General features: G+C 47.5%; 1 protein-coding gene across 1 annotated transcript; it reads right to left on the reverse strand.

Annotated features, from left to right (window-relative positions):
* Window positions 1-11941: 11941 nt before the first annotated feature.
* LOC141022480 (uncharacterized) lies at window positions 11942-25189 on the reverse strand. Its single transcript, XM_073498745.1, has 5 exons — window positions 24827-25189; window positions 14355-14585; window positions 13719-14206; window positions 13467-13634; window positions 11942-11984 (listed from the first exon to the last, which is right to left on the reverse strand). The coding sequence occupies exons 1-5, from the start codon at window positions 25187-25189 to the stop codon at window positions 11942-11944; spliced, it is 1293 nt and encodes a 430-aa protein (XP_073354846.1).
* Between the last annotated feature and the right edge of the window lie 46900 nt (window positions 25190-72089).

A 72089-nucleotide genomic window follows, 5' to 3' on the forward strand; every position in this document is an offset into this window, starting at 1 on the left:
ATAGTGTTATCAATGATATGTAGTATTTGAAGTTCAAACAGATATGTGATATATTTATTTGTTACATGATTCGTTAAATTTGTCACCATATGTGCTTGCCCGAAACTAAATCAACTAAACCATGGATTTCTTTTCATCGCTAACATGAAATCAGCAGGTCTCTGCGCCAGTTGGCGCAATGGGTCCACTAGTTATAATAAATTCCGATTCATGTGTGTCTCTCGCAAAAGGTGTGTACATCAAGGATGATTGTGGTAAACTAAAAATAAAAGACTCAAATCATAAAAGACGCTCCAAGCAAAACACATATCATGTGGTGAATAAAAATATAGCCTCAAGTAAAGTTACCGATAGACGAAGACAAAAGAGGGGGTACCTTCCAGGGCATCCCGAAGCTTAGGCTTTTGGTTTTCCTTTAATTTTACCTTGCGGTGCCTTGGGCATCCCCAAGCTTAGGCTCTTGCGACTCCTTATTCCATAATCCATCAAATCTTTACCCAAAACTTGAAAACATCACAACACAAAACTCAACAGAAAATCTCATGAGCTCCGTTAGTATAAGAAAACAAATCACCACCATAAGGTACTGTAATGAACTCATTATTTATTTATATTGGTGTTAAACCTACTGTATTCCAACTTCTCTATGGTTCATACCCGCCGATACTAACCATAGATTCATCAAAATAAGCAAACTACACACGAAAAACAGAATCTGTCAAAAACAGAACAGTCTGTAGCAATCTGTATCAAACGTACACTTCTGTAACTCCAAAAATTCTTAAATAAATTGGTGGACGTGAATAATTTGTCTATTAATCATCTGCAAAAATAATCAACCTAAAAGCACTCTCCAGTAAAAAATGGTAGCAAATCTTGTGAGCGCTAAAGTTTCTGTTTTTTACAGCAAGATCGCAAAGACTTCACCCAAGTCTTCCCAAAGGTTCTACTTGGCACAAACACTAATTAAAACATAAAAACACATGTAAACAGAAGCTAGATGAATTATTTATTACTAAACAGAAACAAAAAACAAGGAACTTAAATAAAATTGGGCTGCCTCCCAACAAGCGCTACCGTTAACGCCCCTAGCTAGCCATAAAAACAAGAATAGACCTAGGTATTGAGAAAGCACGTGGCCATTAATGATGGAAGAAGGATTAAGCACGCTACGGAAATTTGCATCTAAGCTAGCCTTCATCTCTTTAATAATTTCATTTTGATAAAAGCACAAAAGAGAGGTGGATTCAACCTTCTCACTCACGGGATGCCCAAATATAGTTTTCATCGTTTCATAGGTATCTATGGCATCCCCCTCAAGCAATATGATATAAACCCCATATTTTTATCCTCGATGGCAACAATACAATACGTGTCGGTTCCCCTTCTGTCACTGGGATCGAGCACCGCAAGATTGAACCCAAAGCTAAGCACTTCTCCCATAGCAAGAAAGATAAATCTAGTAGGCCAAACTAAACTGATAATTCGAAGAGACTTGCAAAGATATTTAAATCATGCATAAAAGAATTCAGAGAAGAACCAAATATTGTTCCTAGATAATCTTGATCATAAACCCACAATTCATCGTATCTCGGCAAACACACCGCAAAAAGTATTACATCAAATAGATCTCCAAGAAGATCGAGGAGAACTTTGTATTGAGATCCAAAGAGAGAGATGAAGCCATCTAGCTAATAACTATGGACCCGAAGGTCTGTTGTAAACTACTCACACATCATCGGAGAGGCTATGGTGTTGATGTAGAAGCCCTCCATGATCGAATCCCCCTCCGACGGAGCGCCGCAAAAGGCCCCAAGATGGGATCTCACGGGTACAGAAGGTTGCGGCGGTGTAAAAGTGGTTTCGTTGCTCTCCCCGATGGTTTCAGGGTATAAGAGTATATATAGGCGAAAGAAGTAGGTTGGTGGAGCTACGAGGGGCCCACGAGGGTGGGGGCGCTCCCACCCCCCTAGGGCGCGCCCTCCTGCTTCGTGGCCACCTCGTGGCTTCCTTGACCTCCACTCCAAGTCTCCTAGATTGCCTTTGTTCCAAACAAGATCCTCGCGAAGGTTTCGTTCCGTTTGGATTCCGTTTGATATTCTTTTTCTGCGAAACACTGAAATAGGCAAAAAATACGGCAAATTGCACTGGGCCTTCGGTTAATAGGTTAGTCCCAAAAATAATATAAAAAGGTATATTAAAGCCCATTAAACATCCAAAATAGATAATATAATAGCATGGAACAATAAAAAATTATAGATACGTTGGAGACGTATCAGTTTCCCATGGGCGCGCGCCGACGAGCGTTAATGGAGGGGCTTACGGACGGGGAGGTGGCTCCAGGAGGACGGCGACGACAAGAGGAAGCTAGTGGACATGCCTGTGCTCACTGAGAGGCCGAGCAAAGGAGGGGCCCGAGCTAGAAGAAGTCCTGGACGCAGCCAACGGCAATAGAGCGCGTGCACTGTTATGCCCTTAACGCGATCACCGCATGCACTAGCATGTAGCTGAGGGAATGGGCTGGCAAGTGTTGTCTAGTGGTAAGTTCTTCCAGTGTAGGTTTCAACTACGGGGGTAACTTGGTTAAAGTCGCTGTGGTTGAATGGTAACTGAACTCTGAAGCTTGCTGTTGCAAACTTGATCATGAAACAGTGATCGACTAAGGTAAGGTTAGAGGCAAATGAGTTTTCTGGGGAGTTTAGGTTAGGAAGGACCATAATCTTGGTAAGTTTGAGATGATTTGGACCAGTATTTAGTATAGTTGCTTAACAACCACATAAACTAGTCTAGAAACAAGAACAAGAAGAAGCACACACATAGAGTGATGAATTGAGCTAGAAATGGGCATGACAGGAGTATTTGGTCATATGAGAGTGCCACAAAAATTTCATGCCATTTGGCCAAGCCAAAATGGTACTTCCTTCATAGCTATCCTCTCTGGATAGAAACTTAGGAAACATCCTGAGGAAAGATGCCTAGATGAAACATGCCAAAATTTGGTAGGGATAGGTTATATAGGTAGGAGAAGGCCCTGGAAAATTTTCAGTAATAATGGAGCAATATTAAATGTACTTGCTTCACTAACTGCAAATTTGGACAGAAACAAAGAATTGATGCTCAGCTCACAAGGATGCATTGCATGAGCTCAAATCTTGTGGAGGGTGATGATTAGGTGATATGAATGAAGGGCCATGCAAAATTTCAACTCAATAGGATTAACCTAGCTAGTACTTCCTTCACAACCAATTCCCCTCAGACCGGAACTTTGAAAATTTGCTCAGGAATATTTACTAGGAAAAATAAGTTGAATCTTGGCATGAGGCAAGTATTTGGACATGAAAAGGTGTCCAAGAAGTTTGGAGTCAATTGGGCAAAGGTAAATGGCACTTTCTTCACAAACTGCCACTGAGGACATAATAGGAAAGGAATAAATTGAGCATGATGAGGAACATGGCAAATGAAATATTTTGCCATATTTGAGGAAGATATGACCCAAACAATTTTATGAGAATTATTTGGGAATTTTCGGAGTGGTGAAAATATAGGTTGCTTGACAACGTAGGGCAAATTGGGTTATTCCTTCAATAGAAAAGGAATATTCCCAAGGAAAAGAATATTGGGTTCGGTCCAAGATGGAAATGGCAAGGTCTTGGAACGGGCTTGAGGATGACAAGCCACTCTGGAAAGATAGAAGAGGGCATCTTCTTCAGTTTCCAGACCACATAGCCAAGGAAAAAGAAAACTCAAACAAAAATCTCAGAAAAACAAAAGAAAAAAGGAAGGCCCAAAAATCTGGCTGTGACAGCTTTGCAAATGGCAACTGTGTGCATGCTTGCACACGTTTCCTGTCTGTTAACCATCTCGGATTATGGTGTATATCGCGAACGTTTGTGTTTTACCTACCATGTGTGCTGTAATGACCAGCACACCGTAATTTCGCCCTAATTTAATTGTTGCTATTTAAAATTTTACCTAATTTATGCTTGAAAGTAGGCTATACCTTTATTCATCTCCATCAGGTTCAAACAACCAATGCATTATTCGATTCACAGGTACATATTTTTAAGAATTACATAAGCACCAAATAAAGAATGATGAACCAGGGATCTATACTTGTACTATTACAGATGGTAACGAAAGAGGCGACGGACATTCCGGTTGTTGAACAAGGTGAAGCGGAATGGCCCTATTGTGATCTCCTGGATGCAGAAGGCATGGAGGACTCTAGTCCAACCCCTTGTGATGGTCGGCCGCCAAACATGTAGTTTGAGAGGTAATCTTGAGTAAACTGCTTCAGGATCCACTGCAAAAGAAAAAAGATTCAGACATTGTCATCTAACATAACTCATTATGGGCAGTAAAAAGAAGGCTACAGGGTTATTACTTACCATCTTGTAGTTCACTGTTGTCTTGCATAAAGGGTAAACAAATAGTTTCATTGACATCTTTTGACCCCTTTTAATAACAATCTTTATCAGTTTCCTCACTTGATGTTGGTTTATGAATATCTTATTGCCCCATACGCAGAAAGGGTCGAAGTGTGGATCTTTGGCAATGATATATGTACCTAAAAGCACCAAGTTAATATTAGAAAACAAACAACAATTGAAAAATGATGTAGTACAACACTCCCTCCATCCCATTATATAAGATTTTATTACATGTCTATCTAGACATCATCGGAACATTAAGGTAACACTCTTCCTTGTTGCTATGTAGCCTGGGATTGCATATTTAGTCATTCAGTACAATGCATGTTGCTATGTAGCCTCAGATATATGAAATATGGCCCTAGTTAACCTACTAATAAATGGGTTACAGATATATTCAGTGAAATGTCCGATTCAACGATTAATCCCTTATCAGCCCCAGGCTATATGGTACCAGCTACTGATATCCTGAATAGTGAGTACATATAAGCAATGCGATGAAACTAACCTCGATGGAAAACAACATTGTTCTCAATATTGTCCTGCATGAGTACATACAAAGGCAACAAGAGCTGGTATATCCATGGTAGACAACATAATCTACAAATGATAACTTAAGTGTGCAGGCTTAAGCACGCTAGTTAAGTAAAACAAGAAGTGGAAAGGTGTGTTAACTGCATCAGGCATAACATTTAAAAACAAGCAAATAGTCATTCAAACCGGTATTGTGCAGGTCTACAGTACACTAGTTATTGTTAAAAAAACGAAAAGGCATGTTAACTGCAATATCCTTAACAGCAACCAAATATCATAATTCATAGTGGTATTATTGAAACTGTTATTGATGAAATTGAACTGCACGGAAAATAGTTGCACATATAGAGCATCACATTGTGAAGAACTGAAATAAACAAGTCATAAGGACATCTCTAGCCAATCCTTAAAAAGTTTAAGGACTAAAAGCCTTAGTGGATATATATACTCTAGCAATTTTTGGCCTTTTCTAGTCGATTCCCAAAACTTAAGGTGGTAAAATTAAATTTGATCAAGTTCAAAGCAGGTTCAACCGAAAGTAGCATGCATTCAAACATAAACATAGATAGTTTTGCATAACCGAACAAAAAATATAAATTTAAACTAAGCTAAACTACTTTCGGTCGAAGTAGAGGTCGAGCCAATACTTCCTCGTCATGTACGGTGTGTCGCGAGCCGGGTCCGGGCCGGTACCGTCGTCGGGGTCGTTAGGGAAGGCACTCCTCCACTCGTCGACGTCGATCTCCTCGTCCTCGGGGCCCACCTCGACACCCTCCGCACCACCGTCGCCGCCGCCTTCGACATCGTCATCGGAGGAGAGCGCGATAACCTCGCCGCCCTCCGCGCTGCCTTCCTCGCTGCCTTCGACCTCATCATCGGAGGAGAGCGCGATAACCTCGCCGCCCTCCACGCCGGCATAGATCGCCCGCTCCTCCTCGACGAGCTCCGGGTGCTGCCGGCGGAGCTCTTGAATGTAGGCCTCGTCAGCTGCCTCGGCCTTGAGGCGCTCTCACGCCTCACGGTCCTCCCGCGCCATAGCCAAGCTCACCTCCCCTGGCTCCAGCGGAACGAGGTTGACCGGACGTGTGCCGAAGGGAAAATTGAGCCTAGTCGCCGTGCCGTGGTAGCGGACCTGCCAGCGGTCGTACTCCATGGCCGCGAGCTCGGTCGTGTGGAAGCTACAGAGCCACCGACGGGTGTGGGTCTCCTGATCTATAATCTCGGCGACCCACGTCCCCCACCACCGCTGCTAGACATCGAGGCAGGACCTCGTCGGCTGCCGGGTCCGAGGGAGGATGGGGAAGTCCTCGAACCGGCGTGGGGGCGCGGCTGTGGGCGGATCAGGGGACCGGCAATGGCGGATCGAGCCCGCGGAGGACAAAGGGGACACCTCGGCGGCCACCTCACCGGTGTGGGGTGAAAAGCCCACGATAAACCTCTTTTTGGCCATTGGCTCCGCGAGCTCCCCAGCACACAGGCAGAGGTTCAGGATGGAGGCACACAGGCAGAGGCACCTACCAATGGTTTCGAGGGTTGTGTGTGTCTGTGTGAGCGGAGGTTTTGTGGTGTGTGTGGAGGGGGCGTGGGGGGGCAAGGTGGTGTTTGAGGAAATACTGCGGCAACTGAAAATTTTACTAGGCGGGAGTAACAAGGCGGGGCTACTGAAAAGTTGGATCAAGGGCGAGCATATATTTTTGAGATTGCGAGGGATGCAAAGGCGGGATTAAAATGCCGAGGGTACTAAAAATTTGAATTAAGGGACTGACGCAAAGCGGGAGTAACAGACATCGCACACGGTCCGCACATACTAATCATGTGCTATCAAACATTAAAACCTTCCAGGCGGTAGATATTTTCGAGATTATGAGGCAGTAATATTTTTGAGATTGCGAGGGATGCAGAGGCGGGACTATTTGGGGTGCGAGCAAGTGTGCTTGATACGCCGGCTGTGTACTGTAGCTGACGCACCTTCTCGCGTAAGCCATAGGCGTACAATACACCGACGGTGCTCCAGAATTTTTTGTGTTGCATCTCACATGGTTGGTGATAATAAACTCTGTGCAATCTACTTGATTTTTCATGTTGATTTGAATTACATAATGGGGTCACATCAGCAATGGACGGTGTCTGAATTGCTAGGCCTTTTATCTGCAGGAACATGCAACTATATGTGTGTCGTAAAAGAATTGGAATTATTCAGGGTTCCTTTGAACATTTTATACATTAAATTGGTTTTCTAGCCATTTCAGGTGCACAATTCAAAATTAAGCTACATGCACATGCTCCGGTGCACCAACATGGGATGTAAAATCATATATGTGTCCATGGTTTTGTGCTTATGTCCCATGCAAGAAACGGGGATGAAATTCGAACACCATGGCACCGTGGCTCTCCGGCAAACATCGACGTACTTGCTTTTGTAATTCTAGTAAATCCAAAATTCGTACGAAATTCATGAAACTTGGCATGCTATCATGGAGTGACATCAACATGCCGTGGTAAAAACTTTGTCCCATTTGGGGCAGGTTTGGGTATAAGCTTCTCATAAACCAGATCTTCTCACAATAAGTGTGATGGTTTCAGTAGGGAACGTTTCACCTTTCTAGATGAAACGATAAACATTGCCTCTTCCCGCTTTCAAATTTTTTCCTAGTGTCAACATAGAACAATACGAGTGTTGTGTCAATTTTTGGGATTTTTTGGGGTTCGCTTGGACATTTTTATACATTAACTGAGTTTTCAAAGCATTCATGTGCATAATTAAAATTTGAACTACATGCACATGCTCGAATGCATATAAATTGGTTGAAAATTCAAATCTGTGTCCTTGGCTACATGCTTAGGTCCCATGCAGGAAATGGGAATGAATGTCAAACACCCTGCCACCGTCACTCGGCCACAACATTGAGATACCAGGTTTTTAAATTCTATTAAATCCAAAACTCATCTGAAATTCATGAAACTTGGCATGCTATCATGGAGTGGCATCAACATGCCGTGGTAAAAAATTTGTCCCATTTGGGACAGGTTTGGTTATATGCTTCTCACAAACCAGAGCTTCTCAGAACAAGTATCATGGTGTCGATACGGAACGTCCCACCTTTGGGGGACGAAATGATATCCATTGCCTCTTATTGCTTTCAAATTTTTTCCTAGTGTCAACATAGAACAACAGGAGTGTTGTCTGAATTTTTGGGATTTTTCGGGGTTCTCTTGGACATTTTCGTACATTAACTGAGTTTTCAATGCATTCATGTGCATAATTCAAATTTGAACTACATGCACATGCACCAGTACATATAAATTGGTTGAGAAATCAAATATGTGTCCTTGGGTGCATGCTTAGGTCCCATGAAAGAAATGGGAATGAATTTCAAACACCAGGGCATTGTTGATTACCGGCAAAATGTTGAGATTCTTGTTTTTTTAATTCTAGTAAATCCAGAACACGCGTTAAATTCATGAAACTTGGCATGGTATCATGGAGCGGCATCAACATGCCGTTGTAAAAAATTTGTCCCATTTGGGGCAGGTTTGCGTATAAGGTTCTCACAAACCGCAGCTTCTCACGACAAGCTTGATGGTTTCGGTACGGAACGTGCCACCTTTGGGGACGAAACAATATCCATTGCCTCTTATTGCGTTCACAAAATTTCTAGTTCCAACATACAACAACATGAGTGTTATGTTATGTTTTGGAATTTTTGGGGTTCGTTTGGACATTTTTATACATTAACTGGGTTTTCTAGGCATTTTGTGTGCATAATTCAAATTTGAAATACATGCACATGCTACAGTGCATATAAATTGGTTGAAAAGTCAAATTTGTGTCCTTGGGTGCATGCTTAGGTCCCATGCAAGAAATGGGAATGAATTTCAAACACCAGAGCATCGTTGATTGCGGGCAAAACGTTGAGATACCTTGTTTTTAAATTCTAGTAAATCCAAAAGTCGTCTGAAATCCATGAAACTTGGCATGCTATCATGGAGCGGCATCAACATGCCGTGGTAAAAAATTTGTCACATTTGGGGCAGGTTTGGGTATAAGCTTCTCAAAAACTAGAGCTTCTCACAAAAAGCCCGATGGTTTCGGTACGGAACATGCCACCTTTGGGGACGAAACGATATCTTTTGCCTCTTATTGCTATCAAAAAAATTCTAGTGTCAACATAGAAAAACATGAGTGTTGTGCTAACTTTTGGAAATTTTCGCGGTTTGTTTGGACATTTTTATACATTAACTTGGTTTTCTAGGCATTTTATGTGCATAATTCAAATTTGAAATACATGCAGATGCTCCAGTGCAGATAAATTGGTTGAAAAGTCCAATATGTGTCCTTGGGTGCATGCTTAGGTCCCATGCAAGAAATGGGAATGAATTTCAAACACTAGGGCACTGTTGATTGCCAGCAAAACGTTGAGATACCTGGCTTTTAAATTATAGTAAATCCAAAACTCGTCTAAAATTCATGAAACTTGGCATAGTATCATGGAGCGGCATCAACATGCCATTGTAAAAAATTTGTCCCATTTGGGGCAGGTTTGGGTATAAGCTTCTCACAAACCAGAGCTTCTCACAACAAGCCTGATGGTTTCGGTACGAAACGTGCCACCTTGGGGGACAAAACTGTTGGAAATATGCTCTAGAGGCAATAATAAATTGGTTATTATTATATTTCCTCGTTCATGATAATCGTTTATTATCCATGCTAGAATTGTATTGATAGGAAACTCAGATACATGTGTGGATACATAGACAACACCATGTCCCTAGTAAGCCTCTAGTTGACTAGCTCGTTGATCAATAGATGGTTACGGTTTCCTGACCATGGACATTGGATGTCGTTGATAACGGGATCACATCATTAGGAGAATGATGTGATGGAACAGACCCAATCGTAAGCCTAGCACAAGATCGTGTAGTTCGTTTGCTAAGAGCTTTTCTAATGTCAAGTATCATTTCCTTAGACCATGAGATTGTGCAACTCCCAGATACCGTAGGAATGCTTTGGGTGTACCAAACGTCACAACGTAACTGGGTGGCTATAAAGGTGCACTACAGGTATCTCCGGAAGTGTCTGTTGGGTTGGCACGAATCGAGACTGGGATTTGTCACTCCGTGTAAACGGAGAGGTATCTCTGGGCCCACTCGGTAGGACATCATCATAATGTGCACAATGTGACCAAGGAGTTGATCACGGGATGATGTGTTACGGAACGAGTAAAGAGACTTGCCGGTAACGAGATTGAACAAGGTATCGGGATACCGACGATCGAATCTCGAGCAAGTAGCATACCGATTGACAAAGGGAATTGTATACGGGATTGATTTAATCCTCGACATCATGGTTCATCCGATGAGATCATCGAGGAGCATGTGGGAGCCAACATGGGTATCCAGATCCCGCTGTTGGTTATTGACCGGAGAGTCGTCTCGGTCATGTCTGCGTGTCTCCCGAACCCGTAGGGTCTACACACTTAAGGTTCGGTGATGCTAGGGTTGTAGAGTATTGGTATGCGGTAACCCGAAAGTTGTTCAGAGTCCCGGATGAGATCCCGGACGTTACGAGGAGTTCCGGAATGGTCCGGAGCTAAAGATTTATATATGGGAAGTCTTGTTTTGGTTGCCGGAAAAGTTTCGCGCATTATCGGTATTGTACCGGGAGTGCCGAAAGGGGTCCGGGGGTCCACCAAGGGGTCCACATGCCCCGGGGGGCCACATGGGCTGTGGGGTGTGCGCCTTGGCCTATATGGGCCAAGGGAACCAGCCCCAAGAGGCCCATGCGCCAAGAGATAAGATAAAGGGAGAGTCCTAAAGGGGGAAGGCACCTCCTAGGTGCCTTGGGGAGGATGGACTCCTCCCTGGCCGCACCCTTCCTTGGAGGAAGGGCCAAGGCTGTGCCCCCCCCCCCCCCGCTCCCTTGGCCCTATATATAGTGGGGGGGAAGGGAGGGCAGAAAATGATAAGCCCTGGCGCCTCGCTCTCCCTCCCGTGACACATCTCCCTTCTCCCGCAACGCTTGGCGCAGCCCTGTTGGAATCCCGCTACTTCCACCACCACGCCGTCGTGCTGCTGGATCTCCATCAACCTCTCCTCCCCCCTTGCTGGATCAAGAAGGAGGAGACGTTGCTGCTCCGTACGTGTGTTGAACGCGGAGGTGCCGTCCGTTCGGCGCTAGGATGCACTCCTTCAACCCCGTTCTCTTGAACGCTTCTGCTCGCGATCTACAAGGGTATGTAGATGCACTCCTTCCCTCTCGTTGCTAGTAAACTCCATAGATTAATATTGGTGATGCGTAGAAAATTTTGAATTTCTTCTACGTTCTCCAACAGTGGCATCATGAGCTAGGTCTATGCGTAGTTTCTATGCACGAGTAGAACACAAAGTAGTTGTGGGCGTCGATTTTGTCAATTTACTTGTCGTTACTAGTCTTATCTTGATTCGGCGGCATCGTGGGATGAAGCGGCCCGGACCGACCTTACACGTACACTTACGTGAGACAGGTTCCACCAACTGACATGCACTAGTTGCATAAGGTGGCTAGCGGGTGTCTGTCTCTCCCACTTTAGTCGGATCAGGTTCAATGAAAAGGGTCCTTATGAAGGGTAAATAGAAATTGGCATATCATGTTGTGGCTTTTGCGTAGGTAAGAAACTTTCTTGCTAGAATCCCATAGCAGCCACGTAAAACATGCAACAACAATTAGAGGACGTCTAACTTGTTTTTGCAGGGTATGCTATGTGATGTGATATGGCCAAAAGGATGTGATGAATGATATATGTGATGTATGAGATTGATCATGTTCTTGTAATAGGAATCACGACTTGCATGTCGATGAGTATGACAACCGGCAGGAGCCATAGGAGTTGTTTTAATTTATTGTATGACCTGCGTGTCAATGAAAACGCCATGTAATTACTTTACTTTATTGCTAACTGTTAGCCATAGTAGTAGAAGTAATAGTTGGCGAGACAACTTCATGAAAACACACTACTAGGAAAAGGCCTACTAATGGCGCACCTAATTTGGCCATTAATGGCGCATTAGTGGTGCGCCATTAGTAGCACGCCATTAGTATATTTTACTAATGGCGCACCACTGGTGCGCCATTAGTATCTGGTATACTAATGGCGCACCCCAGATGCGCCATTAGTATATACAACAGTGCGCCATTAGTATGCCTCCCAGGGGGCCATCTATACCTAGGTGCTTTGGCATACTAATGGCGCACAACAACAGGATGCTCCATTAGTAACTTCGGCATACTAATGGCGCACTATTTAGTGACGCTCCATTAGTATCCTTTGGCATACTAATGGCGCACTATGATGTGATGCGCCATTAGTATGAATATTAGGTTTTTTTTATTTTTTTATTTTCTGTTTTTTGCACAGGTTACAAAATGTATAATTGGACAAAATATAGACAGCACACATCAACAACAGATTCATCGAATACAATAGAAGATTAGTCTCTGAATACAATTCATCATTTTAGTCTCCGAATACAATTCATCATATTAGTCTCCGAATTGAAAAGACCGAACAAAGATAGAACATTATATTACAAGTCTCGAGACCGCGAGTTTGTCTTCACATTACAAGTCGATATCGATCATCTAAACTACCATCACATAGAAGAGAGCTGCGGTCATCACGATGAGCATCATCACAATGAAACTCGTCTTCATCTGGTTCCTCCAACGCTCCCTCCCCTCTCCCGCTAGATAGCGGTCGTATCTAGATTCGGCCTCGGCCCTAGTGGCGTACCCTTCGTAACTGTTACCGCTGAATTGGTGAACCTGTCTCCGACACTCCTCCCAGTCGTCGTAGACTCCGGGAACCTTACCCTTGTACACGACATACCACGGCATCGCTATGCAGTAGCCAAACGAAACGTTAGTACCAATTCACAGACAATACATAAGCAATATATAAGTATGCAACAGAACGATCGGAAGAGAAAAGCAAGACATTAATAGCATCGATTACATCTAAGTTCAACGACTCTCGAAACCAAAGAGACATACTACATGTTCATTAAAGTTTAATTACAACATGAGCCAATCGATGTTTCAGAACTAGACACAGCATCACTGCTTTCGACTCGACTCAAGGGACCGGAGCGTGGATGAAGCCGCCGTCTATCGTGGGAGTCATGAAACAACGGGCGTTGTCAGCCTGCATTTGTAGGATTGTGTCGATGTCACTGTTGGACGGTTGATTTCTGAGGTAGAACTGCCCCGAGGTACGAAGGACATCTTGATGGATGATTTCCGCAAACTCCGACTGGATGCGAAAGAATTCTTGTCTGATGTCCGCGTCCTGGATTCCCCCCAAGCTTGCGGCCCAATCTTTGAGATTATTTGGTAGGAGAAGGTGATTATGGTCCCGCACGATCGCCCGCATGTGATGGATGGCGTAGTAGGCATCCTTCTGACTGCCAGGCGGCTGCTTGACATAGCAGAACGTCGTATTGTGGGAGAACACGTGCTTGCCGTACTTACGAATAGGCCTGGTGAAGGTGCCTCCAGATTTGACGTAGCTGGGGAGAACATCATCAAGAACATTCTTGACATTTGTGTAGTCTACATTCGACTGACGGTCCGGGTCGAAATACGTGGCCATGGAATATTTGGGGCTTAGGAGGATGAGCGTGCAATGTGTGTCACTGCAGAAAACACGGAATGTTAAAAGAAAAACGATCGAAATCTAAGAATTCATATGTTACGGGGCGGTTGAGGGGAGGACTTACTCGGGAAAGTAAGGCACGAGGAAGTTATCCTTATCTTGGTTTGCCAGAATGACGCCTTCGAGGTAAGAACTCGCGACTTGCCGGTCCCCAGCGCTGCCCAAGATCTTGGCACGCATGTAGAAGGGGTCGACTATCACGATGTCCGGGGTCTTGTCGCGAATGATCCGCATCTCCATACTCAGCGAAAATAGCCGAACGAAGGTGTAGTGCAGCGGATGAAGGTTCAACATAGCGTGGATGTCATCAAACCGCAGGACGATCGTACCCCCGATGGAGTTATCCACAAAGCCCTTGCCCTCTGGCACCTTGGCCGCGAAAACCGGGTATGCCACATCCTTCTCTCGGAGACGCTGCTTCTCCAAAGAAAGAACACTGTCATGCAGACTCCGCATAGCACCGGTTGCAGCATCGAGCATATATCTCGGTAGCATCGGCCTACCCGCCACATGCACCCTCCTCGAGATATCGGCAGTTGAAGGTGGCCCGTCCTGAAGCACGGATCGTACTCGGTACCGGCTGGCCCGCACCCTTGTTAGTCTTTCTTTTGCGTGCCTTCTTCTTGATCTCCTTTAATGGGACCGAGTTCTGCTCACAGACCGCCTTCTTGAGTGTGTTGGGGCTGATCATATTTGGCACCTCGCCTATCTGAGGCTCGGTGAAGTCGGCAGCTGGAGGCGTCTCCTGAGAGCTGAACTGCAGACGACGCCTGTTGCAACTTGGCTTTTCCGTGGTACCAGCTAGATCGCACACGTCTTTTGTTGGGTTGGGTTCTTGAGAAGGAGGCCCCATGAAGTCGCCACCGTCCCCATGATCGGCAAAGTACTGATCGACGTTGGCAAATGTATCGTCGTCGTCGTCGTTCTGATCCTGTGCCATATGCATGTTTGGATCCAGTGGCATAGGGATGTCCGGCACCGTTGCGGCGGTCTTGCCATGGGGCCGACTTGGCGCCGGCACGACTGGCGGTGTTGTCTTTGGGGTGGTGTCCCCCGCCCCCAAACGAATCTGGCTCTTCGGCCAAAGCAGGGGCCAGCTCAGGCAGGCGCTGAGGTTCATCACGTCATCATCGTCGGCCCCGAGGGGTCGAATCGGAGGTAATACCTCGTCGCAGCCTGGCAGCACCCGAACCAGTTGAACCCTAAAAAAGTTGGGTGGCATCTGGGTACCGTGGAACAAGGGGTTGCCCGGTTGAACGATTTTGCCCTTGGCGACATCGACCAACTCGTTGTTCACGAAGTGCAGGAGAGTGCACGGAACGTCGGCGGCGCCCTGCGAAAACATGTAGGGCGTTAGGGATGCCCAGTCAATGGCAAGGAGATGAAGTCCTCGGCCGAGAGAGGCTTAATTAGTTACCGTGATGATGGCGTCGAGCTCGGCTAATGTCGAGGCACCGCCAACGGCGGGCGTGCAGTTGACGGAGGGGCCGCTTGCTGCAGAGGTGCCGGCCGGCGTACACCCGGGTGCATTAAGTGTAGGAGATATGCCCTAGAGGCAATAATAAATGATATTATCTCCGAGTTCATAATTATGTTTATGTTCCATGCTATAACTGCTATGGTTCTCGAGTCTGCAATAACCACGAGGCTCGGAGGAAGACTCATATGCACGTGTGGAATAATAAACGGTAAAATGTATTCCTAGTCTGGCCTCTAAGACTAGCTCAAGTGTTGGATGATGGTTATGTTTTCCTGATCATGGGCATGTCTATGTCAGCAACCTTGAGGGCATAATGTTAAGAGAACATTTGTGTTGAATCGACCCGGCATGATGTTATGCTATAAGATTCATTCGTCACAAGTTTATTGGTACATAACACAGAGATGGTTAACGTTTGCATGATTCCTTAGACCATGAGAGTATCGAGTTTCTTCATGCTTGCTTCATGAACTTTGGGGTTTGTTAAACGTCATCCGTAAATGGGTGGCTATTACGGCGGCTTACGGGTTCATGGAAAAGTGTGTCAAGTAACTTGATAGCTCAAAATTGGGATTTGCTCCTCCGACGATGGAGAGATATCTCTGGGCCCTCTCGGTGTTACGGTATCCATCATCGTCTGGCCAGACACTTTGTGATTTGATCACGGGGATGCCGGAACACGATAACGAGAAAAGAGAACAATACCGGTAACGAGGTAACTAGCATAGTGGACAAGTTGTTGATCCACGGGAATGCCAACATGTCTCACCTCGGGTATTTGTAACATATTGCGAAGCAACAGGAATAGCACACGGCAACTGGAGGTTCACTCGAATATTTATTCGTGTGGGTATAGGGGTCAATATGGGTGTCCACGGCTCCGATGTTGATCATTGATCGGAAGGGGTTCCGGGTCATGTCTATACTTCACCGAACCTATAGGGTCACACGCTTAAGGGTCATTTATCTGCTGAATACTAGACAGGGAGTCTGAGAGAAAATCACCGAAAAAGTTTCGGACACCAAAAAGTTTCGGACAGCGGAATCGTACAGCAGAGAGAGGTCATCGGATAAGTTTCGATGATACCGAAAAGTTGTTTCGGGATACACCATTAAGTCAAATTGGTTTCGGCACATGCCTGATAATTCTTGGAGGATGCCAGAATCATTCTGGAAGCTTTTTGGAATTTTCTGAGATAAAAACCGGAAATGTTCCGGAGCTGCCGGAGCCACTTCAGATGCGTTTCGCAGATGAAAATCACTAAAACCGGAATTGTTTCGGAACGCGTTGAAAATCATTTTAGTGGGTACTGGAAATGTTCTTAGCCCACATAAATATTTTCAGTTCAATTAGACGCTGAAAAATGTCGTCGTGAATAGTGAAAATCAGCTTTATGGTTACTTTATGGAAAGCCACCTTTTGGGGCTTTGCTCCAAAACATCTTGGGGATGACATGGATGGATAGGAGCCATTTTTTGGGCCCCTCATGGGGGTGTGGCCGGCCACATGGGGTATCCCCCCTTGGGGACCCTCTTGTTCCTTGGTTTCACTCCTAGGTCCTTGTGGAAGGACTTCATTCATGTGCATTTAGGGTTTTTTCTGAAACTACCCTACCCCCTTGGGATTTCCTATAAATAGAGGTGGAGGGGCAGCCCTCCACACTCATCCCTTGCTCTCATACACATGCCATGCATTATCTGGCTTCTTCTCTCCCTCCCACGAAAAGAGTTTCGTAGAGCCGTAAGGCTGTCTGGGTTCCGGCAGGAACTAGTTCTGGACGGCGAAGCCCTGCCGGATAGATGACACCGTATGTGTGCAACTCTGTAGAGAGATCGTAGTTTCGGTCTTAGTTCGTGAGTGCCTCCCGAAGGGCTGTCCGTGTGACCGTCCGAGTTTCGAAGGTCCTCCCGAAGGGCTGTCCGAGTGACCGTTCGAGTTTCGAAGGTCCTCCTGAAGGGCTGTCCGCGACACCGTCCGGGGGGCTGTTCGACCGCCTCCCGGAGGGCTGTCTGAGGAGCAGATGAGGGTATACATCCTCGCGGTTGGGAGGTTGTAAATCCTAGCTGCGGGGATCTGCACCGCCGATCGTCATCGACTCTACTTCCCGCTGCGCTACGAGTCGGTAACGAAAAAGATCAAACCATGTATGCAGTCTCCATAGTGGTCCTGGGCTGGTGCGTAGGTCGGAAAATTTTTGTTTTCTGCTGCGTTCCCGTACAGTGGCATCAAGAGCCGTGCTATGCGTAGATGCAGGTTTCGATCTAGAATACATGGAGATGTATGGGTATTGCATAATATAATTAGGTAGTAGATGAGATCTATTGCTGAAAATTATTTATGCGGGTGACAGATGAAATCTGTTACCCGAGGTTCTTGTTGCTTCCCTAGAATTTGCGTTTGCTCAATCTCGAGACAGCATGGTGGAATTTGACAAAGTTCTGGCAATCCGTGATCCTGATTGATCATGGAAGTGCTATCAGTTCTTTGGGTTCTGCCGTAGTCAAAAGAAAGATGAAATTCGCAGATGAAAGGGCATTGCAGATATGATCTGCACGGGGGTCATGCGTATGACGAAGTTTAGTATGGGGCTCGAGATTTAATTATCCCGTGTTTCATACACCCCGAGATGTTAATCTAGCAACCTGAATAATCATACTTGATGATAAAACGTTGGTAGCTGCGGTTTAAGTCAAAACCTTAGAAGCCACGTAAAATAAAATTTTGCATAAACCTATTAGAGGCGTCTAACTTGGTTTTGCAGGATGTGCATGTGATGTGGTATAGCAGTGCTCATACTAATTCGATTATGTATGAGATGACTATATGATGTAATTTGATTAACATGACCTGCGTGTCATGATTCGGCATGATGGCTGGAGCCATATGATTGCACTTTAATGACCTGCGTGTCAACCTTGTTGTAATGCATTATTTTGTTAGCTATAGAGATAGCAATATTATCTGGTGCATCGACAAGGTGGTGGCAATCTTCGTGAAGGTGACCACCGACACGAATGCCGAAGACGAAGAAATGAAATACTTCTCCGTCAGAAAGGGCTATACCATATCATGCTATTATGAATTGACTGAGATGTTTATCCCTTATGATGCACCCTTCTTGATTGCGCGGTAGTCGCTTTTATTAGGGTGATCTCTCACTTAAAATATCAAGTAGTTAGTGTTCTCCCAAGTGTAGCACCGTCACGGCACCTATCTTTTCGGGGTGCGCCATGGATGCATGGGTACGAACGATTAGAGAAGTGTGAGGCGGGTGAGGTCAGACCTCGCAGCAAGATCACTTGGTTGTCTTGACGTTCATGGCAGGATCGTCCTGAGCTCGGAACACACGCATCGAAAGATGAGCAATAGTCACATAGAGATGTGATCGGCAAGTTAGCCTACCGATTAAAATTCCCGTTATGAGATGATGATTCTATGGCGATGAATTGAAGTCTGGATATTGTATCACTCAAAATTAATTGTGAGAGATATTGATTTGAGTGGGAGCGCACTGTTGAATTAACATGTTTAATTCTCAGTGCAATTAATTATGAACACTGTCTAAGTGTTTTTTGCAAAATAGTTGTAGAATAATGGCTCGCGTTTCCACCTTCCCTATTAAAATTGAATAACTGTTAAATATCTGGTTAAAACTTTACGATTGGTAACGTAATATGAGGATTGTCCTCAAAAGTGCCGAGAAGGACTTTGTCCTATCGGATGCTTTCCGTATCCTGCCGCTAAAGCTATGGATCATGTAACTCTCGTCCTTCGATCCAAAAGCTATAATTCCGTTTCAGTCAAGTGCAATATGTTTGCTTCCATGAAACCCAAACTTCGAAAGTTGGGATAGTTATATGATATTCATGGAACTGAAAATTATTTTCAGATACAAACAAAGCAATGTTTGTTTGCAAGTATTAGTAAAAGTGTTTACTATGCATTTGACTGTTGGGAAAGGGATCCAGAAGAACGCCTGTCATATAATGAAAGGTGAATAAAACAACAACTTAAAGAGAAAGGAAGTGTCCAAAGGGTGTTAGTATGACTTACACGCCTAGGAAGTCCGGGGCTAACGCCACTCTTAAGTTGGGTGCTTCTTTTGCGAGTAGGAGAAATACTAAAAGTTAAACTGTTAGAAGTAAAAAGGCAGAAAGAAAGATGACTGGAATATCCAGCTCATGTATGAATGTCATACAAGTTTTTGTTGTATAGTAGGCTGGTCAAAGATATAGTTCTTGGGAATTATGGTTAAACATGTTAATCACTAATTCTTGGGTATTGTGAGTTAATCACAAAGATACCCGCTCGATTGCATTCAATTGCGAATCACTATAAGAGCTACTGTGGCCTAAAAAGACTAGCCAGAAATGAGGTTAAGGTATACACAGGGAACATAGTAAATGTTACTATACCTTCCATCGGTGTATTGCCATTTGTATTTATTTTCATAATTCATTTAGATTTTTACAAACTCTAGCCCATTGCATAAGGTATCTTGCAAGAAGGTTGTTCATAAGAGAACCTTTTATGTTCGATGTTATGAATAACACAAGGGCCATACTTCCATTATGAATGAGATGTATGTTGTGAATATTGATAATAATACAATACCTCAGGGTTTACTTTCATAATTCATTTTAGAGTTTCATACACTCTAGCCCATTGCACAATGTTTGTTGCAAAAGAGTTGTTCATAAAAACAACAATTGTTGTTAAGTATTATGAATAACATGAAGGGCCATGCTTCCATCCAAGATGGGATGTATGTTTTGAATATTGAGGGTAATATGATACATCCATAACACTGACGCTAAATGTCGCAAGACTAAAAGAATACCACACAAGTGTGGCACTACATTTGGTCACATTGGAGAAACCCGCATGGAAAATTCCATTATGATGGATTTTGAAGTCTTTTTGATTTTGAATCATCTGACACTTGCAACTTTCCTCCGAAAAGTGAAGTGACTAAAATACCGTTCACAGGCAATAAGGAACGAACAACAAACTTATTAGTGATCATACATTTGATGTGTGTAGTCCGATAAGTGTTGTTAGTGGTGGATTTATTTATCTTCAGAAATGACTCAAGTAGATATATGGATATTTACTTGGTGAGAGGTAAGTCTGGATCTTTTGAAATCATTCGAAAGGTTTTCAGAAATGAAGTAGAAGTTATTGTAACAAGAAAATTATGTTTCTGCAATTTGATTGCACAAAGGAATATTTGAGGTACATGTTTAGCGAATGTCTTATGAGTTGTGAAAGGGGTTTCATAACTTGCACCTCCCAGAACACCACTGCAAGTGAAAAGTCCGTGGAGATGTAATCTAACCATTTATGACATGGTAAGGTCAATGATGACATAAATAAATTTTCCATTATCCTTTTTAAAGTGATGCTTTAGAGACTGCGGCTTTTACACTGAAAAGAGCTACATCGGGTCTGTTGAAATGAAGCCATGGTATGGTACGCCCAACCATGTTATATCTTTTCTTAACATTTGGAATATGGGGCTTGTGTAAAAGGTTACAAACCTATTCCAAATCAGACAAGTGCTACTTTGTAGGTTATACCAAAATGTTGGGTATTCCTCCCTCACTATACCGAGGCAAATAGTTTTGCCGCGAAACGGTGTGCTTTTAAAGAGAATGGTTCTTTCAAAAAGGTGAGTGGGAGAATAGTGCAACTCGACGAGATAAACAATATCTAAGTCATCAGATCAAAGGAAAGAGACCTTGGAAGTAATTCCAGAGTTTCCTACTGCGACTGATACGGAAGTCTCTACAATAAAATGTATGAACTTCGGTCGAACTTGCAGCTGAACCACGTAGGCAAGGCTCGTGCAAACCTCTCAGGTGCGCAAACGAGATATTGTTGTTAGACAACATTATACCTACGATACACAAGGAAGCGTTGATGGGCCCTGACTCCGGAATTGGCTAAATGCCAATACAACCCAAGTTAGTTTCCATATAAGTGATTCAAGATTAAAACCTTGATACACCTTTCAGAAGACTTAGAGTCTAACGAATATTTATGGAACTTAAAACTGATATGGATAAAAATGTTTTATCCATAAAGCTCGACTTGTTGAAATAACAAGTTCAAGAGTTGACTACGATGAGGTTGTTTTCATCGTAGTGATGCTTAAAGTCGGTTCGGGTTGAACTAGCAATTAATACATATTTCAATCATGAGATATGAAACATGGATGATAAAAAGGATTTCCATCTGATGGAAATGAAAGCTAGGACTTGTATATGATACAGTCCAAAGTAATTTGTCGATCCAGAGGATGCTAGTAGGTATGCAAACTTCAGAGTTCCAGCAATGGACAGAAGAGAGCAAAATGGAGTTGGAATCTTCGTGTTTTGATGAAATGGTCAAAGGGGTTTTGACTTCATCAATGGGTAACGAAGATGCTTGTAATTCAAGAAAGTAAGTGGGAGCGTAATAATATTTCTAAAAACCTTATGTGCTTGGCACATTGGTAATTGGAAATAAATTTCTTGACACGAATTAGGACTTCATTTGAAAATAGTTTTTCGATGAAGTGCTTAGGCTAAATAGCCTCAATATTAGGCATGATGATCTATGGAAATAGATTTACCTTATGGGGCTAAGCAATGAATACATATTGACAAGATGCTAAAACCTTTTAGCATTTAAAACGCCAAGGAGTGATTCTTGCCAAAGTCACATGGAAGGAGTTTTTGCAAGACTCGGTGTCCCAAAACACTGATGAGTAAAATACATGATGTAGATTCCACACACTTTTGTGTTTGGATTAATCATGTATTCCATGGTATGTAAAACAACCAGATATGTCCGATACTCCCAAGGTGTTGCGAGTATGGATACCAAAGTGATCAAATTACTGATCATGGGACAACAGTGAAAGATGTCACAGAGTACTAGAGTAAGTACTGATGACATGGTTTTCTCGCAAGCAGAGATCATGAAGAGTTCGTTGTAAAATGTTACATCGATACAATCTTCATCTTTTCTCCATGCGATTTTCGATTTAAATTAAGGGTTTTGTGTGACACACAATGTGTGGCACAGTTAGTTGGAATTTGTTCAAACTAGTTACTGTGGCGAATTCTATAACAAGGGCTAAGTATGTTGACGCCTTAGAAGCGACAAAGAAGATGTTGAATCATATAGTTCATTCATGAACTTAGTATAGTTCCAAGATGGCTTTTGACAATGGGCACTACTGCAGGTAGTTGCTCCATAACTCAGTCTGAGGAATCCAGGTTCGACCTGTGATTCACATACATACAAAGCCAAGTCCACACAAAATATGAATTTTGTGAAAACGTGAAAACGCGAGGACATGCAAAGATACACACGGAACTGAAGTCATCAGATCCGTTGGACATCAGGCTATACCACAAGCGAAGCATAGTTACACCGGTGTGCCACAGGTGTGAAGTGCATTAGCATAAGCTAGATTATTGACTCTAGTGCAAGTGGGAGTCTGTAGGAGATATGCCCTAGAGGCAATAATAAATGATATTATCTCCGAGTTCATAATTATGTTTATGTTCCATGCTATAACTGCTATGGTTCTCGAGTCTGCAATAACCACGAGGCTCGGAGGAAGACTCATATGCACGTGTGGAATAATAAACGGTAAAATGTATTCCTAGTCTGGCCTCTAAGACTAGCTCAAGTGTTGCATGATGGTTATGTTTTCCTGATCATGGGCATGTCTATGTCAGCAACCTTGAGGGCATAATGTTAAGAGAACATTTGTGTTGAATCGACCCGGCATGATGTTATGCTATAAGTTTCATTCGTCACAAGTTTATTGGTACATAACACAGAGATGGTTAACGTTTGCATGATTCCTTAGACCATGAGAGTATCGAGTTTCTTCATGCTTGCTTCATGAACTTTGGGGTTTGTTAAACATCATCCGTAAATGGGTGGCTATTACGGCGGCTTACGGGTTCATGGAAAAGTGTGTCAAGTAACTTGATAGCTCAAAATTGGGATTTGCTCCTCCGACGATGGAGAGATATCTCTGGGCCCTCTCGGTGTTACGGTATCCATCATCGTCTGGCCAGACACTTTGTGATTTGATCACGGGGATGCCGGAACACGATAACGAGAAAAGAGAACAATACCGGTAACGAGGTAACTAGCATAGTGGACAAGTTGTTGATCCACGGGAATGCCAACATGTCTCACCTCGGGTATTTGTAACATATCGCGAAGCAACGGGAATAGCACACGGCAACTGGAGGTTCACTCGAATATTTATTCGTGTGGGTATAGGGGTCAATATGGGTGTCCACGGCTCCGATGTTGATCATTGATCGGAAGGGGTTCCGGGTCATGTCTATACTTCACCGAACCTATAGGGTCACACGCTTAAGGGTCATCTATCTGCTGAATACTAGACAGGGAGTCTGAGAGAAAATCACCGAAAAAGTTTCGGACACCGAAAAGTTTCGGACAGCGGAATCGTACCGCAGAGAGAGGTCATCGGATAAGTTTCGATGATACCGAAAAGTTGTTTCGGGATACACCATTAAGTCAAATTGGTTTCGGCACATGCCTGATAATTCTTGGAGGATGCCAGAATCATTTTGGAAGCTTTTTGGAATTTTCTGAGATAAAAACCGGAAATGTTCCGGAGCTGCCGGAGCCACTTCAGATGCGTTTCGCAGATGAAAATCACTAAAACCGGAATTGTTTCGGAACGCGTTGAAAATCATATTAGTGGGTACTGGAAATGTTCTTAGCCCACATAAATATTTTCAGTTCGATCAGACGCTAAAAAATGTCGTCGTGAATAGTGAAAATCAGCTTTATGGTTACTTTATGGAAAGCCACCTTTTGGGGCTTTGCTCCAAAAGATCTTGGGGATGACATGGATGGATAGGAGCCATTTTTTGGGCCCCTCATGGGGGTGTGGCCGGCCACATGGGGTATCCCCCCTTGGGGACCCTCTTGTTCCTTGGTTTCACTCCTAGGTCCTTGTGGAAGGACTTCATTCATGTGCATTTTGGGTTTTTTCTGAAACTACCCTACCCCCTTGGGATTTCCTATAAATAGAGGTGGAGGGGAAGCCCTCCACACTCATCCCTTGCTCTCATACACATGCCATGCATTATCTGGCTTCTTCTCTCCCTCCCACGAAAAGAGTTTCATATAGCCGTAAGGCTGTCTGGGTTCCGGCAGGAACTAGTTCTGGACGGCGAAGCCCTGCCGGATAGATGACACCGTATGTGTGCAACTCTGTAGAGAGATCGTAGTTTCGGTCTTAGTTCGTGAGTGCCTCCCGAAGGGCTGTCCGTGTGACCGTCCGAGTTTCGAAGGTCCTCCCGAAGGGCTGTCCGAGTGACCGTTCGAGTTTCGAAGGTCCTCCTGAAGGGATGTCCGCGACACCGTCCGGGGGGCTGTTCGACCGCCTCCCGGAGGGCTGTCTGAGGAGCAGATGAGGGTATACATCCTCGCGGTTGGGAGGTTGTAAATCCTAGCTGCGGGGATCTGCACCGCCGATCGTCATCGACTCTACTTCCCGCTGCGCTACGAGTCGGTAACGAAAAAGATCAAACCATGTATGCAGTCTCCATAGTGGTCCTGGGCTGGTGCGTAGGTCGGAAAATTTTTGTTTTCTGCTGCGTTCCCCTACATTAAGCTCCCGTGCCGGCGTCGGAGACACCAATGCCGCCTCCGCCGGAGACACCAATGGCCCCGCCATCGCGTTCTGCGAGTTGCTGGCCGTGAAGCTAGGAATCGGGGGCGGCCCCTGTTGGCCGCCCGCAATCCACGCACTAATCCCCTGGATCAAGGTAGGCACAATGGCGGTGATCGTCGCTCCGAGTTGTTGTTGCACTTGCTCTTGGACAATCTCCGGAATCCGCGCCACCTGTGCCCTGAGTTCTTGAACCTCACGCGCCTGGCTTTCCGAGCTGGTCTTTTTCTCCTTTCGCCCAGCAGTGTCATAGTATGACGACCATTTTGTCGACAAGCCTTTGCCGGCCACACGACCAGCTAACGTCGGCTTACTGAGCTTATCCTTGTTCTTCATTACATTCAACGCCCTATTTAGAGTGGTGTCCCAAGGGTTGCTCTTAGTCGACCCCGCGCTACTGCTTTCAGTCGCCTGCGGAAGGAATGTGAACCATTTAGAAATTTGGCTTCATTAATTAGAATGCAACCATATGGAGCTAATTACGAGGGGGTGTATTCCTTACCAGAACAAGCTCAAGCGCCCTGGTCTTCGGATCCGTGGTAAGGTCCTTTGTTTTCGGGTCCTTCTTGTACCGGGCCCTGACAAAGTTCCTGGTCTGCTTGTCACCGTATTTATCGAAGAGGGGCGGTAGGCCTTGCTCGGCACGGTCCGCCTCCTCCTTGTCCCATATAGGCTCCGCCACTCTGTAACCGCCGGGACCAAGTGTGTGTTCCCCTAAGTTCAGCTCCCGCATTTCTTTCCCCCACTTACTTGATTCGGAGTTTGCGGTGCTCGAGCAATTGATCTTGAAGTCGTTGTAGTCATCTTCGGTGATCGAAGGATTTTTCTCCTTGATCTTCTCATAACTCTCACCTTTCTCGATCATTCTCTTCACATTGCTTTTCCAAGTAGACAGGGCCTTGCTCATCTTCGTGAGGGCAGCATTGTTCACTTTATTCCCTTTGAGGCTTGTGTTTTCAAATTCAGCGGGGAACTTGTATCGTTCGTGCAGCTTCGTGAAGAGGAGGTTGCACCAATTCCCTCGGTCAGGATGCCTCAGGTTCTTGGTGTTGATCGAGACGGTGCTTCGGAGAATGCACCCGAGCTGAAGCGAGTACCCCTTGACTATTCGTTCGGGCGCCGTTGGATTCCCGTCGGAGTGCACTTCAGTAACTTCCTCCTTGAGGGTGCGGAGCACGGTCGGGCGCCGGTCCTTCCGTTGCCTCTTCGGTTGGCTGCCATCTGTGCGTGCGCCGCCATCATCAGTGGTGGCATCCTCGGCGGCACCATCAGTGGTGGCATCAGTGGGGTCATCCTCGGCGGTACCATCAGTGGTCTCAGGATCGGTGGGGAAGGCGGCGTCCTCATACAAGTGAGGTTGTTCCTCCATCTCCTGGGACAGCTTCCAGAATGGCTTGACGCTCGAACCCCCGGCCTCATCGTTGTTGGCCATGTTTCTCTCTAAATAGGAACAAAGTTTGGTCAAAAAGTTGGTTATTGTCAAGGAACAAGATCATGGTCTCATCATTTAGGGTTTGTCGACACCGAGGCATCCTAAAAGCTAAGCTTTTATCATTGAGGGTTTTTCGACGCCAAGGCACCCTAAAAGCCTAAGCTTTCATCATTTCGGTTTTTATCGACACCGAGGCACCCTAAAAGCCATGCATTAGTCACAAGTACGCCGGGGCACTTGATCCTACTTAATTACCTACTAAGATACCCCGGCCCATGCATTAGTCACAAGTACCCCATATGTCCTATTTTTAGCAAAGTCATGCTAAAATTCACGGAAAATTTCAGCATGACCTTTGCTGAAAATAGGACATATGGAGTACCCGAATTTGCCGGAACGGAAGTTAATCGACATTCCGGCAAACTCAAGGGCCTCTCGGGTGGACAAGGGCCTCTCGGGTGGACAAGTATACCATCATTTTTCTTTTCTATACATCTTCTTGACCATCTACTACAATTGATACATCCTATCAAGAATGGTACACATCACCATATATTGCAAAGATGTACTGGTCAGCAGCAATTTTAACAAGATGTACTGGACAGCAGCAAATTGAGCAAAAAAAATTTGGTTTCTGGAACCATTTCATGCCCAAGTGATCTGATCCTTGTACTTTTGCTACAATGATACAGTGATACAAGTAGAATATGAAGGCATTAGGCATTACAACAAAAGGAACAGAGCTGCTATATTTACAACATGCTTTGTATTATTTTATATGGGAAAATTTTGTTTTTGCCACTAGATTTTGTCAAATTTTCTTATGCCACTCTAGATTTTGACATCTCGCTTTTGCCACTCTTAGTTTGTGACAATTATCACAATTGCCATTCTGTTAGGTTAATGGATGTTTTGACCAAACGGAGCAGGGAAAAGACCATATTGCCCTATGTTATTTGTTTTGCTTTTGACACTCCAGTTTTCGCCAAATATTGCTTTTGCCACTAGAGTAACATCTAATGTTACACAGTATTTTAGCATGACCTATTTGAAAATCTAACATCACACATCTTATGTTAAAAAGTTTGGCATGACCTATTTAGAAATATGTCATAGATAATTACACAATATTTTCACACAAGTCTTGACAGTTAATGGCATCATTACCAGCAACATAGTTCATAATATCAGGAAATTAGTTCATAGGAGTACACATCCATCATCTAAACTTAACAGCAAGGTTCACATGTAGTTGCATCAACTACGCAACAAGGTTTATATGTAGTTGCATCAACTACACTGCAAGGTTCACATACGCATACTGACCACCCAAAAGCAACATGTAGGTGCATCAACTAAACAACAAGGTTCACATATGCATATGGACTACCCAAAAGCAAGGCCTTTACAAGTCTACATAGTACAATGCAATAGCTTAACAAGAGTGCCACTAGGCTGCTATGCTAACTACTACAAGACTTGTGCTTGATGTAGTGCTGCTGCTACAACAAGTGCACCACAAACAAGCAGCAGCAGCAAGAAAATTAAAATTTGGGCTGCTGTTATGTGGTCGTTGGAGGTGCACCACAATGCAGTAGTATGTAGTCTTGATGGCCAGCATCCAGAATTAACAATGGCTTGATGGGTGCAGACACGCATACCATTCCAAAATTGTATGAGCACAAAAGAGGACAGATTATTTTAAGAAGACCAATAGCATCACCATCTACTGATATAACACGTGAAGTTCTACTCATATTGTATCAGCTTAACAATTAGTCATGCAAAGGATCCAAAAAAACTTGCATGTCAGAAACCTAAAGAAGATGATCCAACTCACAGGTACGTATCAATAGGCATGCAGGTTCACTTAGACTTGGTTGACAATATAAATCCAAACTATAAAAAAAACATGCAACGGTCCTATGGATCCAAATATAAACGTAATTATTAGTGAAGGTCACCTAGATGACAGCAGTGGTAACATGAAGTGCAGGTCACCTAGACGTGATTGAGACTTCGAGGAATCTTGACAATGTAAATCCAAACTTAAATTATTAGTCAAGCAAAGTTCCTATGTATCCAAATAAACTTGCACATCAGAGAGCTACAGGAACAATATGATTAAGTCTTGCACATCCAAACTTGATGACAGCAGTGGTAACATGAAGAAACAGAGCAAAAATGTAGTTTTGAGTAACAAAACAACCGTAAAATTTACAAAGGGGAAGGAGGAGGCCGGAGGGGGAGGGAGAGGTGGGGGCAGTACCTGAGGAGGCGGAGGAGGCCGGAGGGGACAAGGAGGAGGTCGGAGCGGCGCGGCGGTGGCGCGGACGAGGAGGAGGGCGAGGACGAGGATGACGGGGCGGCGGCGTCGGGAGAGGAGAGGGGAAGGGGATCGAGGGTGACGTCGAGGAGCGAGGAGGAGGTCGGGGCAGCGGCGTCGGGAGAGGAGAGGGGAAGGGGCAGCGGCGTCGGGGCATCGGGGCGGAGACGAGGACGACGGGGCGGCGTCGAGGCGGCGGGGCGGCGGCGTCGGGAGAGGAGAGGGGAAGGGGATCGAGGGCGAGGGCAAGGGAGAGAGAGGGGATAGGTTTGCGTCGGGGATAGGTTTGGGCGAGGGCACAATATTAATGGCGCACCACCCCTCGGTGTGCCATAAGTACATCCATACTAATGGCGCACCTCACCCTGGTGCGCCATTAGTATTTTTTTTTTGATTTCTGCTCGAGCCAACAGGTTATCTTCCACCTGAACTGATCCACACCAAGTTCCCTCTACTAGCTCGACTGGTCAGCAGCCAGTTCTCACACCAGGAGGTCCTGGGTTCGATTCCCAGGCTCCACAATTTTTTTTATGCATTTAAAATGCTGTTTGATATTTATTTGTGTTTAAATATGTTCAAACTTGTTTAAATCATAACAGTAATATTTTTTTATAAGACAGTAATAATTTTTTAAAAAATATCATCAAACAGTAATGCCGGTGGAGCGGGGGAGGGTGTGCGGGGTGCGGGGGGCCGGTGGACCGGGGGGTGCTCCGCGGCGAGGGGGACCGGATCTGGCGAGGTGGGATAGCGATCGAGATGGAGGGGGATCGAGATCGAGTGTCCATGAAATTTAAAAATATTCATCACAGTTCAAAAAGTGCCCATGAAATACAATCGAGAAATGAAGGCTACAATTTAAATACAATCGATCTTAGCTAGCTATCTGTTCACAATCTTCTTGCCCTTCTTTTTCGCAAATGGAGTTCTTCTGTGGAACGGATGTCCTTTAGGTAGTCCTGCTTCTTCTTGTGGTGTATGCTGCTACTTCATCATCGTCGTCATGTTCGATTCTCGGGTTGCCGTACTTGTCGAAGTCTTGCTCATTGGCTACTCCATCCATTCCGATGATCTTCCTTTTGCCTCTCCTCACGACAACACGACTGGGCTTTGACGGGTCGGTAATGAAGAAGCATTGGTCCACTTGGGAAGCCAGTACCCATGGCTCATTTTTCGCGGTGACGTTTGCGCCTGTGGTCTTGGATTTGGCTTCGGGTATAACCATGGTGGTGAAATACCGGTCTTCTTTTAGGACGCTCTTGGCCCATCTGACACGGAACATCGGGACCTTCTCTCCAGCGTAGCTCAGCTCCCAGATCTCCTCGATCCTTCGGTAGTATCTGTCCTTCTCATTACCGGTGTAGGATTCCATCGTTACCCCGGAGTTCTGATAACCATCGCTCTTCATGTCCTTGGCCTCGGTGTAGAATGTGTAGCCGTTGATATCGTACGCCTCATAGGTCATTAGGTTGTGCTCGGCGCCCTGTGACAAGGCGAATATGAGTTGTTCTTCCGCGGAAGAATCCTCATGTAAAGGGTACGACAGAAGCTTCTGCTTGAACCAACGCGTGAAACATGAGTTGTGCTCTTTGAGTATATCTCCGTCCGTCCTCTGTTGGCCTCGGTCATTGTACGTCTTCTTAATAAAGGTTTTGTGCTCTACCACCCAAGGATCGACCACGTCTATGTGTTGTAGCGCGACTAGGTTTGCTCTTTCAAAGTCGGCGAGTCGACCCTCGAAGTCGAAATGCATTTCGCGGCGACCCTCACGGTGACCCCATCCGGCGAGCCTGCCGAGGTGCATGTTGACGGGCAGACCAACGGGGTTCTCGATGCCTAGATAATTCGTGCAGTAGGAGATGCACTCTTCGGTCAGAAAGCCCCTGGCTATGCTTCCCTCTGGACGTGACATGTTGCGAACGTATCCTTTGATGACACCATTCATCCTTTCGAACGGCATCATGCTGTGCAGGAACGTCGGCCCGAGTTGGATGATATCGTCCACGATATGGACCAGCAGATGCACCATAATGTCGAAGAATGCGGGCGGGAAGTACATCTCAAGCTCGCATAGTATCACCACGATCTCTTCCTGTAGCTTTCTGAGTTGCCTCACGCCAACAGACTTTCGAGAGATGACGTCGAAAAAGTTGCATAGGCCAAATAGCGTTTCACGGACGTGCGCGTCCATGATCCCACGGATTGCAACTGGAAGTATCTGCGTCATCAGCACGTGACAGTCGTGAGACTTCATCCCGCTGAACTTCAGCTTCGCTAGGTCTAGGTATCTGCTTATCTTCCCCGCGTAACCGTAAGGAAGTTTTACTCCTACGAGGCAGGTGAAAAACTGCTCGATCTCCTCCTGACTTAGAGTGAAGCATGCGGGAGGGTAGTCATTTCCGGTCTTCTTGGCCTTTTTGCCTTTGCGACGACTTTCCGTGTCCTGCTTCGCCTCATCATCATCATCATCATGATCATATATAGCGTGAAGCTCCTGCCTGATGCCCATTGATTTCAAGTCTGCCCTTGCTTTCGGCCCATCTTTGGTCCTCTCTGGCATGTTGAGCAGGGTACCAAGCAGACTCTCGCACACGTTCTTCGTGATATGCATGACATCAAGGCTGTGAGGCACACGGTGGATCTTCCAGTACGGCAAGTCCCAGAAAACAGACCTGGTTTCCCATACCTTCAGCAGCGGCTCTGGCGCCTTTCGCTTCTTTCCCGGCTCTAGCGTCTTTTGCTTCTTTCACGGCAGTGGGCCGTCTTTCCAATTTTTCAACAGCTCGTCTATTTCCTCGCCGCTCCTCGTACGCGGGCGGCCTCGGGGTTCGGTTTCACCATCGAATAGATCCTTGCGTTTTCTCCACGGGTCATCGTCGCGAAGCCACCTTCGATGTCCCATGAACACGGTTTTCGAAGACCCGGGATCTCTATCTAGCTGGCGATACGTTGTGTCATCCATGCACCTGACGCATCCAGAAAATCCGTGGACCACCTGCCCCGCGACATATCTGTAACCGAGATAGTCGTGCACCGTCGTGAGCAGCGCGGCTCTCATACGGAAATATTCTTTCTCTGCGGCGTCCCACGTATTGGCTGGCGTTTTCCACAGCGTGTCAAGCTCCTCTTTCAGCAGCCCCAGATACAGATTGATGTCGTTCCCTGGTTGTTTCGGTCCTTCAATTAGCATACTCATGTGAATGTACTTCCTCTTCATGCACAACCAGGGGGGAAGGTTGTACATCCACACAAACACAGGCCAGGTGCTATGTGTGCTTCTCTGGCTGCCAAACGGATTGACTCCATCGGTGCTCGCGCCCAGCACGATGTTCCTTGGATCGTTCCCAAATTCTAGGTCTTCGAAGTTCAACGCTTGCCACTGGCTCGCATCCTTAGGGTGACTCAGCATCTTGTCTTTTTATCTATCTCCGGATCATTTGCATCATCTTCTCGCTTCTTCTCCTCCCTATCCGCGTGCCAACGCAGGAGCTTTGCTACCTTAGGGTCCGCGAAATACCGCTGCAGACGAGGAGTGATCGGAAAGTACCACACCACTTTTCGAGGAGCTTTCTTCCTCTTCTTGTATCGAGTGACGCCGCACACCGGACATATGGTAGACTCCGCGTGCTCGTCCCGATAAATGATGCAATTGTTCATGCACACATGGTATTTCACGTGCGGTAAATCCAGAGGACACACGATTTTCTTCACCTCCTCCAAACTGGTCGGGCACTTGTTCCCCTTGGGAAGACGTTCGTGCCAGAATGACATGTTCTCGTCGAAGCATGCGTCGGTCATTTTGTGTTTTACCTTCATCTCCAGAGCCATGAGCGTTACTTTCAGGCGGGTATCCTCGGGCCTGCATCCTTCATACAATGGAGTAACCGCGTTAACTCAAGTTGATCCATCTTGGCTTCCTCTCGGGCGACAGTTCTTGCGTTATCCGTCTGCTTGAGAAGCAGCTCTTTAATATGAGGGTCCTGCACCCAGCCCATCGATGGTCTAGCGTCGTCTGCTCCGCCGGCATCATCATCTTCATGATCATGCCCGTCGTCTGCCCCGGCATCTTCCTCATCATCATGTCATGCATCTTCTACATGATGACTGTGTACAGCATCACCGTCGTGATCATCTCCTGGGGATTCTTCGTCTTCTCGCCCGCCCGAGCCGCGGTGGTTGTCTTGCTGCCCTTCCTCATTTCTTGCCCGGCCCCCATGGACGACTTCGTAGTCATCTTCATCACCTTGCCACCGATAGCCATCCATGAAACCACGCAAGAGCAGGTGGTCCCGCACCTGCCAGGATTCCGGGTCCGCAATAAGGCTCTTCAGCTTGCATCTTCGACAGGCTGCGATGCTTATGTGAAAAAGTTTCAAGCTGATAAGCTCGAACCCAAAGCGGATAAATGCATCTTCATAGAAAACCAAAAACAGTTGGGTATACCTCCTATTTCAGATCTGGAAGCAAAAGTAATTGCTTCTAGAAACGAGTCCTTTCTCGAGGAAAAGTTTCTCTCGAAAGGATTGAGTGCGAGGATGGTGGAGACTTGATGAGGTTATTGAACCATAACTTCAAATAGTGTGTAGCAGGGCACAGGAAGTTGTTCCTGTGGCACCTACACCAATTGAAGTGGAAGCTTATGATAATGATCATGAAACTTCGGATCAAGTCACTACAAAACCTCGTAGGACGACGAGGATGCGTACTACTTCAGAGTAATGCGTAATCCTGTCTTGGAAGTCATGTTGTTGGACAACGATGAACCTATGGGCTGTGGAGAAGCGATGGTGGGCCCGTATTCCGATGAATGGCTCGAGGCCATGAAATCCGAGATAGAATCCATGTATCAGAACAAAGCATGGACTTTGGTGAACTTGCCCGATGATCGGCAAGCCATTGAGATAAATGGATCTTTAAGAAGAAGACGGACGTGGACGGTAATGTTACCGTCTATGAAGCTCGACTTGTGGCAAAGAGTATTTTCACAAGTTCAAGGAGTTGACTACGATGAGATTTTCTCATCCGTAGCGATGCTTAAGTCCCTCGGAATCATGTTAGCATTAGTTGCATTTATGAAATCTGGCAGATGGATGTCAAAAACAAGTTTCCTTACCAGTTTTCGTAAGGAAAGGTTGTATGTGATACAATTAGAAAGGTTTTGTCGATCCTAAGGATGCTAAAAGGTATGCTAGCTCCAGCGATCCTTCCATGGACTAGAGCAAGCATCTCGGAGTTAGAATATACGCTTTGATGGAGTGATCAAAGTTTTTGGGTTTATACAAAGTTTGTTAGAAACTTGTATTTACAATAAAGTGAGTGGGAGCGCTACAACATTTCTGATAAGTATATGTGAATGACATATTGTTGATCCGAAATGTGTAAAATTTCTGGAAAGCATAAAGGGTTGTTTGAAAGGAGTTTTTCAAAGGAAGACCTGGATAAAGCTGCTTACATATTGGGCATCAAGATCTATAGAGATAGATCAAGACGCCTGATGATACTTTCAAAGAACGCACACCTTGACATGACTTTGAAAGAGTTCAAAATAGATCAGCAAAGAAGGAGTTCTTGGCTGTGTTACAAGGTGTGAGTATTGAGTAAGACTCAAGACCTGACCACAGCAGAAGAGAGAGAAAGGACGAATGTCGTCCCCTATGCTTTAAACGTAGGCTCTACAGTATGCTATGCTGTGTACCGCACATGAAGTGTGCCTTGCCATGAGTCGGTCAAGGGGTACAATAGTGATCCGGGAATGGATCACATGACAGCGGTCGAACTTATCCTTAGTATCTAGTGGACTAAGGAATTTTCTCGATTATGGAGGTGAAAAGGAGTTCGTCGTAAAGGCTTACGTCGATGCGAACTTTGACACTAATCCGGATGACTCTGAGTAGTAGACCGGATTCGTATAGTAGAGCAGTTATTTGAAATGGCTCCAAGTAGCGCGTGGTAGCATCCACAAGATGACATAGATATTCGTAAAGCACACACGGATCTGAAACGTTCAGACCCGTTGACTAATAACCTCTCTCACAAGCATAACATGATCAAACCAGAACTCATTGAGTGTTAATCACATAGTGATGTGAACTCGATTGTTGACTCTAGTAAACTCTTTGGATGTTGGTCACATGGTGATGTGACCTGTGAGTGTTAATCACATGGTGATGTGAACTAGATTATTGACTCTAGTGCAAGTGGGAGACTATTGGAAATATGCCCTAGAGGCAATAATAAATTGGTTATTATTATATTTCCTCATTCATGATAATCGTTTATTATCCCTGCTAGAATTGTATTGATAGGAAACTCAGATACATGTGTGGATACATAGACAACACCATGTCCCTAGTAAGCCTCTAGTTGACTAGCTCGTTGATCAATAGATGGTTACGGTTTCCTGACCATGGACATTGGATGTCGTTGATAACGGGATCACATCATTAGGAGAATGATGTGATGGACAAGACCCAATCCTAAGCCTAGCACAAGATCGTGTAGTTCGTTTGCTAAGAGCTTTTCTAATGTCAAGTATCATTTCCTTAGACCATGAGATTGTGCAACTCCCGGATACCGTAGGAATGCTTTGGGTGTACCAAACGTCACAACGTAACTGGATGGCTATAAAGGTGCACTACAGGTATCTCCGAAAGTGTCTGTTGGGTTGGCACGAATCGAGACTGGGATTTGTCACTCCGTGTAAACGGAGAGGTATCTCTGGGCCCACTCGGTAGGACATCATCATAATGTGCACAATGTGACCAAGGAGTTGATCATGGGATGATGTGTTACGGAACGAGTAAAGAGACTTGCTGGTAACGAGATTGAACAAGGTATCGGGATACCGACGATCGAATCTCGGGCAAGTAACATACGGATTGACAAAGGGAATTGTATACGGGATTGATTGAATCCTCGACATCGTGGTTCATCCGATGAGATCATCGAGGAGCATGTGGGAGCCAACATGGGTATCCAGATCCCGCAATTGGTTATTGACCAGAGAGTCGTCTCGGTCATGTCTGCGTGTCTCCCGAACCCGTAGGGTCTACACACATAAGGTTCGGTGACGCTAGGGTTGTAGAGATATTGGTATGCGGTAACCCGAAAGTTGTTCGGAGTCCCGGATGAGATCCCAGACGTCACGAGGATTTCCGAAATGGTCCGGAGGTAAAGATTTATATATGGGAAGTCTTGTTTTGGTCGTCGGAAAAGTTTCACGCATTATCGGTATTGTACGGGGAGTGCCGAAAGGGGTCCGGGGGTCCACCAAGGGGTCCACATGCCCCGGGGGGGCCACACGGGCTGTGGGGTGTGTGCCTTGGCCTATATGGGCCAAGGGAACCAGCCCCAAGAGGCTCATGCGCCAAGAGATAAGATAAAGGGAGAGTCCTAAAGGGGGAAGGCACCTCCTAGGTGCCTTGGGGAGGATGGACTCCTCCCTGGCCGCACCCTTCCTTGGAGGAAGGGCCAAGGCTGTGCCCCCCTCTCCCTTGGCCTTATATATAGTGGGGTGGAAGGGAGGGCAGAAAACGCTAAGCCCTGGCGCCTCCCTCTCCCTCCCGTGACACATCTCCCTCCTCCCGCAGCGCTTGGCGAAGCCCTGTTGGAATCCCGCTACTTCCACCACCACGCCGTCGTGCTGTTGGATCTCCATCAACCTATCCTCCCCCCTTGCTGGATCAAGAAGGAGGAGACGTCGCTGCTCCGTACGTGTGTTGAACGTAGAGGTGCCGTCCGTTCGGCGCTAGGATCATCGGTGATTTGGATCACGACGAGTACGACTCCATCAACCCCGTTCTCTTGAACGCTTCCGCTCGCGATTTACAAGGGTATGTAGATGCACTCCTTCCCTCTCGTTGCTAGTAAACTCCATAGATTGATCATGGTGATGCGTAGAAAATTTTGAATTTCTGCTATGTTCTCCAACAAAAACGATATATGTTTCCTCTTATCGCTTTCAAAAAATTTCTAGTGCCAACATAGAACAACATGAGTGTTGTGTTAAGTTTTGGAATTTTCGGGATTCGTTTGGACATTTTTATAGAATAACTAGGTTTTCTAGGCATTTTATGTGCATAATTACAATTTGAAATACATGCACATGCTCCAATGCATATAAATTGGTTGAAAAATCAAATATGTGTCCTTGGGTGCATGCTTAGGTCCCATGCAAGAAATGGGAATGAATTGCAAACACCAGGAGACTGTTGATTGCTGGCAAAATGTAGAGATACATGGCTTTTAAATTATTGTAAATCCAAAACTCGTCTGAAATACTTGAAACTTGGCATGCTATCATGGAATGGCACACGACATGTTGTTGAATTTTTCATGTCCATTTTGAGAGAAGGCGCACTCGAATAACAGCAAACAAAGGCATTTTGAAAAAAATAGTTGCCACTTTAATATCTCAAACGTTTGTATAATTCATACCATGTGCGTTCTGTTAACCATTCACGTGACCGCACGTGTCTTGGTTTTAATGGCTATAGGAGGTGCCGTGCGGACAACTGCTTGACTGAAGGTGAGGCGTGCGAGCGCAGTCCGATGCGCTGGCTCACCGGGAAGCGTGCAGGCTGTTCAAAGCAGGATATGTGCATCTCTTCAACGCAAACGGTTCAGATTACAGTATGCAAATTAAGGCCAGACTTTGGCGCTAAGCCAAGAGACACTGCGATTTGTCAAAATATGCAGCTAAAAATGAATAGCACTATCCATTTTTTGCAACTAAAATTCATTAATTAAGCATAGATTTCATTCATAGAGATTAAGTAGTCGTTCTCACCAGGAAGCGAGACAGCCTTCGACCGCCGCCCGCCTCGCTCCCACTGGTCTGTATTAATGGCGTCGCCGAGCGACCGCACCCCCCATCCTCACCACACACATAATCCTCTCTCTGGTCTGAGTCCTCAAAGGCGTTAGTGTACGAGGATGCCGCTGAAGCGACCCATCGGAGGGAGTGGCGACACCAGGGCTGCTGAAGCACCGGAGCATGCCGTCAATATGGAGATAGAGGTTTCTGTCGCCGCCGACGAGGTGGAGAACGAGGCTGCCAACAAGCGAAGGTGGGTCGAGAAAGAACCGCAAGCGACTCCAGCAGGCCTAGACTTCATCAAAAACCTCCCCGATGATATGTTGATAGTCATCCTATCCCTTCTCCCACTCAAATATCAGGCGAGGACAGCTGCCCTTTCCCGGCGGTGGCGCCCCGTATGGCTCCTCGACGCCCACGAGCTCCGCCATGGATATCACCAAAGCTTGGATGCATTCTCCCAGATCCTCAGCAGTCACCATGGCCCAATCAAAGGCCTTATCACGGGCAAGTTCCGTTGCAATGGCAAGGACCAAGCCAGGCTTGACGAGTGGTTCCGATCCCCCGCCATAGACCAGCTCGAGAAGCTCAGTTTTAATGATGGGCATATGAGCTTGCTGCCAACGTCCGCTGTCTGCATCCCAAAGGATTACATAGAGCGCCTACTCCGTGGCTTTACTGCACTCGAGTTCCTTCATCTTCAGGCGATGAATTGGTCGAGTACCTTGCACATCACCTCCAGGACTCTCTGGACTATTTATGTGTGTTGCTGGTGCTGCAACGAGATATCATAAAAGGTGGACCATAATATGGTCATTGAGGACACACCTTCACTTGAGAGATTACTTGTAGTTGATCAACAAGGTCCAACAAGAATCAATGTCATTTCTACACCGACATAAAAAGTGGTGGGCTGCTCGTCTGTCAAATACTACAACTTTCAGGTACACCAATCGCCTTATACCTCTCCTTCTTAATATCAACGTTATTTCTAGTTTTGAAGATGTATGTTCGTCTGTCATCCCGGAAAGCTTCACCCAGATTCTGGGCACAGTGAAGGTCATGGCACTAGAATCCGTCGGCCCCAACCTGGACCAAGTTGTCAGTTGCCTGAGATGCTTTCCGTGCCTGAAGAAGCTGTATATCGAGGTCATGTTCCTTTCCTCTTAAATGTTAAACATAAGGGAGTTCAATTTTTTGCACCTTTTCCCAAGTTTAGAATAACAATGTACTACGATTTCTGAAGGAATTTTGGAGGATTTTAGAACATACACCCCCACCCCATATTGGTTGCTTCATTCATATGGTTACAAACCCCGGGAAGTTTTGCCGGCAAAGCACTCCAAGGACGGAGTTGGGCCCGCGGACCTTCTCATGGTGGTCCCAACCCCTACAGCTTGACAAGGCCAAAGCATTAGATATTTGAAGAAACGTGAATGCAGAAGGTACAAAAATATTAAATGCACTTACGTCTCCCCATCAAGGAAAATCAACCACCTCTGCTCGCGGGTCGCCGGCACGGACGGGAGCCGTGTACAACCACGCTGGTAGACAGTGCCCCCTCCTACTCAATATCAGTCGGCTCCCCGCCATCATCAGCATGGCCACTCGGCCCGTCAGGCTGTTCCGGCCAGGTACCCCATCCAGACGTGTGCTCGTCCGGGGTCTCGTGGGCCCAACTGTCGTGGGCCGAAGGCCCGTGGACCCAAGGCTCATGGATCGGAGTCCGTGTTGCCTCCTCCTCGGACGAGTCCACCCTAGCAGTTACGTGCTCGGGTGAAACAGCTGGGGGTGGCGGCAAGGAAGGCACCCTAGCAGTCACCCTACCTCCTCTCCCGCGACCATGTGATCCAGCTCCTCTCTTCTTCCCTCCCTTTCCTTGTCCCCTGCTGGGCACCAAAGTGGACGAAGAAGGGCCCGGCGGTGTCGCCATACTGTCCAGCAACACTCGGCAGATTTGTGCGGGTGGAATGGAAGACCTCCCACCACATGTCGACGAAGAAGGGGCCTCAGAGCGCTCCGGACCAGCGCCCACCATCTTTCAACACCTGCCATGACAAAGAGTAAACGAAATTAATACAACATAAAAAATACCAACATCAATAATAATATACGATGTTTTTCATAACAAAATCAAAAAAATATATATGATGTTTAAATCTACCCGATCAACACAATTATATATGATGTTTCCCATAACAAAGTCGAAAAATATATGACCTATCTCATAATTCACAAATATATGACCATGTCGGGGTGCTGTTTCGGGGTCGGGGTGTCGGGGTCGAGGTGTCGTGGTCGGGGTCGGGGTATGGTGTCAGGGTGTCGGGGGACGGGGTCGGGGTGTCGTGCCGGGATGTCGGGGTGTTGGGGGTCGGGGTGTCGGGGTCGGGGTGTGGTGTCAGGGTGCCCGGGGTCGGGGGTCGGGGTCGGGGTGTCAGGGTGTCGAGGGTCGCGGTCGGGGTGTCGTGTCGGGGTGTCGGGGTGGCATGTCGGGGTCGGGGTGCCGTGTCGGGGTCGGGGTACTGTTTCGGGGTCGGGGTGTCGAGGGTCGGGGTGTCGGGGTCGGGGTGTGGTGTCAGGGTGTCGGGGGTCGGGGGTCGGGGTCGGTGTGTCGGGCCAGGGTGTCGGGGTGGCGTGTCGGGGTCGGGGTGTCGGGGTCGGGGTCGGGGTGTGGGTCGCGGTCGCGGCACGTGACAGCCTTTTCTTCTTCTCTTCTTCTCCTCCTCCTCTTCCTCCCTCCTCCTCCTCTTCTTTCTTCTTCTTCTTCTTCTTCTTCTTCTTCTTCTTCTTCTTCTTCCTCTTCTTCTTCTTCTTTTCGTTCTTCTTCTCCCTCCTCCTCTTCCTCCCTCCTCCTCCTCCCTCCTCCTCCTCCTTCTACTCTTCTTCTTCTTCTGAACTAAAACTAAAACTAAAACTAATCTAAAATAAACTAAAAATAAAACTAAAACTAAACTGAAACTGAAACTAAAACTAAAACTAAAGTAAAACTGTAACTAACAATTAAACAATAAAAAAAGAAAAAACAGAAAAAAATAACTCACCGGAGCGGCGACGCCGGGGGCAACGGTGGCGCCGGGGCGGTGAGCGGCGGCGCCGGGTCGGCAGGGAGGTGGGGGCGATGGGGCCGCGGTGGCGCCGGGGGCGACGGTGGCGCCAGGTGGTGGGTGGGTGGTGGGGGCGGCGGGGTGGTGGGGGCGGCGGGGCGCCGAGGCGGTGGGGCGGTCGGGCGGCGACGTGTTGGGGCGGCGGGGTGGTGGGGCGACGAGGCGTCGGCGCATGGGGAGCGGCGGGGTGGTGGGTCGACTGGGCAAGCGGCGGCGGGTGGGAGGGGCGGCGGCGGGTGGTGGGGCTGCTGCGGGCGGCGGGGGCGGCGGCGGGCGGCGGCGGCTGCTCTGGTCATCGGGGAGGAGAGAGGAAGAGAAACAGAGAGAGGAAGGGGCGGGGTGGGGCTCGGCCGTTAGTTAGGTCACTTCTTTGCCGTCCGCCCACCCGTTGCCGTTCGCTTTGTTTCCTCTTTGCCGACTGCTAGCAGACGGCAAAGAGGGGGGCCATTAAGTTTTTTCCAATTAGCTCGTTTAGTGGGGGGCAGCTCTCTCTTTGCCGTCAGCCAGTGGACGGCAAAGATTCTTTGCCGTCCGCTAGCGGACGGCAAAGAACAGGCTGATGGCAAAGACCTTCTCTGCCATCAGCCTATTCTTTGCGGTCTGTTTTCTTTAAGCGGACGGCAAAGAGCTGGCAGACGGCAAATAAGCTAATTCCAGTAGTTGCAGGGTTGTTCGAGAGAGACCATCTTCATCCTACGCCTTCCATGGATTGATAAACCTTAGGTCATCCACTTGAGGGAAATTTGCTACTATCCTATAAAACTCTGCGCTTGGAGGCCCAACACGAGTCTACAAGAAGGTTGCGTAGTAGACATCAAGCTCTTTTCTGGCGCCGTTGCTGGGGAGGTGAGTGCTTGAAGGTATATCTTTAGATCTTTCAATCGAATCTTTTAGTTCTTGTTTTATCACTAGTTTAGTCTATAAAATAGAATAACAAAAAAAAGGAATTGAGGTTGCCTCGTATGCTTCATCTTTTTTTAATGTATTTTGTGAAAATGATGGAAAAGAAAATTGTGCTCAAGTGTTAGAAGAAGAAGTCTATAAAATGTTTGGTACTAAATTTTTGAATGATGAGCATGATTGCAATGTTGTTAGTATGAATTCTTTGAATATCCATTATGCTAATGATATGCAAAGCCATAAGCTTGGGGATGCTATGTTTGATGAAGATGATATTTTTTGTCCCCCAAGTTTTGATGAGCATATTTATTGTGATGATAGCATGCCTCCTATTTATGATGAGTATGTTGATGAAAGTGGGTTTGGAAGAGTGTCAACTCTAGATAATGATCCCACTATTTTGGAGGGTGTTGAATCTTTTCATAATATTGATAAAGGTGGATTTCGAGAGGTCATGACTTTATTTAGTAATGAATACACTATTTCGGAAGAGGTTCCAATTGATTATGAGAACAAAGTTGTTTTCTACGATGATTATTGTGATGACATGTATGCTATAAAGAATAATGATAACCATGAAACTTGTCATCATGATTTTAATTTTCAATTGGATTATGCCTCACATGATATTTATTTTGTTGAGTTTACTCCCACTATTCCAAATGATAAGAATCTTGCTTATGTGAAGAGTAGTAAAATTTCTATGCTTATGTATCATGAAAAGAATGCTTTATGTGATGGTAATATTGTTGAATTCACTCATCATGCTACTAAAAATTATTATGAGGGTGCAACATATGCTTCTACATATTGCAATAATATCAAGTTTCCTCTCTATGTGTTGAAAATCTTGAAGTTATGCTTGCACTAAATAAAAAAGATCGAAAATGTATCTTCAAGTTATACTTGCAGCTTTGCCAGTATTTCACATTAAATCCTTGTATAATTGAATCTCCGAAATGAAATAGTATTCAGATTGCAAGCTATTGAGGAAGTGCTGCTATCAGGGGATCTAGGTTATCCTAAGAACTTTGATGGGGTGGAATAACTACATCATAGAAGAGATAATTGAACTTATTAGTGGATCATAAGCATCATGTAAATAAAAAAGTTTGGCATGTATTCAGCAGGTAGATTTCATACGCAAATTTACCTCATTATACCAAACCATTTTACGTGAAGGTCACATTAGGTTAAGTTTCCATCTATATTACTGTTTTGTAGATTTTGCAGTTTACATCCAGCTAAGAGTCAAGACTGTACTGACGATGCATTGCAATTAAAACATTATATCCTTTTTTCCTAAATAAATTGTTTAATCAAAAATTTGTGAATGATGACTGCCTTAATCACAAATATAATTTTATTCTTCAATTAAATACTGATAATGTAATATTGCATCCTCTCATTTACAACCAGATAGACTAGTGACCTTAAGTATAAGGTTTCAAGCAATTTTACATTCTGCTAGTTATATAGTTCTCGCTCGTGACATCAACTAAGTTGGGCATCATAATTGGAAAATTTGAGCATCCAAAATTAAGCTCGTGCTCACCATTTTAGGATTATATTATTGGCATTGATATTTTCATATTCCCAGTTTGCAGAAGATAGAGCTCTGGTATGTTATTGAAGTTCAACTCTGCATCAAAGTGTAATACTTAACTGTTATGTCCAGACACATGAATTTGCTATGCTTTCATGCTAGGAATACTTCAACGTTCATTCCTAATTCATTTTGTTATATGGCATTATAGATCCAATGGAAAGAACTTCTGCGATAGGGAGCAGAGTTGAGGACGTTGTCAATGGAAAACATAGCTCCACATGATGGTTCACTTGCCAATAGTCTCAAGGAAGACGGTGGAGATCATGGTTCTGTGTTGATGCCGCTCAAAAAAAATCTTCTCATTTCTTGTTTGAAGGAACGCTAGGAGGAGTTGAGGGTGCGAAAAATGTACCGAGTAAATCGAGACTAGGAGAGGTGCGCGGTGAGGCATTGACAAGTCCTGAAAAGGGACCTTTGTCACAGTGTTCTCATATCCAAACTTGAATCAAGTTTGTTTTTTGTAAGGCTTACACTAAAGCAGAGTATAATTCTTGTACTTGTGCTTTTGTAGTTTACTACATGTTGTCGTCTCCTCTTGTTTAGATCTTTCGTAAATCCCGTGTTGTGATGATTCTTAAGCTACCGTTCAAGGGAATGCATGTTGGCCAACGTATTGATGGTCCCTTGAGTCTACTATTAGTTAAAAGGATTATTTGCCAAGGTTAGCCCCAACCGGCGGGCATCTCTTTATATTGATAGATCAACCAACAAGGAAATATAACAGTATACAATACAGAACTATACACGTACATGTATATACATAAAATACAACTCTAACACCCCCCCCCCCCGCCTTAATCTGAACCGTCGTGAACAAGGTTGAGATTGGAGCGAAAACGACGAAGTCTGAGCTGAGTAGAAGGCTTGGTGAACACGTCAACCAACTGATTGGCAGTGGATATGAACCGAACATGAAGAGCACCCAAGGCAACCAGCTCGCGCAAAAAGTGAAAATCAACCTTGATATGCTTTGTGCGGGCATGAAAAACTGGATTGGCAGATAAGTATGTGGTGCCAATGTTGTCACACCACAAAACAGGAGGATGAGAAAGAAACACACCAAGCTCCTTCAACACCGACTGTATCCATATAGCCTCAGCGGTGCCGTTGGCCAAAGCCTTGTATTCGGCCTCAGTACTAGAGCGAGAAATCGTGGGTTGCTTGCGAGAACTCCAAGAGACCAGATTGGATCCAAGAAAAATGGCAAAACCTCCCGTAGAACGACGATCATCACGACAGCCCGCCCAATCTGCATCAGTGAAAATACTCAGCCCCATAGAAGCGGAGCGCCGGAAACGCAAGCCAGTAGACATAGTGCCTCGGATATATCGAAGAATTCACTTCACTGCCTCATACTGAGCGGTAGTAGCCTGCGACAAGTATTGGCACACCTTGTTAACAGGAAAAGACAAGTCAGGACGTGTCAGAGTGAGGTACTGGAGACCCACAACAAGACTCCTGTACTTGAAAGTATCCTTGGAGCTCAGCGGTTGTCCTTGATCTCGAGACAATTTGTCGAAAGTAGACATGGGAGTAGTAACATGCCGACATTGCTCCATGTTGGCCCGGTGCAAGAGATCCAGAGCTTATTATTGATGCGTCAAAACCATACCCTCAGAATTATAAGTGGCCTCAATACCAAGGAAATACTCCAGGCGCCCAAGGTCCCTGATAGGAAAAGAACCAGAAAGAGTCTTAACCAGCTTCTCAACAGTAGACGAAGAGGATCCTGCCAAGATGATGTCGTCAACATAGACGAGCATATATATGATAACCCCGTGATGATCAAAGATGAACAGAGAGGTATCGGCCTTGCTAGCAACAAAACTGAGCTGATGAAGCTTGTCACTCAAGCGGGCATACCAGGCACGAGGCAACTGTTTGGGACCATAGAGAGCACGCTGCAGCTTCCAAACATACCGAGGGTACCGAGAATCCTCAAAACCAGGAGGCTGCTGCATATATAGTTCCTGAGACAGAAAACCATGCAAGAAGGCATTACTCACATCAATTTGACGAAGACACCAGCCACGATAGAGAGCAAGAGAAAGCACCAGGTGAACGGTGACTGGTTTAACCACAGGACTGAAAGTATCATGATAATCTATACCATACTGTTGTGTGAAACCTCGAGCCACAAACCTCGCCTTTAGTTTATCAACAGAACCATTGGGACGGAACTTTGTTTTGAAGATCCATTTGCTGCCAACAATGTTAGTGCCAGGTGGACGGGGTACCAATATCCATGTCTTGTTAGCATGAAGAGCCTCGAACTCAACCTCCATAGCAGCACGCCAAGCTGGCTCAGAGAGAGCGGTGCGATGAGATGCTGGCTCCACCATAAATGCCCGGCGACGATATGGATCAAATCGAACCGTGCCATCCCTATACACCTTGGGACGGGAGTTATCATTGCTTCGCCGCGTGACGATTACCCGGGCTGCTTCAGCAGCAGGAGGCGCCGGTGGTGGTGACGCGGGTGGTTAGACGCGCGACGACGTGTTTGATGAAGCAGACCCGTCATAGGCCAGAGACGCTAGCGGGGACAGATTGGGCGAAGAAGACCGTCACGAGCCGGCGATGCAGATGACCGCCCAGGCGATGGAGAGCAAGACCGCGGGCCATGGTCAAGTACCAGGACCAGCGTGTCGGCCTGGGCGGGGTTGGCACCAGGAGCGTCGCCAGAGGCTGAGCCGGGCGAGCGGGGCATGCCTGCACGCGAGCGGGGCCCGGGCATGCTGCCCGAGGCACGCAGAGGCTGTGCCGACCCGGGGGTGCCATGCATGCCTGCATGCAGGCGGGGCCCTGCCGTGCCATCAGAGGCATGCAGAGGCGGTGGCGCCCGTCGGTGTCAAAACCGACGTATCTCGGGTATGGGGTCCCGACCTATGCGTCTAAGGTCGATGGTAACAGGAGACGGGGAACACAATGTTTACCAGGTTTGGGCCCTCTCTATGGAGGTAATACCCTACTTCCTGCTTGATTAATCTTGATGAATATAAGTATTACAAGAGTTGATCTACCACGAGATCATAATGGCTAAAACCCTAGAAGTCTAGCCTATATGACTATGTCTGTGTTTCCGTACTAAGCCCTCCAGTTTATATAGACACCAGAGGGGACTAGGGTTATACAAAGTCGGTTATAGAGAAAGCAATCTTCATATGCGGCCGCCAAGCATGCCTTCCACGCCAAGGAGAGACCTATCCGGACACGGGAGAGAGTCTTCGGCCTTGTATCTTCACAGCCCATTAGTCCGGCCCATGCCGAACAGGCCGGACGCCCGAGGACCCCTTAATCCAGGACTCCCTCAGTAGCCCCTGAACCAGGCTTTCAATGACGAGATGTCCGGCGCGCAGATTGTCTTCGGCATTGCAAGGAGGATTCTACTTTCCGAACACTCAAAGATAGTCTTCAGACGCAACGAACGTGTCCGGATCTGCTACACAAGTACCACACACACATCCGTAGAGAGTATAATATTTCACGAGTCCCATCCACTGACAACTTTTCGCAAGATGACATCACGCCTGCCCGGTCATTATTTCAAACCGTTTTCGTCTGCCATTCCGCGTTTCGGGATGCGGTTTCTATTGGCACGTCTTGTCAAAGCAGAGATCGTGTCCCCTTATTGTGGGATTCTCATCAGTACGGGTGTGGGTAACCAAACCATGCCGTTTACACAACCCATGGAAATAGGCGAGCTTTAAGGCGAGTGGGAAGGCATTCGATATTTACTGCCTTTATAAGGGGATAAGGATTCCCTTTCTTCACCCACGCCTTCTTTCTTCCTCTGTCCTTCCACTCTCGAGCTCTAGCGCCCAAGTTCTCGTCTGTTTCACTCCGAGCAAGCTCTCAACCATGTCCGGCTCTAGAGGGCAAGGTAAGTGGATGGCCTGCTCCGTCAAGGAGAAGGACATCGCCGAGCTTCGAGAGGCCGGGTATCTGGCGAAGGAGATCACCCACCGGCTCCAGGCCATGGGACAGGTCGTCCCCACACCAAAACCCGACGAGAGGGTGGTGTTCCTTCCTCATTTCGTCCGCGGACAAGGGTTTCCACTCCACCCTTTTGTCCGCGGACTTATGTACTATTACGGGCTAGATTTCCATTATCTAGCCCCGAACTCTTTCCTCAACATCTCGGCATTCATTGTCGTGTGCGAGGCTTTCCTCCGTGTCCAACCCCACTTCGGTCTGTGGCTTAAGATCTTCAACGTGAAGCGGAAGGTGGTGGATGGCCAGCACGCGGAGTGCGGAGGTGCCATGGTGAGCAAGATGCCCAACATTACGTGGCCCAAAGGCACGTTTGTGGAGACTGTCAAGGAGTGGCAGAAGCTATGGTTCTATATCACAGAGCCCCGCGACGCCACCTGGGCTGCGGCTCCCGAATTCAAGTCTGGAGCTCCAACGCGGCTGACCTCATGGATGGAGAAGGGCCCAAATTGGTCTTCATCGGATGAGCTGATGGCACTGCAAACGCGCATCCAAAGCATGGTGGAAAAAAACTTCAAGCTCGTCGATGTGATTCAGGTTATGCTCGTTCGCCAGATCCTCCCCTGCCAAAGCCGAACTTCCCCTCTGTGTGAGTTCGATCCGAAGAAGCACCAGACCTTGGTGACGCTCTTCGGCACCACTCACGAAGACGCCTGGAAGCTGCTCTTCAAGGGCGACGAGAAGCCACCGGCCATAGACTCAGATCGTGGGCACGATCTTGCCCACCCCGCCAGTGCTGTAAGTGCTTAACATCTCAAGGTGTACTCTCTATCTGTTTGTCCAAGGAGGGTAACTATACTCAGCTAATTTATTCTTTCAGGAATGCACGGAGAAAGCCGAGCGAATTCACAGTTCGGGTCCGTTGCCCGAAGAACCTGTCATCCCGCATCTGGTGAAGATGCTAGTCCCGGCGCCCTATCAGCCGCCGGAGAAGAAGGCCAAGGGGGGCCGGGTTGGCCCCCGCCACAAGTGCAATTCGGACGTGATGTCTGAAGACAAGACTCACTCCTCCGCCGCCGAAGATGACGAGGAGGAGGAGGAGGAAAGCAACCCTCCCCCTGATGGGGGGAGGAAGAAGAGGGCAGCCTCCACAAATCTGGAGGCAGAGGTGCCCAAGAAGGGGAGAGGCTCCCTCGCGGATAAAACCGCGTGGGACGTCGACAGCAGTCCGGAGCAAGCCCCTGGCCGCATCATAAGTACTGACAGACCCGTACTTGCCTGTGTATACAGCCTTTCCTCCTTATTGTATTAACATGATTAATTGTGCAATTGTAGTCCGGCCCATGACAGCTCCCAGCGATCCTCATCAAGACGTTCTTTGGATTCAAGGGCGATGGCCAGCGCGTCACCACCGCCCACTTACTCTCCCACGGCCAAGGGTGACGTCGAGGTGCTGTCGTGAAGGACTTTCCTTGGCCAGGGAGAGTCTCAGGAAGCCATCAGGGTAGCGCCAGAGGGTGAAACCTTGGTAGGCGGACACATGGGGGAGCAGTCCCCCATGGAGACGGGCGATGGGGGCCGAACTCAGTTCGGGCACCGTTCGGATACGGTTCCGGAGACCTACACGGCTCCGGAGTCCGATGCGTAGCATCCTTTGAAAGATGGAGTTGTGCCTATCCCACCAGTGACCTCTGTTCAACCAGGGGCACCGGACAATCTTCTGGAAGTGTTGCGCGGCGCTTCCATTGTGGAAGAACACCATATCCTTATGGGTACGGTGATTGAGAGGGTTCAGTCAGTCAAGAGCGGACTGACCGAAGCCTGCATCGGCCTGCTAACAGGTTTTGAGTTAAGCGACATAGAGGAGAAAAATCCCCATATAAACAGTAGCCCCTGAGACACTTTCCGGTGTTCGGCAAGCAAAACCGGACGGAGGATCAATTCATTTTTGCAGGAAACTAACTACATGTGTCTTGTATGAATGAGCAGGCATCGTTCCTGGCTGCGACCTCTCATGCTGCCGAAGTCTCCGGACTGAAGCAGAGACTGGAGCGGGCCGAGGAGGAGCTCGGCCAAGCGAGGGAGCAGCTGGCAGACCAGCAAGGTATGTAATGACTCGCTGTGTATTCGGATAGAATAAATGATGTATATTGACCATAGTCTTATGATATGTGCAGGAGCGACGACTGAGGTCGAGACCCTTAAAAAGGCCCTGGCCGAAACCGAGGAGAAAGCTGCCAAGGAGTAAGCCGGCCGCAAGAAGCTCAAGGCCAGGGTCAACGAGGTCCAGCAAGAGCTCCAGGACGCTGTGAAGAAATGCGAGGCCTTGGAGGGCGATGCTTCGGCTCGAGAGGCCGAACTCGCCAAGGCCCGCCAGAGTGCGGAAGAAGCCCGGGTTGAAGCCCAGGGCGCCCTCCAGGAGATCCAGGAAGCCAGGAAGATTGCGGCGGGTAAGACGTTTAGTATGCAAAGCAAGTATGTGAAGAAGCAGTACATCTTACTAACCCAGATTCAGAATTCTCAAGGGGCGTTTGTGGATTTGCCACGCAGTGTGTCAGACGCCGCGGAGTTCTTCCGAGCCGAAGAAGGAAGCTCAACGGAGAAGCTGTTCTGGTCGCAAAACCTTGCGCCAGAACATCCAGTGTCCTTCACCGATCAGCTAAAGCAGCTGGTCGAGCTGCATAGGGTGGCCGAACTAGCCATGATGGATTTAAAAATCCGGTTGTGGCCTACCGAAGCTATACCCGGCAGTTACTTCAGACTTGTGAAGCGGCTGGTGAACGCCTGTCCTCGGCTGGACGTCATCAAGCGGTCGGCCTGCATCGAGGGCACGCGGATGGCCTTCGGACGAGTCAAGGCATGGTGGGCGAAGATGGACGCCAAGCTTTTGACCGAGGGGCCGCCCGAGGGCAAGGAGCACCACACACCCGAACGATATTTTGGAGACGTCCTGGAGGGGTCTTGCATTGTAGTGACACAGTGTTTGCAAGACATTATATTTGAATGAATATATTAAAGTTCTCTCTGCCATGTATGATGAAACAAAGTTGTTATGTAATATAATTTTTGTTATGTTTGAAAAAATTTACCTCCTGTGCGGCCGTTGTGGATGAGATCTGAGAGTTGACCTGTCATCGGCTTCTGCCCCCACGTAGGTAGTACGGGGGTGTTCGGGATGACACCTAAACACTCTTGATCCAATTGTTTGGTCCTTGAAGGAGGTGTTTAGCGCAACTAACGAGGCAATCAGACTATGTGGCTTTAGCACTCTCACTTAGCGATAGGTGTTTGACAATAAAAATCTGGGCGCAGCCCCTAGTATCCCAACTAGAATGCTATAAGCACCTGACCGGGTAAGTACCGATCCTTCGCGTAATGCGGAAAAAATCTCTATCGATTTTGAAACCTCCGTAGAGCTTACCGGCTCTTGCCGCATCATGACAGTCAGTTTTCGGCTTTCTCTATTGAGGTGCTCCTTCGGGGAAACTAGGGCACAATCGCAGTAGTGCTCCCTTTACTACGTTAGCCAATATAGCGGAATGTAAGGTAGCAAGCACAGGAGCCGGGCAACCCAACTATTGACCAAAGACATGATTCTGAGCCAATGCATATAGTGCTAAATTTAGGGTGTCGAACTATACTTGTAAAAAGTGTTCGGACTTTGTTGCCATTGTGTGGGGAGCTATGAAGCACCTGGCAAATTCGAACCTATCATAGTGTACGGTGTGCTATCTGATGAGCTTATTAGTAAAAAAAGGGAAGACAGAAAAGAAGCAAAAGCAATAAGCAGGGGGCCTAAAATTCGGGCCGCAAACTGTTTCCATTGTGATTTGATTAATACGTCGAAGCGCATTGATACAAGTAGTGCGATAAGCAACGGGGTATTTGACATGCCACGACCAAGGCAGAGCTACGCGTGGGACCCTGGAGACAGGTAGAGTGGTTGTTAAAGAAACCATTTAGAAACTCCCCTCTGCGTTCTAGCTGACTGCCGGCTTGGTGTATTTGTCCTTTGAAAGGACCTGCGATCAAGTCGTCAGGGAAAGTCTCTGGAGAAGAAACCTGAAAATATGAAAAGAAACAGTGAAAGTGTATGTGTCCGGGAGTGGTCAAGCCGTATTGTGGATCACAAGCTAGTTATGCCTCCGCCTGTCCCCATGGTATTTTGAGTGCGTAGTTATGTACGCGCGGTGTGAATGCCGCCACTTCGTTGGGACTGGGACGGAAGCCAACTTGCTAGTCAAGCTCTTGACAAGCCGAGTTGTCCTGCTGCAGAGTAGTTCGGACCCTCTTGATAGTGTCCGGGGGCTTGGCCGCCGAATTAAGGCTTTGCTTCAAAAGGCCGCTCCGTACTTCTGCTGCCAAGGCAACGGTGTGCTCCTCGGTACGGAGGGAGCGTTCCGTATTTCCATTAACTATTATGACGCCGCGTGGACCGGGCATCTTGAGCTTAAGGTAAGCATAATGAGGGACCGCATTGAATCGAGCGAATACGGTTCGTCCGAGCAGTCCGTGGTAGCCGATGCGAAAAGGGACGATATGGAAGATTAACTCTTTGCTTCGGAAGTTGTCCGGAGATCCGAAGACAACCTCTAGCGTAATTGAGCCCGTACAACGGGCCTCTACACTTGGTACGACTCCTTTAAAGGTAGTCTTTTGTGGGCTTGATCCGTGATGGGTTAATGCCCATTTTGCGCACTGTGATAGCACTAGTAGAAAAACGGGCTTTTACCCCGGTTGGTAAGGGCCTTTCGTGCCGGTTTTCGAACCGGGACTAAAGGGTCGTTACTAAAGCCCTAACCCTTTAGTCCCGGTGCTTACACGAACCGGGACAGAAGGTCCTCCACGTGGCCGTTGCTGCCAGCCCAGGCAGGGGAGCCTTTGGTCCCGGTTGGTGCCACCAACCGGGACCAATAGGCAGGGCCTTTTGTCCCGGTTGGTGAAGTCCCGGTCGGTGTCACCAACCGGGACCAATAGGCATCCACGCTTCAGCATTTCAGGGGCTGGGGTTTTTGTTTTTTTTTGAAGGGGGGGGTTGGGGGTTTTGGGGGGTTAACTTAGGTGTTTCTTATATTGTGTTAGCTAGCTAATTAATAGAGAGGAGTGTCCTCTCTTATCTCCGTGCTTGGTCGACGCTACGTACTATATACGTATAGAGAGGACTAGACACGCTAGCTAGTAAGAAAATGAAGGAAAGAGAAGATCGCCATGAACATATGCATACAGAGAGAAGTGATATCGACCACCTCTCCTTCTCCGAGAGATTGGTCGAACAACAAGTTCTCGTATATCTATCTGACACTACCGGCTACATATATACAATAATTATCTCTTACAATATAATCTCCTAATTAAATTGTAAGAACACAGGGTCCACATAGTATTCTCCGTTTTCAGCGATCACGTGGTCAAGGAAGAATGCCGCCAATTCCTCTTGAATTGCTCGCATATGATCTTCTGCTAGGAGTTCATCCCGCATCCGAAACATCTAATTTGAAGAAGGGGGTCAATACATATATATATATATATATATATATATATATATATGAATAAATGAAACTCTACACAAATGATGGAAATAAAATAAAATTGTGAATATTATTGCTTACGCACTTCATATTGTTCGTCAGAGTAGCCCCGCTCACAGGTCGTGTGGCGGATAGACTCGCAAACGTAGTATCCACAGAAATCATTCCCTTGTTCCTGCCACAACCACTTTCCAAGAAATAGAGGTCAATCTAACTGATAAGCAAGCATGCTAAATGGTATTGATGAAACTAGCGCTTGAATCACTAGGAGGTGTGCGGAACATGCTACTATAGTACTTACTTTCGGGTGTCTAAATTGCAGCTTCTTCGGCAGTCCCGGAGCTTTTGTGGTGAATTTTCTCCAAACCCTGCCAGACAAAGAAAACAATTACTTGATATCAGGAAATGAACAAAGTTGTTGATATGGTGGATAATGATCGATTTAACTTACGTCTCGAGCATTTGAGTCATGTCCGCATAGTCTTGGGGATCTTTTCGTCTCGAGTCTAAGACGGTTACTACTCCCTGCTCAAGCTTAATCTCTAGGAGAATATAGTGGAAGCTGCGCATGCATGCATAAGTCATCAATTACATTACCATAACCTGGACTAATAAGGGAAACCGAATATGCACAAGATAGTAACACTCACTTGAAGTTGTAAGGAAAGAGTATTATATCTTTGTTTTGATTTAATACCAACGATCGTAGCAAGTTGGCCTCGGCTTCTTTGGCATGTTTTTCAACCGTAGTTGCATCTATGAGATTTGTGTTAATGAACCCAATATCACCGATTTGTCTTTTCTTCAATTCGGCGATCTTCAATCTGCATAATATAGTGAGGATAATTATAAATACATGCAATGAAAGAGCTGACCTATATAGAGAGACTTAATGACAGAAGTAGTACTACTTACAGACAGTAGCAAGTGATCGTTGATTTATCGAGGGTCTTTTGATTGAAAAAATGGAAGAACTCCTCAAATGGAACATTCAGCAATTCAATTCCAACGAGGTCATGCTCCGGTTTAACTCTCAGCGTCAAAGTATTCATCCCATCAGACTCTCTGCAGGTTTTCATGTACCAATCATGTAATCTTCGCATCATCATTGTTAGAGATCTTTCATCTTTGACGAGAGGCTTCCCGTAATGGTATTTGTGTTCGTCCACCTCCATGATTTCATAATGTACATCATCGGGCAGGTAATCTCCAAGATTGCCATAACCCGCCACCATCCTCGGATCATTAGCAACGATGTCTTTAGACACCTTGAGCGGGGGGCACGATTGGTTCGCTTGTTCGCCGAGCTGGGCAATTTTTTTCCCAGCTCATCGTTCTTTTAACCTTTGATCACTGACAGTACTTCCCGATGGCTCCGCTTCGACAAATGTCTTTGCAATAATGCGCTCATAGTTGCCTTTCGGCGGAGACTTTGGTGGTTTTGTCAGGGCATCCAGAGTGCGCTTCGCTTTCACCGGATCTACCTTCTCATCCAGAGGTGGATGTTTCTTTGCTTTCACCCCTTCAAAGAAGTTCTTCACTTCGGCTCGCACGATCTTCGCGTTCTCCTCCTCGGTCCTCTCGTATGGTAACTTCTCTGGAGTCTTCAGAGAAGGACCGAATCTGTATTGCCTCCCGCCTCTGGAAGCTGTACTGCTAGACGCCGGCAGAGCAGACGGAGCGGTTGCGGCTGTCTCCTTTCCTTGCTTACGAGGCAGAGGAGAAGGACTATGACGCGCCGGAGCAGCCGGAGCGGCGGCGGATCTCTTCCGCCCTTGCTGACGAGGCGGAGAAGGAGGAGGCTGGCTGCTCTAGCACGCCGGTGCAGGCGGAGAAGGAGGCGGAGTGCCGCCACGCGCCGGAGAAGGAGGCTGAGTGCCCTGATCACTCGCCGGAGGAGGAGGCGGAGTGCCGCCACGCGCCGGAGAAGGAGGTTGAGTGCCCTGATCACTCGCCGGAGGAGGAGGCGGCGGCGGAGTGCCCTTACTCGCCGGAGGCGTCCAGTTCGGAAGGTTAATGAGCTCCTTCCGCCATAGGCACGGAGTCTTCAGAGATAAACCCAGCCGAGTCTCCCCTTCACCGGTAGGGTGGTCAAGCTGGGGGTCCTCAAATCCCTCTGTTATTTCATCCACCATCACCCTAGCATATCCTTCTGGAATCGGCCGGCAGTGGTAGGTTGCGCGGGTTCAGGAGGTAAAACAGAGCCAACAGCGGCCTTGACTTTGAAGTTCTGCCATTCCGCCATAAGGTGGCAATGTTGAGACTCGGTGATAGCATCCACGGGGTAGCTAGCAGGAGCCGTTAAGACATGCTCCGGCTAAAGCAGCTTGGTGGAAGCCACGCTGCTTCTCCGCTGAGATGGCGGGGTAGCTTTGGGGGTAGTTTCGGCATGTCGATTGCCATCTCGTTCCTCTAGCGCTTGAACCCTTTCGTGCAGCTTCTGAATTTTGGTCTGCTCCATTTTTTTCCTCCTCTCCTGGCTTTTGTAACCGCCTGCGTCTGGAAAACCAGCCTTCCAAGGAACGGAGCCTGGCGTGCCTCGTGTCCGTCCAGGGTGCTCAGGATTCCCGAGGGCCATTGTGAGCTCGTCGTTCTCTCTATCTGGAACGAACGTCCCTTCCTGCGCTGCATCGATATATTGCTAAATCTTCTTGACTGGTATTCTCAAAAGCTCGTTCGTCCAAACGCACCTCCCTGATACAGGGTCCAAGGTTCCGCCAGCCCCGAAGAACCAAGTCCGGCAACGGTCTGTCTAGTTCATTGTCTGTGGTTCGATCCCTTTTTCAAGCAGATAATTCTCAGCCTTGGCCCACTTAGGCCGGGCTTTGAGGTAGCCACCTGACCCCGTGCGATAGTGAAGCTTCTTCTTCGCAGCATTCTTCTTGTTTGTCGCTGACATCTTCTTACTCTTTTCAGATGTCTTGTGGGCCACAAATGCGGGCCAGTGATCTCTGATCTTCTCATACCGGCCGATAAATTCTGGTGTCTCTTCTTTGTCGACAAACCTTTTCAGCTCATTCTTCCACCTCCTGAATAGGTCTGCCATCTTCTTAAGAGCATGAGACTTGATTAATTGCTCTTTAACTGGCTTCTCCGGATCCTCCTCTGGCGGTAGGCTGAAATTTTCCTTCAGCTCAGTCCAAAGATCATCTTTCTGCATATCATTGACATAAGACACCTCAGGGTCTTCCTTCTTAGGCTTATACCATTGGTGGATGCTGATCGGGATCTTGTCCCTAACTAGAACCCCGCACTGAGCAGCAAATGCATCCTTTGTCCGGATGGGTTCAATCGGTTGGCCGTCGCGCGTGATTGCTGTGATCTCAAACCTTTCATCCGAGCGCAACTTTCTCTTCGGGCCTCGTCTCTTTACCGAAGTTGTGCTCGATCCAGAGGGCTTGAAAAAAGAAGAAAGACGAGTGTTAATTAATATGTGTACATACCAAAACAATGAATGCATCAATTAGCTAGTCAGCACAGGCTTAACTAATATATTTACCTGGCCGGACTCTGTTCGGTCACCGGAGCTGTCACCACGGGCTCCTTCTTGCACCAGCATTGGGTCACCGGAGCCATCATATGAAGGAAATATACCCTAGAGGCAATAATAAAGTATTATTTATTTCCTTATATCATGATAAATGTTTATTATTCATGCTAGATTTGTATTAACCGGAAACATAATACATGTGTGAATACATAGACAAACAGAGTGTCACTAGTATGCCTCTACTTGACTAGCTCGTTAATCAAAGATGGTTATGTTTCCTAGCCATAGACATGAGTTGTCATTTGATTAACGAGATCACCTCATTAGGAGAATGACGTGATTGACTTGACCCATTCCGTTAGCTTATCACCCGATCGTTTAGTATGTTGCTATTGCTTTCTTCATGACTTATACATGTTCCTATGACTATGAGATTATGCAACTCCCGTTTACCGGAGGAACACTTTGTGTGCTACCAAACGTCACAACGTAAATGGGTGATTATAAAGGTGCTCTACAGGTGTCTCCAAAGGTACTTGTTGGGTTGGCGTATTTCGAGATTAGGATTTGTCACTCCGATTGTCGGAGAGGTATCTCTGGGCCCACTCGGTAATGCACATCATTATACGCCTTGCAAGCATTGTGACTAATAAGTTAGTTGCGGGATGATGTGTTACGGAACGAGTAAAGAGACTTGCCGGTAACGAGATTGAACTAGGTATCGAGATACCGACGATCGAATCTCGGGCAAGTAACATACTGATGACAAAGGGAACAACGTACATTGTTATGCGGTCTGACCGATAAAGATCTTCGTAGAATATGTGGGAGCCAATATGGGCATCCAGGTCCCGCTATTGGTTATTGACCGGAGACGTGTCTCGGTCATGTCTACATAGTTCTCGAACCGGTAGGGTCCGCACGCTTAAAGTTACGATGACAGTTTTATTATGAGTTTATGTATGTTGATTTACCGAAGGAGTTCGGAGTCCCGAATGAGATCGGGGACATGACGAGGAGTCTCGAAATGGTCGAGACGTAAAGATCGATATATTGGACGACTATATTCGGACTTCGGAAAGGTTCCGAGTGATTCGGGTATTTTTCGGAGTACCGGAGAGTTACGAGAATACATATTGGGCCTTATTGGGCCATACGGGAAAGAAGAAAAAGGGCCTCAAGGGTGGCCGCACCCCTCCCCTTGGTCCGGTCCGAATTGGACTAGGGAAGGGGGGCGCCCCCTTCCTTCCTTCTCTTTTTCCCTTCCTCTTTTCCTATTCCATATGGGAGGTGGAATCCTACTAGGACTAGGGAGTCCTAGTAGGACTCCACACTTGGTGCGCTCCCTCCTAGGGCCGGCCTCCTCCTCCCTTGCTCCTTTATATACGGGGGCAGGGGGGCACCCCAGAGACACAACAATTGATCCTTGAGATCTCTTAGCCGTGTGCGGTGCCCCCCTCCACCATATTACACATCGATAATACCGTTGCGGAGCTTAGGCGAAGCCCTGCGCCCGTGGAACATCATCATCATCACCACGCCGTCGTGCTGACGAAACTCTCCCTCAACACCCGGCTGGATCGGAGTTCGAGGGACGTCATCGAGCTGAACGTGTGTAGAACTCGGACGTGCCGTGCATTCGGTACTTGATCGGTCGGATCGTGAAGACGTACGACTACATCAACCGCGTTGTGAGAACGCTTCCGCTGTCGGTCTACGAGGGTACGTGGACAACACTCTCCCCTCTCGTTGCTATGCATCACCATGATCTTGCGTGTGCGTAGGAAATTTTCTGAAATTACTACGTTCCCCAACAGTGGCATCCGAGCCTGGTTTTATGCGTTGATGCTATGGACGAGTAGAACACAAGTGAGTTGTGGGCGATATAAGTCATACTGCTTACCATCATGTCATACTTTGGTTCAGCGGTATTGTGAGATGAAGCGGCCCGGACCGACATTACGCGTACGCTTACGCGAGACTGGTTTCACCGTTCGGAGCACTCGTTGCTTAAAGGTGACTGGCGGGTGTCTGTCTCTCTCACTTTAGTTGAACCGAGTGTGGCTACGCCCGGTCCTTGCGAAGGTTAAAACAGCACCAACTTGACAAACTATCATTGTGGTTTTGATGCGTAGGTAAGAACGGTTCTTGCTAAGCCCGTAGCAGCCACGTAAAACTTGCAACAACAAAGTAGAGGACGTCTAACTTGTTTTTGCAGGGCATGTTGTGATGTGATATGGTCAAGACATGATGTGATATAATGTGTTGTATGAGATGATCATGTTTTGTAACCGAGTTATCGGCAACTGGCAGGAGCCATATGGTTGTCGCTTTGTTGTATGAGATGCAATCACCATGTAATAGTTTTACTTTATCACTAAGCGGTAGCGATGGTCGTAAAAGCAATAAGTTGGCGAGACGACAACGATGCTACGATGGAGATCAAGGTGTCGCGCCGGTGATGATGGTGATCATGACGGTGCTTCGGAGATGGAGATCACAAGCACGGTGCTTCGAAGATGGAGATCACAAGCACAAGATGATGATGGCCATATCATATCACTTATATTGATTGCATGTGATGTTAATCCTTTATGCATCTTATCTTGCTTTGATTGACGGTAGCATTATAAGATGATCTCTCACTAAAATTTCAAGATAAAAGTGTTCTCCCTGAGTATGCACCGTTGCAAAAGTTCTTCGTGCTGAGACACCACCTGTTAATCGGGTGTGATAGGCTCTACGTTCAAATACAACGGGTGCAAAACAGTTGCACACGCGGAATACTCAGGTTAAACTTGACGAGCCTAGCATATACAGATATGGCCTCGGAACACAGAGACCGAAAGGTCGAGCGTGAATCATATAGTAGATATGATCAACATAGTGATGTTCACCATTGAAACTACTCCATCTCACGTGTTAATCGGACATGGTTTAGTTGCTTTGGATCACGTAATCACTTAGATGATTAGAGAGATGTCTATCTAAGTGGGAGTTCTTAAGTAATATGATTAATTGAACTTAAATTTATCTTGAACTTAGTACCTGATAGTATCTTGCTTGTCTATGTTAATTGTAGATAAATGGCCCGTGCCATTGTTCCGTTGAATTTTAATGTGTTCCTTGAGAAAGCAAAGTTGAAAGATGATGGTAGCAATTTGTGACACCCAAAATTTTTTGCCTTGTTTTGTTTATTAAAATATTGCCAGGAAATAAAACTTTTCCAATTGTCAAGTTTTACCTTTTGTGATATGGATTTTTGCCTCTAGTGGGAGAAACCTTCAAAGGTATTGTTGGAACTGATTCCTCTCTAAAATAAAACAATTATTTATTCAGTGGATTCAAATGTTGCAAGATTTATTTATTCAAAAAGTTTTCTTTCTTTAAAATGATTCCTTTTGCATTTGGGGCCTATTTGCACTACAACCTCTTGGCAAATGCTTTTAAAAATTCCACCAAAATTTGGGGATGTCATGTGATGTTTCCACATCACTTTTACGCAAAGATACCTTCTGGCCATTGGAGATTTTGAGCTCTACACCAATTTTTCCAATCTGGTCCAGTAGGCACTTTTGCACTGCAACCCATTTAAATATTTCTTCAAAAATTCTTCCAAGTGTTTGGAGATGACAGTGGATGCATACAATTCATCTTCAAGCAAAAAAACCAATGATGTTCTTTGAAAATTTTGAGTGGATCAACCTCTTTTGCATTCTGGTCCAATTTGATGATTTGTACAGCAAACTTAATTTTCTTTGCTCTAGCAACCCTGAGCTTTCTCCTACTTGTAGCCCTCCCTACCAAACTCTTAAGTCCAGGAGATTGGGCTCATTGGAGATTTTGAAGTGCATGTTCTAAACCCCTTTTCTTTCTGCCCAAAACTGGAGTTTTGCAAAACTTGCACTATCAACTTTCTGTCTTTGCCAAACTAACCTTGCCATCATCTCCTGCACCTAGAGAGACACTGATCTGGAGATTTTGGCCACTCCAAGAGTTGCCTAGGTGCACTTGACATTCTGTCGAACACCTAGTGTGCACAGCCATTTTTGGCAGGCTCTCTGGTTTGCATGGTGGACTTGAACCCCTGACCTATCCACCTTGTCCATAGAGTGCCTTGCGACCCCTACCGTCATCCTGTGCAGTGCCTGCTGCACCCTCGCGCTCTAGACCACGCTGGCATTCCGTCGAGCACCTGCCGTGCGTGCTCTGGGCGCGCCCAGAGCGCACGTTTTGCACGCGCGCGCACTACGCCGACACGCCGCACTGCCGCACGCGACGCGACCCGACCCTGGCTCCTTCTGCATCGCTGAGCCGCGCACTAGCCGCCCCCCTGCTCCACGATCCCTCTGGCGTCCTGCTGCACCGCTGGTCGCGCCCTTGGCGGCACGCCGGTGTCGGCAGCGGATTCCGCCGCGGACGGCGCCGCCCAAGCCACCAGCGCACGACAGCTGCCCCGAGCACAGGCCGTGCTTATCCTCCCACTCATCGGAACGCGTTCGTCGCCGCCAAGATGCCCTGCACCTACAGCAACGGCTGTCGCCGGCGATCCTATCCTCGGCCACCGCGGGAACCTGCCTCGAGCGCTATATAAAGGGTCCCCGAGCCCCTCCGAGCACTCACGCGACCTCAGGCACTCCCCGTAGAGCTCCCCTAGCAGTAGATCGAGCTGTAGTGGCCGTCCTCCCCAACTCCGGCCAGTTCGGCCACCGACAAGCCCCGGTGCGATTCGTCGCAACCGGCCACCCTCTCGCCCAACCAGCACCACCAAGACCCTCCCCGTAGCCTTGCGGAGCTGCCCAGCTACCCAACTCCGGTCGGAGACCACCGGAACCCCAAAGTCACTCCACCACCGTAGCTTTTCCCCGCCGCGGAGCTCGCCGCCGGCGATTCCTGCCACCTCCGTCGACCCAACCACCACCTAAAGGACCGCCTCGGTCTAGCCGTTCCATCCCCGCCCTTGGATGGCCGTGAGGCGCCGCCGTTCGTCGCCGGCGATCGCCGGAGCCCCGCTCCCGTCGGGAAGAAGAGAAGAGAAGGAGGGAAGGAACGGTCAAACCTGACTAGTGGGCCCTCTGGACCCACTGTCAGCGACCCGCGCAGCGCCCTCTCTCTGTTTAAGTGGAGGCGCAAAACCCCGAGTGCGTTTTCCCTGCTGCGTAAGCGTATTTCTGCTGAAGCGTTTTCCTCTTTTGTGGTTTTATTTAAAAACAGATTTGACCAAACTTTGACTGGCTATAACTTTTAAAATAAAACTCCAAATGAGTTGATTCTTTTTCCTACCTCTCTCAAATTTCATCTAGTTTATTTTAAGATTTATGTCAAAAATATTTGAGACAGGTTTTGGTACTGTGTTTGAAATATTTGTATTTGTGTATTTTGCAAAATAGGATTTTTGGAGGAAAAGGAAAGCTTCCAATAAGTGCATCCTTTGCATACTCTTGAAGGCAAGCATTTCTGAACTCTGGCATAATATTTGTTGTGGTGTTTTGATGCGATCACAGCACCTTTTGACTTGGAGTATATGTGACAGTTTATGTATCGATGTAGTCTCGTGCATGAGTGCACTTTGGAGTTGTTTGTGGCCAGCAATGGATACCCTAAGGATTTGGATCGCCCTCGTGAGCTTCTCTTGCACACCGGTAGGAAGCGGGAAAGTCGTGGTCTTGGGTAGACACGAGCTTGTCCCTAATCCCTCGTTGTGACGAGTATGCCCGGCATAGCATGGTGAGGCTCGAGGAGTGGTGATTGATTTCACTAGTGGTAATATTGTTGGTGGATACTTGGATCACATGAGTCGGTTGTAGACCGAGTCTTGTTCAGTAGCTTCCTTTTGTCGGTACCACCACTTGTCCCTGCAGGGGACAGGGTATGGTTCAGTAGGTTGTCAACCCCTTTCCAAAGCACACACCGTACAGAGAGGCCGTGATGAAGGTCCCGCGGCCGCGGATTAAAGCCTGTCATTCGGTCCGGGGGCATGGGTGTTTTCGGTTGTAGCCGAAGGGGATAGCTTCCCCAGTTTGCGCGCGGTACAAATTTTGTGATCCCATGCTACGTCGAGGTTGTAGCCTCCCCACTTAGAGTTTTGCTTGGCAGGTGTCGTGGGTGATTCCAGGCACTGGTGAGTTAAGCTGGTGTGTGTAGGTCAGGCGTGTTTTCAATCAAAAGACCCTAGACGGAATTAGTCCCGAGGGACTGAGTAATCCCGTTACTCGTGGAAAATGGTACTCCCTCTGCAGAGGATATATCCTGTCGGATAGTAATGTTCTTGAGTATAGGACCACAGTCTGGGTTAAATCTTGATAACAGTATTCGGATGGAGAACGGTTTAACTAGAGCTCAGTAACGGTATTCGGATGGCGAACGATTTAACTAGAACTCTGCAACGGTATTCGGATGGAGATACGACTTGGCTAATTTATCGGTTTTCGGATGGAGAAACGACTGTGCTAAATATTGTTTATGATTATGGCACATATGTATTGTGATCTTTATTGTTTTGGACTAACCATTTATATCATGCATTTCTATTGAGTATCCCTGGGATGGTTCTACCTCCTGGATATTCACTGTGATTTATCTTTTATAAGCCCTTTATGTGGTGTCGCTCAGACGCCCGACTGCGGCATCATTATTTCTGCATTTTCCGCTCGAGGAGTCATTCAGACACTCGTTTGGCACCAGTATTACTATTCCGCATTTTCCGCTCGAGGAGTCATTCAGACACTCGTTTGGCACCTGTATTATTATTTCTGCAATTTCCGCTCGAGGAGTCATTCAGACACTCGTTTGGCACCCAGTATTTTATTTTGGTATATTTTTATCCATATGTGTGCATCATGGCTTCTCGTATATTTTCGTGACGGATGTATGTTCGACTATTAAATCTGGAATATGTTGGATATATTATACCCATGTTCTTATTGTTTGCGAGTACATTCAAACGTACTCACTGGCTTGTCCCTGGATATTGTCTTGGCCAGATTGCCTTGCGTGGAGGTATGCATCGCGGTGACACCCTCGGAGCCTACATGTTGACGTGTGCAGCCTCGCGAAGATAGGAGTTATCCTGGTCAGCCGTTCTTGTGGGAAATGGAGTCCCATAGACGCAGATGTACCCAATCGCTTCCGCCCTCAACCATTAGAAACCAAATGTTGTACCCTAGGCCACAATGGTCTTGTACTACATATTTATGTACTTGCTTGGAATTCTTGTATCAAGTTGGTGCCTCATCAGCTAACAGTAATCCTGGGGCTAGTGAGCACAAAGGCCGTTTTTCTGGGAATTTGTATCCCAAAATCCGGTCGTGACAGACTTGGTATCAGAGCCAGGCTGACCATTGGCTAATCCTATCTTAGCCAGGTCAATAAACCTAGGTTAACCCAAACCATCAGACCTTAGCCTGACCCCGGTCGAGCTTCCCGCGTAAGGTAGCTCCACAGTGACCCGACGCCCTTTCGGCGGACGGTGCCCAACCTATCAGCCTAGCCCGTCGATCACGCGCCAGTGACCGATACCCAACCCGTCTCTATCGCAAGCGTGCGGAGGAAGACTCCATCCCCTTTCCCTATAAAAAGGGCACACTAGCCTCAGCACAGCACAGCCTCTTTCCCCCAAGCCCAGCCACGATGCCTGGTCCCATTGTTCACAACGAGACCACAGCGACCAACCTTGGAGGTTTTGTGACCATGCTCGCAAACCTCACCCGCCGTGCCTACGCGTTAGAAGACCTCCTGAGTATGTTGTGTACCAAGGACCCATGTACGGTGAAAGCCGTCAGTACTGGGCCACTGTACACATCTATGGTAGGGGTCTGTCGCCAGAACGCCCCTACAGGTTCGCTGGAAGGACCACTTCCTTTGAGCCACAAGCCATCCAACTGGCAGCCCGCGAAGCGATAGTTCAACTCCGGCACTTGTCGCCCAGAGTTAACTGTCGCTCGTTCTACTACTACCCCAGTCGTGACGGGTATGGTAGGCCGCCCCAAGTTGCCAACGGAGACCACGAGACGGATCATGCGCTGTTGCATCTGGTGCACTATGTAAGCGCACTGGAGCAACTGTTCGATCTGGTCACTCTCGATCTGATCGCAGCTCGTGGAGAGCTGGTTCGCCGAGCCCCGGCGAGGAGAGAAGCGGAGCCCGACACCGACAACCCAGTCGTGCTGTTCGGACACCCGATCGATCCCTTGAGGTCTGCGCCAACCCTCAACTAGAGCACTTTGGTGACCCCAGAAGCGCTTCGTCGCCTTTTGGAAACCCATTCCAACGGGATTTGGGCCAACAGCCCTCGGGATGGTCATCACCATCTCCCCGACCCTGCAGCACCACAGCCTCAACCAGCAAATCCCGACGGTGAGAACCGTGGAGAGGCATCGGCGTCCGCAAGGCCAGCCCACTTGGACATTAACGAAGTAGACTAAGTCGCTCAAAGTTGTATCGAGCCTTAGTTTTCCTACGCTTTGTAATGTGTGGCCTTGTATCGCTTTTGTTGCATGCTGTCTGTTTGAGCACTCTTATTTTTGGGAGTAGTAGCTATGCATGTGTACGTTGGCGTACGATTGCATTTTTTTATTTCTCAGGCGCAGCTACCTAGACCAACCCCGTCAGCGCCCATAGTATTGCGTCACATTTATGTGATGTGTATATCTGTGGCTTTGACCCGAGTACAGGGTCGTCACCCAGTCACCTCTCCTCCAGTGTTTGATCCCAGCCCCGGTGCTATATAAGGGCCACTCCGTGACCTTGCCGAGCACCCCCTCACCTTTGTGCGCAGCACTCACAGCCTTTCCCTGCCATGTCGACCCCCAGCATTTATCTGAGAACCCCAGACGCAACCCCGGGCAGTTTTGTCAAATTATTGTGGGACTTTACCTGCAGTACTATGAGTGCCACCCGTCCACCCCAGTACGAGTTGCTCAAATCGAGGATCACTCCTTCCACCTTGAAATATTGGGCAGTGGTGCACATCCCTCCCGCCTACCCAAACCAAGATCCAACGGAAGTCTCCTTCGTGGGGAAATCCATGCCGACTCCGCAGATGGCCATAGAAGCTGCCGCGTACGAGGCGCTCACCCGCCTTCGATTCGCGGTACCCTACGCCAGTGAGCGAGGGTACTATTATTTTCCGAGCCGTGCAGCACCCGGAGAAGTTGCATCTTTTCCCGGTGGGCGCTTTGAGAGAGATCCAGTACTGGCCAACCTTGCCCAGTACGTCATCGCTCAGGAGCGTTTAACTCAGCGAGTAATGGGTTATCTCCAGAGCCTCGCTGATTTAAATCCTCGGATCGCTATTGGCAGACCACTGAGGCCTGACCAGAAGGGCGCATTCATCGTCTGGTCAACCCGCTTCCCCCGATAGAAGAGGAGTGTGCCCTAGTGCCAGAGGCGTTTTCTCAGGACCCTGTCGCTTTACCGTTTTCTTTGTAAACGCCTCCGATGTATTTATTGTCCAGTACTTGTATTTATGTGTTGCAGCATGTTCGTAAAATCCTCGTGCGACGGATCCGATTTTTCTTTAGTTCCTGTTTTGTGAGCAGTGTTACTGCTGTTAGGGTTGTTTTAATTATTTTCTTCTCGCAACATGTTTTCGAGGGGATTTCTTTTCCCCGAGTTATTGCCGCGTATATATGCATTTTCTCAACGTGGATCTTTATTCGCGCAACACCGTTACTCTCAGCAGCCACCACTCGACCTCGAGCACTGTTACAGATTCTTGAGCACGCTATATATTTTTTTGTTTTTTTTTGCGCCTATCTAACTACACTCGAGGACACCACCGTCCCAGTAAGAGAGATTTGCGAGTGTTCCTTCAAACGCGAGCCGCCCCAGCACTCCGACAGCAGTCAGCCCCGATGCCGCGCCTAATCCACGTGATCGCCGCCACCGCGACGAGCTAACACTCGAGCGGCAGCATCACGACGATCATCCAGGATCATCGCGCACAGGAGCACGGAGAACCCCAGCAGCACCGCCAGGCCTCCACACACCAGGACCACATACCAGTCCGGCATTGCCTCCGCCATTAGAGCCTCGGCTCGAGCTCCTGCCAGCAGCTATGGAGGAGAAGGAAGGAGAAGAAGGAGCAAGGCCGGGTGTGAGGGAGTAGAGAGGAGCACCGCGAGCGTCTTATAGCCCGAGATCGGTGTATGGTGGGCGAGGTCCACCAGCGACACTCCTCGCTCGACCGCCGATGTTCGGAGGCGAGTCCGCGAGCAGTGCCGACAGCGCCCTGGCCCGCGAGGTGAGTGCACGCTGCACTAGCAGCACGCACGCCGCGCACTACCATGGTACGGCCTTGATGCCCTACGAGCTAGGCATCGCCGGTGGAGGAAGCGCGGGAGAGCGTGCGAGAGAGAAGAGAGAGCCAGAGGAAGGAGAAGAGGCCGACAGTGGGCCCTGGGCCCACCTGTCAGCCAGAGAGAGCACTGTGCTCCCGGGTGCGACCAGCGTATTTTAGTAATTTAGAATTTATTCTAAATTACTGTATCCCGTAGAAATATCTCGTTTTCCCTAACCGTGGATTTTTTTTCCACACTGCGCCAGTGTAGCACACTGTGGTTTTACACCACTTATTGCCCTCTCACTGTAGCCTTTTGGTTTTTGTGCAACTAAAGGATTCCATTGATAAAAGCGATTTTATTTCAAAAACAATTCTTGTCCAAAACAACTTTTAATAAATCTTGAGGACGAGATTTTTTCTTAAGGGGGGTAGTGTTGTGACACCCACAAATTTTGCCCTTGTTTTGTTTATTAAAATATTGCCAGGAAATAAAACTTTTCCAATTGTCAAGTTTTACCTTTTGTGATATGGATTTTTGCCTCTAGTGGGAGAAACCTTCAAAGGTATTGTTGGAACTGATTCCTCTCTAAAATAAAACAATTATTTATTCAGTGGATTCAAATGTTGCAAGATTTATTTATTCAAAAAGTTTTCTTTCTTTAAAATGATTCCTTTTGCATTTCGGGCCTATTTGCACTACAACCTCTTGGCAAATGCTTTTAAAAATTCCACCAAAATTTGGGGATGTCATGTGATGTTTCCACATCACTTTTATGCAAAGATACCTTCTGGCCATTGGAGATTTTGAGCTCTACACCAATTTTTCCAATCTGGTCCAGTAGGCACTTTTGCACTGCAACCCATTTAAATATTTCTTCAAAAATTCTTCCAAGTGTTTGGAGATGACAGTGGATGCATACAATTCATCTTCAAGCAAAAAAACCAATGATGTTCTTTGAAAAATTTGAGTGGATCAACCTCTTTTGCATTCTGGTCCAATTTGATGATTTGTACAGCAAACTTAATTTTCTTTGCTCTAGCAACCCTGAGCTTTCTCCTACTTGTAGCCCTCCCTACCAAACTCTTAAGTCCAGGAGATTGGGCTCATTGGAGATTTTGAAGTGCATGTTCTAAACCCCTTTTGTTTCTGCCCAAAACTGGAGTTTTGCAAAACTTGCACTATCAACTTTCTGTCTTTGCCAAACTAACCTTGCCATCATCTCCTGCACCTAGAGAGACACTGATCTGGAGATTTTGGCCACTCCAAGAGTTGCCTAGGTGCACTTGACATTCTGTCGAACACCTAGTGTGCACAGCCATTTTTGGCAGGCTCTCTGGTTTGCATGGTGGACTTGAACCCCTGACCTATCCACCTTGTCCACAGAGTGCCTTGCTACCCCTACCGTCATCCTGTGCAGTGCCTGCTGCACCCTCGCGCTCTAGACCACGCTGGCATTCCGTCGAGCACCTGCCGTGCGTGCTCTGGGCGCGCCCAGAGCGCACGTTTTGCACGCGCGCGCACTACGCCGACACGCCGCACTGCCGCACGCGACGCGACCCGACCCTGGCTCCTTCTGCATCGCTGAGCCGCGCACTAGCCGCCCCCCTGCTCCACGATCCCTCTGGCGTCCTGCTGCACCGCTGGTCGCGCCCTTGGCGGCACGCCGGTGTCGGCAGCGGATTCCGCCGCGGACGGCGCCGCCCAAGCCACCAGCGCACGACAGCTGCCCCGAGCACAGGCCGTGCTTATCCTCCCACTCATCGGAACGCGTTCGTCGCCGCCAAGATGCCCTGCACCTACAGCAACGGCTGTCGCCGGCGATCCTATCCTCGGCCACCGCGGGAACCTGCCTCGAGCACTATATAAAGGGTCCCCGAGCCCCTCCGAGCACTCACGCGACCTCAGGCACTCCCCGTAGAGCTCCCCTAGCAGTAGATCGAGCTGTAGTGGCCGTCCTCCCCAACTCCGGCCAGTTCGGCCACCGCCAAGCCCCGGTGCGATTCGTCGCAACCGGCCACCCTCTCACCCAACCAGCACCACCAAGACCCTCCCCGTAGCCTTGCGGAGCTGCCCAGCTACCCAACTCCGGTCGGAGACCACCGGAACCCCAAAGTCACTCCACCACCATAGCTTTTCCCCGCCGCGGAGCTCGCCGCCGGCGATTCCTGCCACCTCCGTCGACCCAACCACCACCTAAAGGACCGCCTCGGTCTAGCCGTTCCATCCCCGCCCTTGGATGCCCGTGAGGCGCCGCCGTTCGTCGCCGGCGATCGCCGGAGCCCCGCTCCCGTCGGGAAGAAGAGAAGAGAAGGAGGGAAGGAACGGTCAAACCTGACTAGTGGGCCCTCTGGACCCACTGTCAGCGACCCGCGCAGCGCCCTCTCTCTGTTTAAGTGGAGGCGCAAAACCCCGAGTGCATTTTCCCTGCTGCGTAAGCGTATTTCTGCTGAAGCGTTTTCCTCTTTTCTGGTTTTATTTAAAAACAGATTTGACCAAACTTTGACTGGCTATAACTTTTAAAATAAAACTCCAAATGAGTTGATTCTTTTTCCTACCTCTCTCAAATTTCATCTAGTTTATTTTAAGATTTATGTCAAAAATATTTGAGACAGGTTTTGGTACTGTGTTTGAAATATTTGTATTTGTGTATTTTGCAAAATAGGATTTTTGGAGGAAAAGGAAAGCTTCCAATAAGTGCATCCTTTGCATACTCTTGAAGGCAAGCATTTCTGAACTCTGGCATAATATTTGTTGTGGTGTTTTGATGCGATCACAGCACCTTTTGACTTGGAGTATATGTGACAGTTTATGTATCGATGTAGTCTCGTGCATGAGTGCACTTTGGAGTTGTTTGTGGCCAGCAATGGATACCCTAAGGATTTGGATCGCCCTCGTGAGCTTCTCTTGCACACCGGTAGGAAGCGGGAAAGTCGTGGTCTTGGGTAGACACGAGCTTGTCCCTAATCCCTCGTTGTGACGAGTATGCCCGGCATAGCATGGTGAGGCTCGAGGAGTGGTGATTGATTTCACTAGTGGTAATATTGTTGGTGGATACTTGGATCACATGAGTCGGTTGTAGACCGAGTCTTGTTCAGTAGCTTCCTTTTGTCGGTACCACCACTTGTCCCTGCAGGGGACAGGGTATGGTTCAGTAGGTTGTCAACCCCTTTCCAAAGCACACACCGTACAGAGAGGCCGTGATGAAGGTCCCGCGGCCGCGGATTAAAGCCTGTCATTCGGTCCGGGGGCATGGGTGTTTTCGGTTGTAGCCGAAGGGGATAGCTTCCCCAGTTTGCGCGCGGTATAAATTTTGTGATCCCATGCTACGTCGAGGTTGTAGCCTCCCCACTTAGAGTTTTGCTTGGCAGGTGTCGTGGGTGATTCCAGGCACTGGTGAGTTAAGCTGGTGTGTGCAGGTCAGGCGTGTTTTCAATCAAAAGACCCTAGACGGAATTAGTCCCGAGGGACTGAGTAATCCCGTTACTCGTGGAATATGGTACTCCCTCTGCAGAGGATATATCCTGTCGGATAGTAATGTTCTTGAGTATAGGACCACAGTCTGGGTTAAATCTTGATAACAGTATTCGGATGGAGAACGGTTTAACTAGAGCTCAGTAACGGTATTCGGATGGCGAACGATTTAACTAGAACTCTGCAACGGTATTCGGATGGAGATACGACTTGGCTAATTTATCGGTTTTCGGATGGAGAAACGACTGTGCCAAATATTGTTTATGATTATGGCACATATGTATTGTGATCTTTATTGTTTTGGACTAACCATTTATATCATGCATTTCTATTGAGTATCCCTGGGATGGTTCTACCTCCTGGATATTCACTGTGATTTATCTTTTATAAGCCCTTTATGTGGTGTCGCTCAGACGCCCGACTGCGGCATCATTATTGCTGCATTTTCCGCTCGAGGAGTCATTCAGACACTCGTTTGGCACCAGTATTACTATTCCGCATTTTCCGCTCGAGGAGTCATTCAGACACTCGTTTGGCACCAGTATTATTATTTCTGCAATTTCCGCTCGAGGAGTCATTCAGACACTCGTTTGGCACCCAGTATTTTATTTTGGTATATTTTTATCCATATGTGTGCATCATGGCTTCTCGTATATTTTCGTGACGGATGTATGTTCGACTATTAAATCTGGAATATGTTGGATATATTATACCCATGTTCTTAATGTTTGCGAGTACATTCAAACGTACTCACTGGCTTGTCCCTGGCTATTGTCTTGGCCAGATTGCCTTGCGTGGAGGTATGCATCGCGGTGACACCCTCGGAGCCTACGTGTTGACGTGTGCAGCCTCGCGAAGATAGGAGTTATCCTAGTCAGCCGTTCTTGTGGGAAATGGAGTCCCATAGACGCAGATGTACCCAATCGCTTCCGCCCTCAGCCATTAGAAACCAAATGTTGTACCCTAGGCCACAATGGTCTTGTACTACATATTTATGTACTTGCTTGGAATTCTTGTATCAAGTTGGTGCCTCATCAGCTAACAGTAATCCTGGGGCTAGTGAGCACAAAGGCCGTTTTTCTGGGAATTTGTATCCCAAAATCCGGTCGTGACAGACTTGGTATCAGAGCCAGGCTGACCATTGGCTAATCCTATCTTAGCCAGGTCAATAAACCTAGGTTAACCCAAACCATCAGACCTTAGCCTGACCCCGGTCGAGCTTCCCGCGTAAGGTAGCTCCACAGTGACCCGACGCCCTTTCGGCGGACGGTGCCCAACCTATCAGCCTAGCCCGTCGATCACGCGCCAGTGACCGATACCCAACCCGTCTCTATCGCAAGCGTGCGGAGGAAGACTCCATCCCCTTTCCCTATAAAAAGGGCACGCTAGCCTCAGCACAGCACAGCCTCTTTCCCCCAAGCCCAGCCACGATGCCTGGTCCCATTGTTCACAACGAGACCACAGCGACCAACCTTGGAGGTTTTGTGACCATGCTCGCAAACCTCACCCGCCGTGCCTACGCGTTAGAAGAACCTCCTGAGTATGTTGTGTACCAAGGACCCATGTACGGTGAAAGCCGTCAGTACTGGGCCACTGTACACATCTATGGTAGGGGTCTGTCGCCAGAACGCCCCTACAGGTTCGCTGGAAGGACCACTTCCTTTGAGCCACAAGCCATCCAACTGGCAGCCCGCGAAGCGATAGTTCAACTCCGGCACTTGTCGCCCAGAGTTAACTGTCGCTCGTTCTACTACTACCCCAGTCGTGACGGGTATGGTAGGCCGCCCCAAGTTGCCAACGGAGACCACGAGACGGATCCTGCGCTGTTGCATCTGGTGCGCTATGTAAGCGCACTGGAGCAACTGTTCGATCAGGTCACTCTCGATCTGATCGCAGCTCGTGGAGAGCTGGTTCGTCGAGCCCCGGCGAGGAGAGAAGCGGAGCCCGACACCGACAACCCAGTCGTGCTGTTCGGACACCCGATCGATCCCTTGAGGTCTGCGCCAACCCTCAACCAGAGCACTTTGGTGACCCCAGAAGCGCTTCGTCGCCTTTTGGAAACCCATTCCAACGGGATTTGGGCCAACAGCCCTCGGGATGGTCATCACCATCTCCCCGACCCTGCAGCACCACAGCCTCAACCAGCAAATCCCGACGGTGAGAACCGTGGAGAGGCATCGGCGTCCGCAAGGCCAGCCCACTTGGACATTAACGAAGTAGACTAAGTCGCTCAAAGTTGTATCGAGCCTTAGTTTTCCTACGCTTTGTAATGTGTGGCCTTGTATCGCTTTTGTTGCATGCTGTCTGTTTGAGCACTCTTATTTTTGGGAGTAGTAGCTATG

The sequence above is a fragment of the Aegilops tauschii genome, chromosome 5 (assembly GCF_002575655.3).
Source record: "Aegilops tauschii subsp. strangulata cultivar AL8/78 chromosome 5, Aet v6.0, whole genome shotgun sequence".
NCBI lineage: Eukaryota > Viridiplantae > Streptophyta > Magnoliopsida > Poales > Poaceae > Aegilops > Aegilops tauschii.

What these genes read in the sequence shown, in the direction of transcription:
- LOC141022480 (XM_073498745.1), bottom strand. Translation starts at nt 25,189, where the DNA reads ATGAAGAACAAGGATAAGCTCAGTAAGCCGACGTTAGCTGGTCGTGTG. An exon ending in CCGAGCCTCAGATAGGCGAG is followed by an intron (nt 14,207 to 14,354) that starts GTGCCAAATATG and finishes TCCGTGCTTCAG; the next exon opens with GACGGGCCACCTTCAACTGC. An exon ending in TTCACCAGGCCTATTCGTAA is followed by an intron (nt 11,985 to 13,466) that starts GTACGGCAAGCA and finishes TGGCCAAATTAG; the next exon opens with GTGCGCCATTAGTAGGCCTT.